Genomic DNA, 71,905 nt, shown 5'->3' with positions numbered 1-71,905 from the left:
ATTTCAAAAAATAATTTATTCAAAACTCAAATAAGAAATTAACAATAAACCTATAATGTCATGTGTACATAGACCACTACATCAGCTACAATATAACACATTCTAGGAATTTACATGGCCTGATCAAAAGGACAGGCAAGTATCGACATTTGTCTCTCTCTAAATTTTGAATTTATTATTATTATATATGTAAAATAATATTTATTTAATAATAATAGATTATTAACATCTACCTAAAAACTATTTGTAATAGTTAACATATCCTATTATTCTTTCTTACACTTATAATTTTAATATTTTATTTTCATCTCCTATCATAAAAAAAATCCATCATTCAACATAGCCCCTAACAAAAAAAAATCCCTCATGAGTATTAATTTATCCATGAATGGTTTTTATATTCTAACACAACATAATCATATTACACGATAGAATTCATTCTCTCACCAGCTTATTAAAATTCACTGATACCGTATTAAAATTCACTTATACACTTATAAAATTCCACCCATGCTCCCCTCTGTTTAATTTATTACCAAATAGTGTCTTTCCAAATGTTGCATAAAAATTTACATCGAATTGATACATATTGTTTGTTTCTTTTTGTTTCATTAAGTATTTAAGGAGCAAGATGTATTGGAGTACTAAAATGAACAGCAGGAGTTGCAACCGAAGATTTATGGCTTCCAATCAATAACTCATGAAGATCTTTAACATTTTATGATATAAAAAAAGCAATTTTAACAGTATAGATATTGTGGAGTTTATCTTAAGCCACACAGAAGATCATGATCTAAGCATTCATATAGCATTATCATATGCCGTATCTGTGCATCACATAATTTTCGTAAGAGTAATATCATAAACAAACATACCAAACTTGTCGCACATGATGTAGTCCTAAATCTCACGTTACCATGAGGATATATGAGTACAAAAAATAACGTGAAAGTAACTATATACTTTGAACAGTGCACAAATATATAGTTATATGTGTGTGCGTTGATAACATTATTCATTTTGCTATCGACATAATAGGGTCACATAATTATTCTTGTGACATAATAATTTTATACATGTTATATATTCGGGGAGATAAATTTACACCAATAACAAGTTCTACATTTAATCTTAATTATTTATTCCATTGACATTTAACGGTTCACGTGATTAACAAATTAGACCAATTAGACCAATTAAATGTGACATGGGTAACTAAGAATGAATGTAAGACTTATATCATAATTAACACTAAGTTTAAATAATTTATTTTTACATATTAAATTATAATTTTTTTTAAAAATAACTTAATTTTATAGTTTATTTTAATGGCTCTCATATTACAGAGAAAATAAGTAGTGGGGTTCTATTGCATAATAGTCTATTTCCCCTTATTTTAATGGGTGAAACATGTTATTCTAATTTTTGAAAATTTTAAATTTAAACTCTTTTAAATTAATTATATTTGATCATTATAATTTTAAATATTTTTTAAATTATATTATATTTAATTATATTTTCTTTAATAATTTCAATTATTTTTAATTTTTTATATTTTTACCAAATTTAAAAATATCTTTACAATACATAAAATATATAATTACATTAAATTACAATACGATCCTAATTCCTAAATAAAGAAAGACAACCATTAAAAACGTATCATAACGCTTAAATAAACATTATCTCCAATATTTTTGGAGTTTTATAAGAGTTATGTTGTAGGAAAAGTGACTGTGTAATGTTATAGAGATTCGTTTTGCGTGCCTAAATTTTTTATTTATTTTTTTGTTTTAAAAAGTGTGGATCTCACAAAATGTTGTGAGGGTAGGAAAGTTTGTTGTGTTATGTTAAAGGATAAAACTAAAACCCATATTTTTTTTAGTGGCCTCGGATCTAGTGTTTGGTTTAAATTTTTTTGTTGAAATCCCATGCATCCGAGTTTGACAATTGATGATATCTTTGTTTGATAGAGGAGATATAAAAACTTATCCACCAAAGTCATTTGTCCAGCAATTTAGAGTCAAATGCAAAAATAGAAGCAGCACACTATTGAAGTGTGGTATTTGCATATAACCAGCAAGTGAGAAAAAGTTGACAAAAATTGTGATAATACTACTCTTTTCTGACTAAATTTAACCCAATTTTTTTAGTAAAATTTTCACTAACCAAACAAATTTTTTTTTTTTAATTTTTTTATCAAACTCATTTTTCTATAATATTTTTAATAATTACATCTACCAAAAAATATCTCCCAACAAAAATAGTTTCCTCATATAACAGTTTATGAATCACAAAGTGCAATTCTGCTAAAAAGTCAAACACACCTGTCACCTAATGAGCGAGATGCACATAATTTTTTCCCTTAAAAAAAAAATATAAAGCATGCAATACAGGTGCGAATTTTATTTTTTTAATAGTTTGGCGGTAGAATACTAGGATGATATTTTACGGCGTAAATTGAATTTTATTTTTTGAAAATATTTTAATCGGTTCATCGTTTTGCGACTAGTTCGATTCGAAATGAGTTCAAAATTAAGGTTTTAAATCCCTCCCAAAAGTAATACTGAAGAGTGGAGAGAATCAAACACATACTCTCACCCTCACCTGCTTAGCTCCCATACACCAGCTAAACTACCACCATTTAGTAATTAAATTTTATTTTTTACCAGACCTTACTATCGCCTAATTAAATCCCAGCATTTAAGTAGTGACCAAAAATTTACCATATTTACTTTATTATATGTTCAATGCAACCTCGTCGTGTAAGGCAAATAATTACACTTTAATTAATATGTATTATTACTGTAAAAAAAACATTTACATCAATGTTTACTAATACTTTAACACGTTATTTTTATCATTTTAGCAATTAAAATAAAAACAATATATTGTAATGTGTTAAAGTATTGTTATAAAATTCAGTAACAAGAATATTAATTAAATACACAATTATAATTATCTGGTCTTTCGTGACCACACATTTTAAAGGTAATGCGCATGCCTTTATTTAGACGAATATTCCATCATCGTAAGCATTTTAGATGGTAGGTTTTGTATTAGCACTAATCAAAAGAACAAGTGGCACCAATAGCTCACCAATTAAAAAGACACTATGAGCTGCCCGTGCCATAGGGTGGGGCAACCAAGCTCGGCCACATAGCGAATGACAGCAAATTTTCATGTTGATTTTTATTGACATTTACACTACAAGGTCCAATTGACCATCTTGTGGGTGGAGCAAGTGACACAGTGATCCAAGATGTTCAATTAGCCCCGGATGTCCTCGGCCATGCACTTTTGTAGTTCATTCTTCAACAAGCAGACTCCAGTATGACATGAAGTTAAAACAGAATTGGCAATTCGTCTTTGTAGACTACGAAAATCCATAGCCAACTTTTTATCCCAATTGCAGCTTTCTCTGATACGGAAAAAATTAAATGTTTTCAGAAGAAACTTCAAAATTTCTTTCGACGGAATAAGTAAGGCCTTTACCTGTTATCAAGATCGATCTCACCCATAATGACCATCATGTCATCAAAGATATATATAAGATTCTCAAGAATTTCCACCTCATTTTCCAAGTTTCCTTGCAACTGAAAAAGAAAAATGATACTGTAAATTAAAAGGTTAATCAGTAAAATTTGATGACTGTGAAATATTTAAACTATATAGTACGAATTTCAAAATAGCGTACTTGAATTTTGCCTAAAAATATCAAATGCATTCGAGTAGAGAGTAAGGGGTAATGAAACGTTTTTTTTTCGTCAAACTTTGCATTGCATAAGAAACTTGGGTAAAATTCACGACAGCAGAAGGCGACACCCAAAAAAGGAAAGTACGAAAACAAGATAAAGTTGAGATTGGAAGGAGAAGAACAGTACGAAAGTCTTAGTTTGCAGCATGGGATTTCGAGATCTCCGAAGATGATCCAATAATGAAGAAGGAAGGCCATAATAGAATATGCTGTGATTGTTGGAGAGCCAAGTACCTCGCACCATGTGAGCCGTCACGTTGGACACGGGTGTATCCTCAATAGAATCGAGACCAGAACCACCAATCTCTGCAAATGACAATTAGGATATCTATCTGACAGACAGCACTAGCTCAGCAGACTGACAACAAAAGGTGCAGCAATAATGTTACCTAATGGAATGAAATCATATGGGTTGTCTCCTTGGGGTGAGAAACCATAAAAGGTAATTAGATGACAACTCGGGAAGTTTCCGTAGCTTAAGTAGCATTCTTCTCCAGATCTGCATGGTCTTGATAGACAAAATTTCAATGAATCTGTTGCAGTATCTACTTTGCCATAGTGCATAACATGTGGGCATAGCTGTTGTCAGGAACCAAAACAGAAATAAGAGAAACATTTATAGGTCTCGAAGTGTTGCTTCGCAAAATCTGGGTATTTCCTGAACAAGGAAAGCAAATTGTGTATATAATAATAAACAATATTACAACCCAGAGGAAAGTATATATAATTGTCAGACATCATGGTTTATATCAAAGAAATGCTAATCCAGATACAGATTGAAGAGCACACCAAGGATGGGTATCATCAACTCGAAGTAATGATCTCAATTCTAAATTAGCAAAAAAGCCAGCTAGGATTAAAGAACTGCCAGCCCTGTTCCAGAAGAATATGCTATTCTTAACAAGATAATAGACAGCCCTTGTATTTTGAAATTCCATTACCTCTAGTTTCCTCATTGAATTCAGTGATCAATGCACAATATTTGAAGACTTTTTTTATCAAAATATTCAAAAAGAAAGAGGGAGAAGGGAGAGAAAACATGAGAAAGAGGGAATTTACATACTGAATGATTAAGAAAGCCAGCAATCGGGATCAAGCATGTTCTCAGCTTTCCATCGGAATACATTATCTGCATGCTATTGGAGTACCAAAGTTCACAAGCCCAAAAAAATTTATCCCATGTGTACAGCTCTGGTGGAAATATATCAGGAAAATCATTGCTCAGAGTGGGGAACAACTCAGCATATTGAGCATGCAGGTGCTGCCACAAAAAGAAAGAACAAAGAAAATGTCATTTTTTACTTGTGGGCAATGTTTAGCAGTAAATAGTGAATACATAGAACAGAAGTATGTTTAACCAGTAATATACGTGTGTATCAAAAATAGAAAACTATCATTTCCTAATGATCAAAACTTCATGAAAGAATAGAGATGTGAGTGCTGTTCAATCTCATCCTGTATACTACATATTTCTTTCAAGAACAATAAGCTTCCTGGCAGTTTCAAATTTGCTTTTCAAGAACCAAAAGCAGTTGCATTTCTACAACATGAATAATTATCAGGTCTCAGACAGACTGCCAGAGAAGATTTTGACTTATAGATTGGAAGCTGTTCTGCAAATTGAAACCCATGCATATATATTTGGATCATTGGATTTTCTAAACCCGTATCACCTGCCCCTTCAATACCACATGCAAATAGCAGTTTAATGTCCAGTCCACGTAACAAAGGAATTGAAATGAACTACCCATTTGGCAAACACCTGTTTTGACACAAATCTCAATGCACTATAGTTTAGATCACAGAAATGACTTTGAGACGTGCCACCATCACCTGGATTAATACATTAGTTAATGTTGTTTTAAGCTTTAATACCCCTTCCTCCCAGAAAAGCAAAAAAGAAGAGAAAATTATGAAAAACTCAAAAAAGACGTTGAAGGAGATTATTTTGCAAATGAATGGATACAGTACCGGCAATAATAGTCAAGCAGCAAGGGAATCCTTAAATGAACCGTAATTTGAACAAGCTATGTTTTTCAGGGGTCATTTCCATTATGGCTCATTTTGTCTTGAAATTTAAAATCATCCTTAGCAAGGACAGGTACACATTGACACTCATTAACAACATCAATAAGTTAAATCTTGAATAAACTAATAAGTGTAGTTTAATAGTTTTAGTACAACTCAAAGGAAGGAAGAACCGAAGTCTAAAAACAAGCTGATCAATAAACAGGTCAGAACCTTAGAAGAACTGATTACCTGTCTTGCATGTATTATCTCTTCCAACAGCAAGGTTCCATCTAACATTGTAATTGCTTCAAAGCCAAAACTCAATCCTGTGAAGTAAAATATTAAAGCTATTTGGAAAAGCGGAGGAAAGAAAATACTAAAGGTCACGGTGGACAGTGATTTCCATCAAGCTTTTTTAATCACAATACGTATCTTGAATCATTGGCTGCAATTTTGTATTGTGAATCGAATCGAATCGTAAGATTCAGAAACATAATAAAAAGTGACTTTAAAATATATAATATCATATAAATCCATATTCCAAAAAAATAAAAATCGAAAAATAAATAAGTAACCAAATTTAAAACCGGCTTTTGGGTATCGAGCGTCTTTGTTTTTAGTTCTTATGTGTTTCTGGCTTGAACGAAAGAAGAGAAAAAGAGAATTAAGAAGGATCAAAGAACAAATGTTCCAGAGTCAAGATGAGAAAGAAAAAGAAATCAAATTGGGATCTTTTTAATTTGGATTTGGTTGGGAATTGGGATTTTGGAAAAACCCTAATCTTCCGTTAAACGAATTTCCAGATTCTCTATGATTTGAATCCTCAATTCTTGGTCTTTCTTTTTCCAAAATCATATTGGATTTTGAATCTAAAATCCTGATACGATTCACGATAGCAACGGAATCGTGCGATTCGGCAATTCTATGAGCGATTCATGGTCTGCTCCAATACACATTTTTATGTTGTATTTTTATATTGTTTATGTTACCATGGAAGCCATTTTCTTGATGCGACAACTAATGGAAAGATACCGAGAAAAGAAGAAGGACTTGCATATGGTGTTCATAGACCTTGAGAAAGCATACGATAGGGTTTCAAGGAAAGTTTTATGGTGGGTTCCGGAGAAGAAAAAGGTCTCATCAAAGTATGTAATGGCAATCAAGGATATGTATGATGGGGCTACTACATGTGTAAAAGCTTGTAATGGAACATCAAGCTATTTTCCTATCACGGTAGGCGTACACCAAGGGTCGGCTCTAAGTCCTTATCTCTTTGCCTTAGTTATGGATGAACTAACAAAAGATATTCAAGAGGAAGTGCCATGGTGTATGCTTTTTGCAGACGATATTGTGCTTATTGATGAGAGCAAGGAGGGTGTTAATAGAAAACTTGAATTGTGGAGAAGCACGTTGGAATCCAAAGGGTTCACATTAAATCGAAGTAAGAAGGAGTACCTGAAGTGTGAGTTTTCTCTGGTACGAGATGGGGACCAAGATCCCGTGCATCTAAGTGGTCAAGAGGTCCCCAAAAAAGATGCTTTTAAATACCTGGGCTCCATTTTGCAAAAAGGTGGAGAGATTGATGAGGATGTAAATCATAGAATTAGAGCAGGGTGGATGAAATGGCGCAGTGCATCTGGGTTTTTGTGTGACCGCAAAATCCCCCTTAAATTAAAAGGAAAATTTTATAAAACAACAGTAAGACTGGCAATGCTATATGGAGCGGAATGCTGGCCAGCACATAGGCAACATGAGCATAAGGTGGGAGTAGCAGAGATGAGGATGTTAAGGTGGATGTGTGGTTATACAAGGATGGATAAGATAAGAAATGAAGATTTCGACGAAAGGTAGGAGTAGTACCGGTAGCCGAGAAGATGAGAGAACATAGATTGAGGTGGTTTGGGCACGTGATGAGAAGGCCCCTGGATGCTCCTGTAAGAACAAAAGTTTGTTACCAAGAGCTCAACACAAAAAGATGCAGAGGTAGGCCGAAACTGACTTGGGGAAAGATAGTAAAACAAGATTTAATGGAATGGAATATAGATTGGCAGACAGTATGTCTTAGAACGGAATGGAGAAAAGCTATAAGTCTGGTGGAGGGTTAGACCCATTGTTATTCCTATGTTCCAGATGGTCCCTTTTTAGCCTTTTTCCCCTTCATTCCCCCACTTCTTCTTTTTCCTTTCTTTTTTACTTTTATTTATTTATATATACATATATATATATATATATATATATTATTACTTTTTTTTTTTTTACAACCGTTTTGTATTTTTCATGTGGGTTCATTTACCACCGACCTCAATTAATTTGGGATAAAGGTGTTGTTGATGTTGATTGTTTATGTTATGAATCAAATCGTATCGTGCAACATGTATCACGTATCAAGCATATATATGCTATATGCATATATACATTAATGTTACATCTTTATTCACCTAAGCTCATATAATTAGTCTAGGTATCTGGTTGCAACCTTGCTCTTGATCTATCATTTAGTGAACTCAATGGTGTTACAGACAGAAATACAAGGGAAAAGTAATAACAGAAGGCAGAAGTTGAGGTATTCAGTTGGATTAATTGAAGGCTTTAATTAGGAGCCGAGACTAGTTAGTTAGTAAGCTAATCCGAGCGGTTAGTTAATAGAAGACCTATCATAATAGTCCAATTGCATGTACATCACGGGATATATCCCTCTTGAGTCTTGAGAAGTGGCTTTTGACAAGTACTGGATTAGGCTGAGAGTGTTTACTTGAAGGGAAGTGCCCCTTGGCAAGAGAGGTGTCTCTTGTGTGTTCATTTGTTTTTCTCATCAATAAACAGATCTTTTTCTTCCATGCCCAATTTTTCATTCATTCTTCCTTACTATTTTGCAAGTATCAAGTTCTAAAGAATCTAGAGCCGCAACATGCGGTTGCAAGAAAATCCGACATAGTTTTCACAAAACAACATGATAAAGCCAAAAAAGGTAATTAACAAATTATTCATCAAGGCCACTTAAAAAAATGAAGCCTATCAATAACTATATTTACAATGTGACATCATTAAGGAGAAGGGCATGCCAGACAATCAGATCACTACTAATAGACAAACTAGTTAATAGAGACAATATCATCAAATACAAATCTCGATCTGATGTTACTGTAACAACAAGTGAACAGAATATAATTTATGGACTAAAATCAGAACAGAGGAGACTATCTCCTTGCAACTACAGTATTTCAGAATTAACAGAACCAAAGGAAATCAACACAAGACTCAATTAAGAAGAACAAGCCTTAGCCTAATGGCTACCTGTCTTCTCAGCAATACAAAAGATACCCCCAATTAACCTAGTTACCAAGCACCACACTCAGTTGCCAAACCAACCCATACTCGGTGTAATTTTCTGCATACCTTCTCTCATGACCCCAACTACCTTATATTTCCCCTTTTCTTCCTGAACATTCTTTCCCACCACTTTGCATATTTTCCTCTCCATTCATGGCTTGCCACGTGGCATCTTTTATAACTAACTCCCCCCCTAACTCTCTTGCCATCAGCTCCTTATTTACTACTTGGACTTTCCTCTTTCTATGATAGACCTCCTTGAAGGGCTATATGGTTGAGGCCCATCACAATCTCATCATAACCTTATACTTCAATTATCCCATAGTTCTTCCATTTGCAGACGGTGAATATAATTTTATATCTTTGCCAGTCAAAACTTCCTTAAACCTGTAATGAAGTTAGCATCTCATCGAATAAGCATGACCCTTTTTTTCACTATATTAACCATAATCCTTTTGATCTTAACAGAGTGTCAATAATGACATTAATCATACGATTGTTTTGTTATAATATCCTCTTAGTGCATCAAGCTAAAAATTTCGATGCAACATGCCACTATGCCAGCATGTAGCAAGCAGATAAATTTTGACTAGGATGTTTATAGCATTACCAAACCAGAACTACTACATTAGAAAGAAGGTAGAAGAAAGTTAGATACTTAATATCCCTAAAATATTGAGTTCATGAGAGAATTGTCCTTGCACAATTGTAATTTAATTGATTATAGTCTTGCCAAGTTTTTTCTTCAATCACATAAAAGAAGCAAAAGTGAAACCACCAAATTGGCTATTCACACATAAACCAGCTAAAAGGATATGAAAAATAAGTGTTGGAAGTGTTTCCTACCTGATACCGAGAAAAAAATAGAGAACCTATAGAGCTGGACTCCCACTGGTTTCTAAAGAGGATGAATAGGCAAGCAAGCAGCTATTAAACAAAGAGATCAATAAACAGGGACAAAAGCTACAACCTAGAACTAAAGGGGTATATGCCTCTTAAAATGGAAAATAAAAGGGACACCTAAGGTATCTTACCCTTGCAAAACTATTACTCAAAACACTTTAATATGGTTACTAATGAAACTGACAACAGGGAAATTCAAGATACAGATAGAGTAATCACCCTATATAACCTTTATAATGAGATGTCTTTTGAATTATTAGAGTTACTATTTGCAGGTATTGTTCAGAGCCTAAGAAAAGCACCTTAAGTATAAAGGTTGAGCACAGTACAGTGACTTGCAATTTTGGGGATCTGTACAAAATTTATATCTATGTGCGAGTATAAAGCATGTCATAGTCAAGTAACATTACCTGTATTAAATTTTTCGGGGAGTGTGTCAAAGTAAATTTTGAATTTTGAATCACAGTTGTACTTCTCTTTCATACTCCATAATAGCAATATTGTCTCGGATGATATGCCATCAACTTCTTTTAAGACACGATACTGAATTGGATAAGAAGGACAATTATCAGTTATTAAGAACATAAGGGAGTGGTGAACACATAACGTTTCTCCTTTTCTATTTATTTTAAGAAATAATGTCACCTAGAATGGATCAATATCCAACTATGTTGTAAGTTTTCCCAACAAAGAGAGAGAGAGAGAGAGGTTGCTCCCAATTGGTAAGGAAGGACATGTTAACTAGCATCCTAGATGACATTATTTTTGCAAAACAAAAGATAGATGAAGCGCAGGTATAAAATGGGTATTTCTTATCACCATGTTGAATGTAAAGGATGTAAAGATAATATTTACATGTACTATATTATTGTTCAATAGTTTTTGGAATGAATGATAGTCTATTCTAGGCTTCGTAAAGAAGTTATAAGTAAACTAATTTTACTTTTTATTTGAACAAGTAAATGTACCATATCGGTTTCATGCACAAGCTCCTCAGAAATTATAATGGACAATGGAATTTCTAAAGCAATGTCCCCAACTTTTAGATCTTTCCTTGCTATCGCACCTCTACCCTCTCCTTCAACATCTGCGTGGATTAAGGGGGGGGAAACTCGTATTAAGTGTCTTAAAATAAACAATATATGTGCAAAGGAAATAAAATCATCCTCTAGAAACCAATGAATGAAAAAGCAAATGTAAAAAAATACAAAAACATAATAAAATTTACAAGCTATCTTTATCTCTGTTTTTACACCATTGCTTTCACCCCATTCTATCAGGCGCTCTTCTTGGTAACAACTGCGATCTCTGTCAATTACTCCCTTCACACTGTTCTTGTCCCCAAAATCAGAAATAAAATCGATAATCGTTTCCCGTAACCTTTGCAGGATATTTGTATCGAGATGTGTACAGCTAGAAAGTGACATGTCGGTAAGCAAAACAATTGAATTGAGAGCCTCCAACTCATTCCTGGGGCTGTAAATCTCCACTGATGTGCATGCATCGTCTTCAGCAAAATAAAGTTCCAGCTGCAGCTTGGTAAATAAGTTAATTCATGAGTTGATGATGTCGCAAAAGTGAAAGAGTATAAAAAAAAGATGAAAAACAATCATGGCAAAATACATTTCAGTTTTCTTTGTTAAATAGAACAGGAAGATACCCTGATTATATATTCGTGGAAGTGTAAAGAGAATATTTTAACACAAAGGTGTGTAAGAAACCCAAAGACTACCTAAATCCCCTAACTCTAGTTTGTTTTTAGAGCGATAAACTGAGTGACTGAGAACTTCACAGAGCAGAAAAGGAAGTAACCTCATTTAACTGTATGATTCGTGCAATCTGAAGCAACACCTTTACAGTATCACTCATCCAACCAGGTTTTGAGGAGCTCCTGAGATATATCCGTTCCTTGGGACTAAAACCCTGACTTTGTAGTAATTTCTATAAAATAGCAGTTAGTCAAAATAGGAGAAATGGCTAAGGACTCAAACTCAATAAAATCATAAGCAATTAAGGAAATCCCCAAGAAATGATAAACCAGAGGCATATATTACCATAGCTTAATTGCTGTGAAATTATATTGCCTATAAAATTTACATATATTATAACTTAATATGGTGTATTTTGCTTCCATTTGTCATTTAGTTTTAACAAATCTGAAATTTCTCAATGAGAAACAATTATAGAATTTCCTGTTAGGAATATATATTTCCTTTAATCATATCAAATCAAAGGCTTTAATCCTTCTTGATTAAGGAAATTTTATAACAGAGAAAATTTAGCTACAGAGATTTAAAAAACAAAAAAAAAAAACTTGAGCAACATTAAATGAACTCAATTATCTGATTTTTACCTTCTTTTCATCAAAGAAAGGATCATTTTCAGATAGCTCAAGAACAATTGAACACTCCTCATCAGTATCCATGACTGCAGCTGCAGTCAATAGATGGAAGTCAGACAGCAATCACAAGTCAAAATATATAATAAGATAATTTTGATAACTCTCTAAACAAATCCATAATATAATGGCAATAATTCTTGGTACCACAATGCAAGAAGTTCGGCGTCGACATTTATACATCACGGTCACTGACTTATCATTGACATGCTAGAATACGAAATCTCAAGAATAAAGAAAACCAGACCTTAATTACTTATATTTGCTACTCATTTTCCATTCCAACATATTATGGTATAGTTACTTACATTATCCTCCAGTTTATATGGTTTAGATTCATTAACATTTCACGTATGAACCTGAAACAATACTTGAAAAAAAAAATGCAATAGAAAATGAAATGCAAGAAAAAATAATGATGCATTTCTGGCAAATCGTATACTTATATCATGTATAAACCCTAAGCACTGGCATTTCAGTATTTTACCCATCGAATAGAGAGAGAAAGAAAGTAAGATTCGAATATCATATTCATATCTGCGAGAAACGAAGTAAAATATAAATTTCGTCAATCTTTGCGAGCAATGCATTCGTGAGAAACATACAATACAATGATTACGAACTTTCTTTGATCGTTCGCAATTTCTCAGTAAACAAGCAAAACTTCAGATTACAATACAGGGAAGAAATTGCAATTACTTCAGAGGTGCTCCGATTAGAGAAGAGTGCAAGGTTCACTTGGTCGTTCTCTCTCAGTTGAAGCTACAAACGAAGCAAGAGAAAATTTGAGCGGCAAAAAAAGTGAGAGGGAGCGATGCACAAAATGTAGTTATATGGGTTGTTCCGAGCGCTGCCCTCGTGATCTTTTAAATTATACAGATCAAACGGTTATGCATACTCATTCAACTCTAATCGTTCGATCAATGAATCCATTGCACTAGTTAATGACCAAGAGCCCATGTTTGTTGCTTGATGGACCTGTCCAGGAGCCCATGTTTTCTTGAATCATTTTGTATCAATCATAACGGCAAATATTTGATCAGTTTATGACAGGCCTTTCGAGTAGCCCATCATGCTGTCCAGAACACTCATTCAATTCTAATCGTTCGATCAATTAATGCAGTACAGGTATAAGATGGATACGCTGCACTAGATAACGATCCCTCAGATATAAAAACAAACAAATACTTGATCGGTTTTTCTTTGTTGCCTGATGGGCCTGTCTAGAAGCCCATGTTTTTTTGTATCATTTTGTATGGATCACTTTATCTAACAAATATCGGTCCACCCATTGTTCTCCTTCTTTGTTTGAATAATAATTGTAAGAGAAAATAAGTTGTAAGAGGAATGATCTTGCAAATATAACCCCTTCTTTCTCTCTCTATATATATATAAATAGGAAAAATATTTCTCAAGCAGCTTGAGATAAATTTATCTCTGGCTACCCAAAACTACGTCGATTTATTTATTTATTTCCTTATATCAATTGATTCACTTTTGAATGGTTATGATTCTCTTTTCTCTCTCTTTCTTTATCACCATTGATATATCTTTGTACGGTTATGATTTAGTAGACGGAGATAAGATTATCTCAAGCAGCTTGAGAAACGATAAGCCATATATATATGATCTTTTTTCCTTGAATTAAATATTGTATATATATATATATATATATATATATATATATATATATATATATATAGGAAAATAAAAGTATAATGTTGTATGAAAGTTGTTAGGTTATGTTGTAGAGATAGAGATTGTGAGACCCACACTTGTTTTTGTTAATGTTTTTTTGAAAACAAGTGTGGGTCCCCAATCCCTATCTCTACAACATAAATTAACAATTTTCTTATAACATTATTTTTCTTTTTCTCATATATATATATATATATATATATATATATATATATATATATATATATATATATATCCTTCGATGATACTTGAATCTTTAATTCATTTGAAATTCATCTCTTCACCTGCATTTACTATTTAACCTAAGTTAAATGACTTAGTCGGCTAATGACAACTTCACGCCAACATCAAATAGTTTCGAGGTTTGCGCAACAACTTGTAGAAAAAGAAATCATACAATGATTTCGGTCGGAGTTTTGATATATATAGGATGCATCTGGGGAGCTACATCGGGATTCAACATTGAATATTATATACCATGCATACGGAATATGCTTTGTTAACAACAAAGCTCGTTAAGTTGTTGCATTTTATTCTTGGCTGTTATTTTCTTTTGGGTCAAGGTCTAAATAGAATAAAGGAAATTGTGCTTCCATTGATCATTCAAAGGTTCTATTGTTGAATTGAACCCATGTATATCTTTCCCTTTCCCACATCTTGGGACCCTTTTTGAAATTGGGGGGAGGGGGAGGGAACCTTTGGATCAAGATTGATATATTATTTAAATTAAGAGTAAACACATTTTTTGTCCCTGGCAATATCTACGAAATCATTTTTAGTCCCTGACAATAAAAAAGGACCAAATTGGTCCCTACCAGTATGTAAAAAGGGCCACATTAGTGACGGAGGAGTTGACATAAGGACTAACGTGGCCCTTTTTTCATAATTTTAGAGACTAATTTGATCTTTTTTTATTGTCAGGAACTAAAAATAATTTCGTAAATATTATATTCTCAGATACCAAAAAAGATGTTTACTCTTAAATTAATTTCAGAAGTCATCCGATAAAAAAACATTACACGCAAAATCATCCGATCCTTTTTGCTGAAGAATCCTTTCTTTGACTGCTTGACATAACTTGTAAATGCCACCCATCGCTCATTTTTCCGTATCTTTGTTTCCATTCAAAATTTCATTTATACCTTTTATCATTTGACAAAATGTTCACCGTTCAATTCGTGCATGGTTCCCAAGAGTAGTATATGGGTATCTGATTCTTTGTACTCGGAACGAAAGCGATAATCCATCCAACGGTTGTAATAAAAAACAAAAGCCACCCTTACAGTGTGGGATAGTAAAACAAGAGAGTACGGACCCTCACTAGTACTGTTTCTGTGCACTCTGATGGAACCAAGTCTTTTGATTCTTATCACTTTGTTTGGTTTTGGGCATAGAGTTAGTGGCTGCCATTTCTTTTAATATAAATTAAAAAGGGTACGGTTGATGTCCTCTTTTAAAGAACTAGTGTATTACCCGTGGTGATGTACGCGAAAAAAAATCAGTTTGTTTCGCGTGGTGGGTTGGCTCTTTGGGCCGAGCCCATTTTGTCACTTCTAACTATTAGCATTTTATATCAGTATGTAATGGATTTCTATATTTATCTTATGGTCATTCCAAAATATATCGCTATACTTTAGCTAGTCTTGAGGTCACTCAAAAATTACAAAGTTTGACTCGGCTTCTTTCAGTATTTCTCAGAGATTGACTTTCATTTATTACACTCAGATTTATAAAATAATAATAAATAATTATTTTTTGCAAGAATTTGTGCCGTTAGTATCTTAAATTTTACAAATTTATATTTATAAAAATTAAAATCAGATTTAGGAATTTAATTAAAAAGGAAGAAGGATGAAATTTTAATTTAATTATAAGAATGTGTTGGCAGGCGGGTCGTGCAGGCCCTCCGGGACTGGCCCAGTTTTTAACCTTTAACTATCAGAATTTTATGTATATAATTATGTTTTTGCAAGGATTGGTGTCCTTAGTATTTTGAATTTTACAAATTTGCATTTACAAAATTTGAAATCAGATTTATGAATTTAATTATAAAAGAAGAAGTATGAAATTTTAATTTAATTATAAAAATAAGTTGGTGGGCCGGCCCTCCGGGCCGAGCCTAGTTTGCCACCTCTAACTATCAGCATGTAATAAGTTTTTGTACTTATCCACAAAAAAAGGTCCTTATAGTTGCATTGAGATTTTTTATATTTTATCTGAGAGATGGACTTTCATTTATTACACTCACATTTACAAAATAATAATAAATAATTATTTTTTGCAAGTATTTGTATCATTAGTATTTGAAATTTTAAAAATTTATATTTAAAAAAATTAAAATTAGATTTAGGAATTTAATTATAAAAGAAGAATAGTTGAATTTTAATTTAATTATACAAATATGTTAGTGGGCTGGCCCTCAGGGTCGAACCCAGTTTGTCACCTCTAACTATCAGCATGTAATATGTTTTTATATTTATCCAAAAAAAAGGGCTCTTATAGTTGCGTCTAGGTTTTTATATTTTATCTCAGAGATGAACTTTCATTTATTACAATCAGATTTAGCAATTTAATTATAAAAGAAGAAGGATAAAATTTTAGTTGAATTATAAAAATATATTAGCGGGCCTCCGGGCCGAGCCCAGTTTTCCACCTCTAACTGTCAGCATTTTATATAAATAAGTTTTTTTTGCAAGGATTAGCGCTTTTAGTCTTTGGAATTTCACAAATTTGTATTTACAAAAATTGAAATCAGATTTAGAAATTTAATTATAAAAGAAGAAAGATAAAATTTCCATTGAATTATAAAAATATATTGGTGGGCCGGCCCTCTGGGCCGAGCTCAGTTTTTCACCTGTAACTGTCAGTATTTTATATAAATAATTATTTTTTGCAAGTATTTGTGTTAATTACACTCTTTCAATAAAAAAAATGAAAGCTTAATTTCTTTCTTATGTACTAAATTAAAATTTTCATTTTATAGTTCTTAAATTTTAATAAATATTTTTTACATAATGACAGACGTCTTTTTTATTTAAATTTAAAATTTATAAATTTTTATATTAATTATACATATTTTTTTATATAATTTTTATCTTTTTTAATTTATGATTTTTAGATATTTTTTTAATTGGTTATACATGTATATTTAAAAATTTTATGTTAAATATTTTTTTAAAACATACATGTATATTATTTTAATTGGTTATACATGTATATTTAAAAATTTTATGTTAAAATTTTAATTTATTTTTTGTAAAGTATAAATTATGCCATTTGTTATTTTTCCTTTTAACTTTGAAATTTTAAATAATTTTTATCGACTATAAATGTATTTTTATAATTTTAAATATTTTATTGTTTAATCTATTATTTTATAATAAATTCAAATTTATTATATATATCTTTTTTCACTGCATAAATATTAAATGTTGAACTCTTTTCTCATATATCAAGTTCACATAATTTTTCATTTAATTTATTTCCAAATTTCAAATTTATTTCACAATATAGATAATTTTGTTATTTTACAATTTTTTAATGTTTTTGTCTTTTTATGCAGCATTAATAGGGCTAACAATTATCTATGCAAAAAATAGTGGGATATGTAACAAAAGAAAAGTAGAGGTCTTTTTACTCATAATATACAACAAAAGAAAAGTATTGGACATTAAATGAGTTGTCTACCACAAAAAATGTTCTAAAAGTTTTCCCATCATTACAAAGTTAAAAATTCAAATTTAAACATAAATTCAAAATTTAGAAGGGTTGAGTTATTATTAATTTGAAAATTCCAATGTAGTATGCAGTGGGACATTGAATGAGTTATCTGCCACCAAAAATTGTTAACATAATTTTTCATTTAATTTATTTCCAAATTTTAAATTTTTTTTACAATATAATTTTTTTTTATTTTACAATATTTTTTTTAAATGAGTTGTCTGCCACAATAAATGATTAACTTAATTTTCCATTGATTTTTTATTTCGATTTTTAAAAAAAATTATTATTTATTTAATTTTTTTGGTATCCTTATTTAAATTTTTATTTCCAAATCCTTTCCCATCATTCCAATTTAAAATTTATAATTGAAATCCAAATTTTGAAATCAATTCAGAATTCGAATTTCAAAAGAGTGAACAATTCCAATGTAGAAAACATTTAAAAGAGCTGAGTAATTCCAATATACAAATCAGTGGGACATTGAATGAGTTGTCTGCCACCATAAATGATTAACTTAATTTTCGATTGATTTTTTATTTCGATTTTAAAAAAATTATTATTTATTAAATTTTCATTTCCAAATCCATTCCCACCATTACAATTTGAAATTTAAAATTGAAATCCAAAATTTGAAATCAATTTAGAATTCGAATTTCAAAAGAGTGAGCAATTCCAATGTAGAAAGAATTTAAAAGAGCTGAGTAATTCCAATGTACAAATCAGTGGGACATTGAATGAGTTGTCTGCCACCATAAATGATTAACTTAATTTTCCATTGATTTTTTATTTCGATTTTTAAAAGAAATTATTATTTATTTAATTTTTTATTTCCAAATCCTTCCCACCATTACAATTTGAAATTTAAAATTGAAATTCAAAATTTGAAAGCAATTCAGAATTCGAATTTCAAAAGAGGGAGCAATTCCAATGTAGAAAGCATTTAAAAGAGCTGAGTAATTCCAATGTACAAATCAGTGGGACATTGAATGATTAACTTAATTTTTCATTGATTTTTTATTTCGATTTTTAAAAAAATTATTATTTATTTAATTTTTTATTTCCAAATCATTTCCCACCATTACAACAGAATAGAAAAGTAACTTGAGAAAAGTAAACAATCAGAAAGGATAAAGATTGATAGAAACGGAAAGACAAATCAAAGAATTAAGAATATAGGTAGATCACCAAATTTACATGACAAACGATTACATTCGAAGCACTATGCTGCAGGAAAATAGATTCAGAATTTAAACCATATGCCTTCCGATTAAAGCCATAAAATTAAAAAAAAATACATATCAACTCATTGAAGGAAAATTAAATAATCCTGAGCTGTTAGCAGTTCTGATTCCCTATATCAAGAAATAATCCTAAGTTGTTAGCTGTTTTGATTCGCTGTATCAAGAAAGGAAGAAATTTGATGAACATTTGGGTCGACCAGAGACTTAAGGAATGGTGTGATTATTTCACTTGCTTATACAAATTTTATAAAATACACCTCTCCGTCACATTTTTTTTTTTTTTTTGGAACTACAAAGATCATTGGACAGTAGCATGGATCCTTCCACCCTACAAAAAAAGTGAAAGCCAAAATTCAAACAACGAAAACAAAAATCATAACAACAGACACAGAAATTTAAAATCACAACAGAGACGAAATCACAACAAATTAGTAAAAAAAAAATCAGATGAGAGTTTATTGGCATGTCATTATCTGTTTACTGCTTAAGGGAGAGAGAGAATCCTTTAATCCATCTTAATTCCTTGCACAATGTGATAAAGTCTCCCCACTTCATGTGGCAACGTCTAATGAATCGAAGGATCTGTTCAGTCGTGCACATAGACATTCCTTCCAGGTATTCTCCATTAACACCATTTTCTTTAAAAATTTGCCGGTAATTAACAAAATTTATAGTCTCTAGCCAAAAGCCAACATACTGATAAAATACACAAAAGATGAGCGAGAGCACTGCTGTTAGTTTATATTCTCAGTTACATTTGAAGATGCATCATATGTCTATATAACAGCACCCAAAGAAAAAGATGCAGTTAGAAGGTTATATTCACCGAGATTAGATCCTCATCAAACAGCTCTTATGTAATATATACAGTTCACATTACAGTCAATAACATAAATGAATTAAAAAAAGATGTAGAAGCATTTTAGAGCTTAATACATTATATCAATCATTCATAACAGTGCATCCATTACATTGTAGAGTCTGGACCTATAAAATACACCTCTCCCTCACAGATTTTTTTTCAGGCCTGCAAAGATCATTTGACAGTAGCATGGATCCTTCCACCCTACAAAAAAAGTGAAAGCCAAAATTGAAACAACGAAAATGAAAATCATAACAACAGACACAGAGACAGAAACATGCTACGACAACAGAGACGAAGTGATAATAGATTATAAAGAACAACCAGCACTACCCGTTCATCCAACATAACCATCTCAACATTGTCGTCAAAATCTCATACGTTAAAAATTAGGAACCTTCCAAGATCGAACCACCTTAACCTTAATCCTCCAGTCCTCCTTGGTAGGATTAAGATCCTTTATAAAATCATAGGTTGAAAACATTTCGTAGGGGAGAACGAAAAAGGAAGAAAAGAAAGTACCTATTCCTCTAAAAGAAACAATCAGCAAAAATGGAATACCGGAGGGAAGAACAAAATTTCTATTCCCATGTTCCTTCTTATAGACCCAAGAAACAAAAGAAAAGAAAAGTAGTAAGAGATTAAATGAGAGTTGTCTGCCACCTAAACACCTTAATTTTTTTTCCCACCATTACAATTTGAATTTCAAAAATGAAATCGAAATCATATTTTGAATTTTAAAAGAGCTGATCATTCTAATGTAGAAATCGTGATCAGTTAATTACAAAAAAGAAAAAGAAAAAAAAGAAATCATGATAAGTTTGAATTTCAAATTTTAAAAGAGCCTCTCAATTCCAATGTAGAAATCATCATTAAATGAAACATCTGAGTGAGACATTGAATGAGGACTGAGACAATTGCAAATTGAATGAGGTGTCTGCCACCACAACTCAATTGAATCAAAATTCAATTCAACTTTTTTCTTTCGTATTTTAAAATGTTTAAAATATTTAATAATTCGAATTTGCCAAAGGAGGAAAGTTTTTAAGTGGGTATGGTGTGAACAAAAATTTGAGATGCAAGGAGGGATTGACACATCGCAAAACTTTCCAACAAATGGAATTCCTTCAGAATAATAGATATATCTATTTAGTGAATCGTTTAGTGACAGTTTTTGAAGAAAAAAAATTATAAATATGTATTTTTTTAGAATACATAGTTATAATTCATTAAAATGACATAATTTTTTTTATTTTTTTTTTATAACAAAATGACATAATTTTTACATGGACAGATAGTTTTCCATTAAAAAAATGTGACATAAATTGGTAAAATCAAGGTAGATGAAGAATAAGCACCCTCATTTCTTAATTTTATAGTACAATAAATAGTTCAAGAATTCAACATTATAGGAGCTTATTCAAAATTCGCCACCTGCATAAGTTGGTCCAAAGATCCGGCTAAAATCTTAATCTATCTAAAAGTAACATTGTTGCAAGTAAATAAGCCGCCTCCGTTGAAATTATTATCTCTTTTTGTATTGATGAGAGAAAAAAAAATGTACGGCAAAATGGTAGGACGACTTAATATGTTGGGCTGGCAAAAAAGCCAAAATCACATCCATTCTATTTGGTTTTGGTGGGGCATCTTATATGCCTCAATAGGGAACCATCAGAATAAAATCTTTGCATTGATCTCCAAGCAACAAACGGACACACAGAGAGACGCTGAGAGAGAGAGAGAGAGAGAATAAGAGCAAAAAGGACTTGTTAGCGCAGCGCAGCGTCCTTGTTTGTGATGTTCATTCATTAGCATGCTCCCATGGACAGCAAAAGTAATTTGTAGCCTATATATCTATGTGGATGTGTTTTCTTCTTCGTGCGTGTTATTGCTGTCTTTAACAGAACAGTGATCAAAGTGTTTTGACAAATTTTTTATTCAAATATAATGTGAACAGTACTTTTTATTAAGTTATCACGTGTCACGAAATTAGCTATTAGGGGTAGCGAATTTTAACACAATTTAGTTAAAAATACTGGTCAAATGCCATTTGGATAAAAAAATTACAAAAAAAAAAAAATTGACACTTTGTTCTATGTTCCGTCTTTAACTCACTTGATTAGTTGCACTCATTAATTCCTTTTAGTCATATTCATTTATTTTTTTTTCAAATTTAAAAAGTAAGAGCAATTGAAATTGATCAGGCGGAACAAGGGTAGCCTAGTATTTTTCATGTATATCTTTCTTCCAATTTTCATTCTTTTAAACTAGTACTATTAGTTAATAATTATTATTATAATAATACCTGTGCTCCATTGCTGTACCTACCCACTAGGGTAAAGGTGCAAGGCAGAAGCTCCAATGAAGCATTCCAACTAATGGAGACAATGGCAGCACGTGTTTATAATGGTTCAAAAAGTTAAGAAGAATGAAAGAAAGAGAGAAGCAAATAAAGAAGACAAAAGCGAGGTTGAAATTTATTGATGTGTAATAAAATGGTATTTAACTTGACTTGATTTCATTGATCACCAAATAGCCTTATATAGGCAATATTGATACATTGTATATGGCAGTAGCCTTTTGCGATGACAGTCCCAGCAACAACACGATGACAAACTTATCTAAATGAAAACTGGCGTAACAATTTCGTTATAGTAACAAACTAGCGTAAGTAATTGGATATAGCTGTAAGAAACTGATATGGAACAACAAACTGATATGGGTTATGGTTTGTTCCTTCAATAATGCGTTCCCATGCAGAGTCTATATAAAAACATAAATAAAATAAGGCATCAAAAGCTGGATTGTATTAATAAAAAAATATTTAGGTTACTAACTTTTAAAAAATACAAAGGATAACTGATGAGAAATATAGTCCCACATTGGTTATATGGGCAACTAATGTGAGGTTTATAAGACCTTGGGCACTCCCACTCTTAAAGCTAGATTTTGGGGTGGTGACCTCAAGGTTTTTAACATGGTATCAGAGCCATCAAAATCTCACCGCCTTCCACTTTTTTTGTAGTGAAATTTCCACATGTAGGTGATCTTGTATGTTGTCTATTCTTCAAGCGTGTGAGGGGGCGTGTAAGATTTATAAGGCCTTGGACACTTCCACCCTTAGAGTTAGCTTTTGGGGTGGTGACCTCAAGTTCTTAACAATAACTAATATATAAAAATATTTTACAAATTGATTAATGTAAAAAATTAAACTTCTAATAAGGAATTAACTTTTATTTACTTACATATAAAAAATTTAATGGTGGTTGCTTGTAATTTGATGCGCTTACACTTCAGCCAAGACAACCCGATAGCCTTTTTCAAAAAGTATATAGCTCCTCTCTTAGCTTGACAACCTGATAGCCTTTACAACTCAATATCAAAATCAACAACCAAAAATTGTCAACTTTTTTCTCAATTGTATGAGAAGACTTTCCAGAGTTACTTTTGTGCCTCGACACCCCTTTTCCGAACATAAAGTTTGGGTTTTGGGTAGTTGTTTCCACCAGTTAACCCAAAACACCCCTCTAATCCTATCCACTCGCACAGTAATATTAAGAATAGCACCACTTGTTAATGGTTAACGGTATTAATCCAATCAGACACTGATACGTAAGGCAAACAGCAAACTTGGATTAAAAATAATAAATTGAGTTTTTGTGATGATTTACATCAATCACAATTACATGTCCTAGTCATGTTACGTTTCGCCTAATTTATATATAATTAACAAAAGTCACTTTTGCACTTCACAACATGACAAATTTCTGATAGTCCATCTTTAAATTAACTTATTTAGAATATGTGATTTTCTTAAAAATGATTGTTACAGTATAAAAATATACTTAAAGGGAAAGGTTTTCTGACGTGATGGTGAAAACGCTACGAGTACTTGATCCAAATGAAGGATTTTTTAGCTGTGGCTAGGGAGCTATTCTAAGACTGTTTAAAGTCCAAAATTTCGGCTGAATTTTCGTTGGGCATGATAATCACACCCACATAGATCTCAGTAATCTAGAATGATGTTTTAATTGAAGCATCAAATAGCTTATCCTCAAGCTCATTTGCATAATTCAAATTATTAGGTAATAGTGCTACCCTATTTATTACTGATATTCCCTACAGGTCCCATCAAGCTACTAACCTTTACCATGCCATGTGCACCCCAGGTGTTCACCAACATCCCAGCTGGCTACCCAACTATGTCAGGGTGTAAAGGCCTTTACCAAAGAAAAAAAATTGTACAAAGCGAACAAATCTTTAAACTAAATGAACAAATCATGGTGCCAACCAAACTGCTCGCCCATAAACTTTCCCTACATATCTAATAATAAAGGAGTTAATTATTCAAAACTAAAAAGACAGAAGCATATGGGACATGTCTAAATTAAAGGCTATAGATTCTTCCCCAGTTTTCCCTTCTGTCTCACGAGTCATATTTCATAACATGATCGAGTACACTTCAGAGTAAAGTGATTCCGCTTGTTAATCAGTAACAGCTATAACTCGGCTCACTGTCACTGTTCAATGAGAAACAGCGTTGATGAGAACAAGAACAAGCCTTAAAGATAACATTATTACTATTATCACTTGATCTTCTCTTCCTCCTCTGCCTCTTTGCAATTATCCTCAATCTCAGACTCTAGTTTAGGACTCTCACTATCCAGAGCCCTTTTCTCCTGTTCTTCCTCTTCATCTTCGTGATCATTTTTTACCCTCAGAGCTCCATTTTTTTCATTCCTATCTGCCCTGAGCTTCAAGGTTTCCAACAATTCATCCACTGCCTTCTCCTTCTTACGTCTGTTCTTGATCAAAACCTCGCTTATATCAGCCGGAGTCATCCTTGCCATGTCAACAACCTCCTCCAACTCCTTCAAAACCGAGTCATCCAAATCACCCTCTTCACACCCCAAATAGTTGTTGAGCAGAATCTTCAAAGCAGGGAACGAACAATAACTCATGAAAATATGCATATCCATTCTCCCACTCCGCAACAGAGCGGGGTCAAGCTTCTCAATGTGATTCGTAGTAAACACGAAAATCTTCTCGCTCCCACAGCAAGACCACAACCCATCAGTGAAATTCAACAACCCAGAAAGTGTAATAGAATTCCCACCATCTTCGCCAGAGGCAGAGCCACACCCACCACCTCGCATTTCAGGAGCACCCGAATCATAGTAACTCCTAGAAGAAAGAGAACTAGAACCGTTGATGTTTTTGTTGTTGTTCTTCCTGTTAGGGAGGCTGATAGAGCAATCAATGTCCTCAATGACAATTATGGATTTGGATGTGGTCTTCATGAGAAGCTTCCTGAGGTCAGAATTGTGATGCACCTCAGTTAACTCCAAATCATATATATCATAGCCAAGGTAATTGGCCATAGCAGCAATCATGCTAGATTTACCAGTACCTGGAGGGCCATAGAGAAGGTACCCTCTCTTCCAAGCCCTTCCAGTTTTGTGATAAAAAGATTGGCCATTTGCAAAGTCCTGAAGATCCTCCATGATCTCCTTCTTCTTCTGAGGGTCCATAGCCAATGTGTCAAATGTGCTAGGATGCTTGAATGGCACTGAATCCCAAGGATGACCCCTTGAATCCAATGACCCACCTCTTGAATTCGTGTACAACAAACGATCCTGACTCTTCCTCCGAATCTCACTCGCTTTCTCCATAATGTAATCCAAGTAAGAGTTCAGTATGAAAGACTTGTCTTTTTTCTTGATCCGAAGTGTGAAACCTCGCTTCTCATCGGGTAATGGACGCCACGAGAATGATTGGCCTTGTCTCTGCGTCACCACGTGTTCCCACACCACATTAACGCCGTTGAAGGTGTCGACGATGCTGTCATTGTTGGCGAGGCCGAAGGTGAAGCCGCTAGAGTTGACGGCACGTGTCAGGTTGAGGCGGTTGCCTGTGAGGGACACGGAGGAGCTCAGGTAGAGCTGGACGGCGTTATAAAGCTCGTTGGTGTTGACGCCGTCGATCTCCGTTATGTCGAAGTAGCAATAAGAGGAGAAGCAGTGGAAGATTCGGTTGAAGAGCTTCGCGGAAGCGTAGCGAAGCTCTGGTGGGAAAACTGTTTGGAGGATAGTTTGGCAGAACGCAAACACACCCAGAAGTGATGCCACAGAGGTCCAATATTCTTTCATTTTCTTTTCTTCTAAAGGCGAGTCCTTTATGGATTTGGAAAAGAAAAAGATGGAAACGAAACGAGTGCAAAAAAATGGATTTTGGTTTGAGACAGAGAGAAGAGATAGAGACGAGGATAGGAAATCTTGTAATTTAATAAAACTGATCTTAGCTGTATTTATAGAGTGATGCGTGGGGTTTTGGTATTCAGAACCTGTGGGGGAAGTGGAGGGGGAATAAAGTGAAGGGAAAAACTCAAATAATGAGAGAAAGGTGGCAACTGGTTTGATATCTGAAGGAGTGGGTGGGCCAAGGTGGGAAGATTATAAGGACACAGAAAATTGCAGACTGAGAGAGACGAAAATTACAAAAAGGGTTTTTGGAAATTTGGATTATAAAGATATCAGAGATGGGGCCAAATCTATTGGGTTGAGAGCTGGAGTGCTGGACTTGTGCGAGTGACTTTACACTGCGGTGATTTTTACAGAGGATTCTATTTCAATTCCCCTCTACACTAACATGGAAATTTTTTTTTTTGAAGTTTGCTGGCACATATTGCTGACGAGGATTCTGAAATGCGATCAGAAAACCCGTTTCAAGATCTTAGGAATTGGACAAGCAACTAAGTTGTAAAGGGAAGGATTTACAGCTGGTTGCAGTCCTGTGAATAAACATCATCTATAACAAGAAAGGGTTAAAAAGAGATGCACATAATTAGAAATCAGAGAAGTTTTTTTTTTTTTTTTTTTTTTTACTTCAAAACTTACACTTGCATACCTGATGTTGATAGGGAAATATCATAACATGTGAGTTTTGCAGGAAATATTTATTATTTTAACCGAGAAAATCATGTACCATTGGATTTTGGATATAATGACGTTCTTTTGCAAATGTGCGGAGGCTTATACTTTATGTCACTGTCACTGGAAGTGCATTCAAATTGATGGCTGATGCATATTGAAAGTAAATAATTTTATTTCAATTCCTTCGACCAGTTAATCTATGTGTTCGTGAATTAGTTCGAATGCATTAGTCTGTGAATGTTTTAAGGGATTTATTATTCTTATGTTGCATAAAATATAATCTATCTCCTACACACACAAATTCAAGATGGGTCCCACTTTACTTTTTCTCTCTCTTCCCCTAAAAATGGACCCACCTATACCAATGAGTGTGTAGAAGATAACTTTTATCTTCTACTACATAAGAAAACTATTACCCATGTTTTAATTACCCCGCCGGCTCACATGCCTAACACACATTTTTCTTATTCTTCTCTTTATATTATCTATTTTTCTTACCACAAATAGACGCGGTTGCTTATCACTTGAGAAAAGATTGAATAAGTAGTTAATTGAGGGAATCTACAAGGAGGGGTTCGGGGGACACCTCACCTTCAATCTAATATCAGCCAGGATTCGAGGGCCATTTCGGGAGCATAAAACTGGTGTTTATTTTAATCTGATGTTATTACAAGTGTCTGATTGACAATGGATCTATTGGAAAAGCAAACTAACAGTTTGTTATGCATTTTGAATTTAGTTTGTTATGCATTTAAATTTTAAGTTTTATAAGAGTTATGTTATAGGAAAAGTGATTGTGTAATGTTATAAAGATTCTTTTTGCGTGTCGTAATTTCTTTTTCTTTTTTTCTTTAAAAAGTGTAGGCCCCACAAAATATTATGTACGTAGAAAAATTTGTTGTGTCGTATAAAATGACAAATACAAATCCTTTGAATTTTAGTTACAATTCTCTCTGTTGGTTAGTTTGCCAACTTTGTTGAAAACATGAAAAAGTACGGTCGTTTTTTTTTATATAATAATTAGAAAAGGGTCATTAGTAGTGTCACTGTCGATTCTATAAATTATTTTTTATTGATAAAATTTTATGTAAATACTTATAATATTATTACTCTGCTAACGTTTCATCGTATATATTAACGCTAAGAGTAAACTTATAAAAATAAAACATTATTAACTTTCTAAAATAAATGAAAATAAAAAACTGATAAAAAAAGGACGGAATACTTACTATAGGCAGGTTGCTCATATTTCAACATAGCATATTATGATTTTATACTTCTCCTCTTAGAATAAATCTTTGCTGCAACAATAACATCAAAGATTTATTCCTCCTCTTATAGGAGAAGTATGGTCTCTCGTTGGTACGACATCAAAATATGTGTGGATCTCATTATTTATTATGTCTACTGAAAAATTCAAATCTCTTCTAAAACAGGAGATATATAAAGCACTACATATTATTGCAATAATAGTGCCAATGTAAAAATTTCTCTCAAATCACTAGTTTACACCATAAATCTTTAGGGTCCGTTTGGTACGTGACTTTTGGCAGGATTTCCAGGAAATTAATTTTTTTTTTTAATTTTCAAATATTATCGCAAATTGAATGTAAAAATTGAGATTTTCGGACAAGAAAAAAAATTCCTCTACCAAATACCCACAAGTGTTTCCTGAGAGATCATTCACAAATAAGAGATCCTTCTTATTCTGCACTATTGAATATCTATTTTTTTTTCAGTAAACGAATATCTATTATATTAATTATGTGTTGTTGCTATTTTTTATTTTAATCATATTTTTAATATCCTAAATTTTAGATATATATATACATAAATCATTAATATGATAATTATCAACTTAATTTATTGAATTGACTACGTTATATAATACCAATATTTGTGATTAAGTATTCATGAATTCGAACCATCACTCTTATTTTATTTTTGAATAAATTTAAAGAGTTAAAATCAACACTACGAAAATAGAGCGCAAGGAGGACGTTTGTCCTGTGATAGATATAGTTGTGAAGTGTTGGAACTCAAGCTGACCCGATATAATTCTACAACACAAAGTAAAAGAAATCTCGTAGGGAGCGTTCGGTGCAGGAGAAATTTTTTTTTATCCGGGAAATAATTATTAGCGAAATATAATTGAAAATATATTTTACTGAAATGTAACTGAAAAGCTGTTTGGTAGCCGTAGACCCATATTTTTCGAAAAAAATATGATTAATTTTACTGAGTTTGCGTTTGGTTGGTTATGAAATATTAGTGGAAATATGAAGTTATTTTACCAAAATAACCCCACCTTTTGCTCTCTTTTTTCACTCAAATATTATAACGTTACTTGGAGAGAAGAAACGAATCTGTTACTTGTGTGAGTCACAGTCATCGGAAAAAAAAAATTGTACATATGAAGCGGTTCAGAGCTCTGTAATCAGAATTCGAACGAGGAGTATTTCAGAGGGCAAGGTTGTGAAGAGGACGCATCCAGAAATAGGACCTAGTAATCTCAAAGGGGACGCAAGAGGAAGCATCTTTCAACCGATGGAGAGGAGGAAACACCGCAAAGCCTATTCATTGATGTCTAAGAGATGAAGATGCTAAGTGATTAATTTCAAGCTCGGAACATCAATTTTCAGTTCGACCGCCAACAACAAAAAGACGTTGCAAGTGCCATTTACTGTTGTTCTTGATAAGCTTGCAGATGCTCTGGGGAGGATAGTTTCGTCAAATTCCGCGTGCCTCGTTTTACATTTTCCCCGGATCGAAAGTGTTCCAAGTTTTTAATGGACTTTCATAATTGTTTTTTGCAGTGTAGATAACACATGAGGAGCTTTGACAGGAAAAATTTGAACTCTGGATTTTTTTCATTTTATACGAACCAAACACGTGATTTATTTTCCTGATAGCAAGCTATCCTGGAAAAAGAAATAAAAAAACCGGATACCAAACGTCACCTTACTTACACGTAATTAAGAATTTTTTCACCATACAAAAATGGAATTAGAGAAATAAGCAAGTTAGTTGCCATTGTCCCTATGCAATGCACAAAAGCATAAGCACGTGGTTTTTGTCATTGGAAAAATGTAATTTAGTTTGGCATGATTGAAAGCGTGAATATTCTATTTCTCGCATATGATTAATCATTAGCTATCCTAATTTAAACAGTTATTTATTTATAGTTAACAATTAATGAATAACTAACGGGAAAATCTTGGTTAGTTATAACTATTAGTTAATTAAAGTAGTTAAACAAATAACTAATCATACTTACAGACGGAAAATGCGGTTTTTTTTTACCTTTATGTCTCCAATTTTATACTTTTTAAAAATTTTGACATTTTATTAAAACTTAACACCAATTGCGGACGGTTGATTGATTGATTTAATCGATTACATGACTCAAGTAATCGGTTATATGGCTCAAATTTATTTTAAAAGTTTGGAATGGTATAACTTTTAGCTCAAGAGTTCAAATCAAGTGTTTTTTTTTTCCGAATCAACGCAACTTTTTGAGATTTACATGATGGAATGATTATTGTTTAGTATTAAATAGGAAAAATAAGAATAGGAATTAAATAACATCATCCACATAAATAAAATATGTCAAACAGAGTACAAGGAAGCATTTTTTGAAAAAATGTTTTGACCAAGTCCTTGCTGTAAACTTGTCGTCTCGAAAAGTTATGTAGAATAAGAAAAATATTTGATTCGGCACCCGAGGTCAAAGATTTGGCCTTCAAAAGTTTTACGATAAAATGTCTCAAATATAGTGTCATATTAGGTCTTGTGATACCGCAAAGCTCTTCCTTAAGTTTAATATTATAAGTATATGACCATAGAAACTCGTTTGATTAAAAAAAAGTCGTGGAAAGAAATTTATATGGCTCTGTTTAATGGTATAACCGATTACCGTATACTAATGTAATCGATTACATAAATGTTGTAATAAATTACATGATATAATGAACGGTTAAACAAGGATAGGTTGACCATTGATGTATACTTTTAGGTTGGAACAAAATGGTAATTTTTAATTTAATCAAGTCCAAAAGGGTGAAAACTCCCCTGAAAAATGTTTAATCAAGCTAATATAAAGTGCCTTTTTTTTCTACCTCTATCAACCTAGCCTATACGAAGCACCGATTTTGACACGGCATTTTCGATACGTTCCCAAAACATTCTTGATACGGAACTTTGATACGTTGATACGATACAATACTTTTTCGATACGTGTATCCAATACATTAATTTTTTTTGAAGAGTATGGGTGTTTCATAGCCTAACCGCTTGTGGTTGTGGGGTAGTGAGACAGTCAGGGCTAGAGGTGATAAAATGAACCAGGAGCCTTTCAGGGGTCTTTGTCTCGGCTCGTGAAGACCTGAGCTTATATGCCTAAAATTGATTGTTATAACAAGGCTTGGACTTGTATAAAAATTCATTTAATAAAAAGGCTTCAGACTTTAATTCAAAAGTTCGATGGTAGAGCCTCTCAGGCTAATCTAGTATATTAATTTTTTTTTTTTTTACACTACTTGTAATAGCCTTATATCTACTTAATCCATTTCACCCCATTTTATTGGTTAAACAGACATTTTGAATAATTTTATTCTATATTATGCTCTTTGGATATACATTGAATTAATGAATATTTATAGAATTACTAGTGTTGTTGATTGTACATTCTGTTTGGATAAATTTTTGTTGTCTTATTTTTTAAAAAAGTAAATACTCTTTTTGGTCCTCAGCAAATTTTGCAATGCCCGCTTTAGTCCCTAGCAAATAAAAAAACTATTCGTGATCCATAAGAAATTCAAAATGGACCCATTTAGTTAAATTCGTAGTTCCTCACAAATTCAAAAAAGACCCACATTAATTTCTCAAAAGGACTAAAATGGGTCCTCTTTAAATATCTTAGGAATCACGAATAACTTTTTTATTTGATAGGGACTAAAGCGGGCATCGTAAAATTTGCTGAGGATCGAAAATGGTATTCACTCTTTTTTAAATAGGCTAAATCAGGCTTTCATTTTTTGTAAATAAGTTAGGTCACAAGTCGATAATTATATTCATAACAGGTAGCAGGCTTGATCAGACTAACACATTTAAACACAGACTTAACTTTTTAAGATAAAAGCTCGACTCGACCTGTTAATACTCTCGAGCATACTTTTTTTTTTGGACATTACAGAAAATCGAACCGCATACCTAATACACCCTAAACACACCCAACACCACTAGGTTATCCCTGGTTGTTCTCTCGAGCATACTTCCTGCATTTCGAAAAGTAATTTTTTTTTTTTTACCTCATGTGATTGAGAATAACTGAGTATGGACTTGTTTAATTGTATTATTATTTTTAAATTATTTTGTAGAATAAATAATGAAATAAATATTTTTTATATTTTTTATTAAAAATTAAAAATTAAAATATATAATATATATTCTTTAAATTTAGTTTTTAAAATTAATAAATAATTATAATTTTTAGCACTAATTTTATAAAACAAGCGTTGTCAAACAAAATTCAAACAAGTCTTATATTTTCTCCATACTCACACAAAGTCCCTAGTCCCCTTTTGCTTCTCTAATATGTATCTTTTTGGAAACATGCTTCTCTATTTTTTATTTTTGTACAATGCTTCTCTATTTTTTAACTTCTATCAAAAAATGAGCAAAAGTCCACAGTGCGCTTCATGAAAGACAAATCCTTTCCAAGGATAGCAAACGATGACAAAATACATAGGAATCTAGCTGGAGGCTAGGGGAGGAGGGAAACAATGCCTCCCTGGTACCGCGTTGCTTAGTTGTGTTTTCTTAACGGTATAAATTAACAGCATGATTATACTTATAATTTTTTTAATAAATTATATTATATATTGTGAATAATATATATTATTTGAATATGTACTGTCCATAATATATAATGTAATTTATAAAAAAAATTATAAATATAACCTACCCCTAAATTAACATGTCAAATTAATACTATTATGTTGGAATGATAGGGAGACAAATTGATTAAAAATTTCATACTTTATGAACTATATATATTTTTGAGATTTGCATTTATTATTTAACATGACACAATTTTTTTTTCTATATATACAACATTTTATGAGACCTACACTTTTAGAAGAAAAAAAAAAACTATGACACGCAAAACGAAACTCTATAACATCAGATAATCACTTTTTCTACAACCTAACTCTTATAAGACCCTATTTTTTTTGGTCAATTATGAACTATATTTATAAAGTGCATAAATGACCTTAACAATATATTTCATTTCATTTATTAAAAATATCTAAAACAATGATGAGGTTAAAAAAATTAATTAATTTTTACCATATTTTCTATAAATGAAAAAGAAATGAAAATTAAAAATACTTTATAAAGTTATAGATAAAAAATACCATATTTGGGCTTAAAAAAAATTACAAAATAGAAAATCTATTTAAATTCATTTGTTTGTATCTTTTTAAGAATAAAATTCCTTTTTTTAATTAAATTGTTTTAAATATTAAAAACATAAAATAGACAGTTCATTATTTTTCTCAAAATTTTAGAAGAGTAAAAACTTAAAAAAGATATCATAAAAATAAATTTTTTAAAAGGCAATTCAATCACTTGCTGGAACATTTTACAAAATTTCTCAATTTACAATTAAAATAATGTATATTTTTTTAAGTTAACAAAGTAACTATTATTATTTTTATTATTGTTATTTTGGGTTCATATATACTTTTCCTGTAAATTATATATTTAAATATTAATATTTGATTCAACTCTATATATCTGTCTAAATTTCTATCCGTTATAGAATGAAGTTAGAAATTTTAGAAGTTGAATAATTCTTTCAAGTTTCAACCATAAATATTAAAAAAAAAATGAATTTAGGGTCGAGCCGGAGAAATTATAAGGATGATAAAAATTTGAACTTGAATTTGATATTATTAATTAAACTGAAAGGATTCTGTATGAATTAATTTACATGTTTATAATAGGGGTTTCTCACTTCTACTATTCTGGAGATCAAATTTTTTACAACAAACACATTTATACTAGAATTTGTATACAGATATTCACATGTAAAAAAATAAAAATTAAACCAAGATCCACATGCATATCCAAATTTTGTGTGTGTTTAAATACTTTGTATACTCTGTCAAAATATTTATTTTATGAAGGATTTTCGTAAATTATTGATTCTTGTCAATCTCGGGGACGAATAACTAGGTTTCATGTTTTTTTTCTTTTACTGAACAAATGCTTTTGACACAAAAAAATATATATTTATTTTTCAAAAGATCAAATTAACTTGGTTGATGGGACAAATTTAAGAGCTGGTATTTGCGGTGGCCCATTCCTAATATGTTTTTGGGAAAAATATTTGTCATTTTAAATGACACAATTTACATTATTTCACTCTCATAAAGAGGTTGGATCCACACTTTTATTTTTTTGTCCACTCTCTCCTCCTTTATCTATCTCTTTCTCTCACTTAAAAACTTAAAATGACACAACTTTACATCCTTTAAAATGACACACATTTTATCCTATTTTTTTTAGAGTAAATATTATTTTTGATCCTAGCAAATTTTACTAAGTCTACTTTAGTTCATAGCAAATAAAAAAGCTATTTGGAGTTCCTAAGAAATTTAAAATGGACTCATTTTAGTCATTTTGAGGGACTAATATGGGTCTTTATTGAATTTGTGAAGGATCACGATTTCAACTAAATGGTTCATTTTGAATTTCTTAGAGACTACGAATAGCCTTTTTATTTGCTAGGTACTAAAGCGGACATCGTAAAATTTGCTGAGGATCAAAAATGTATTTACTCTTTTTTTTTCTATAAAATAAGATTTTGAGAAAAGTGTTTGTCATTTGAAGTGACATAAAGTTATGTCATTTAAAGAGAGATAGATAAAAACACTCACTTTTTCTCTCATGATTTTCATTTTTTGTGTCTATCACTCTCTTAAAATGACATAACTTATGTCATTTAAAATGACAAACACCAAAATCTATTATTTTTTATTAAAAATAGGCTATTAATATTAATAATTGGCCCATCCTTAAAAAATATTTATAATAATTAATATCTCATTAATATTAATAATACTTATAATTTAAATTTTTCCCCTATTATATACTTTCTTTGGATCTACCACAAATATAAGAGACTGGAAGGCCCTTATTTATTTTTATGTCAGGCTAATATTAAGTTTTGTATCGCTGATGTGCGAGATTTGTCTCATATGATTGGCGTACCAATATCAATTTAAAATATCTTTTGAAAAATAAATTAAATAAGTATGATTTGTTGAAAAAGCCGTGATTCGCCCCTGACATATTTACATTATTGGAAGCTATCTTATTAAATATATGTCTCATATTTTCTAAATTAAAGGGTAGGTCATTTACAAAAAACCATAAATAATAACAAACTATATATCTACTAATTAAATATATAAATTGATACTTAAAAATATTTAAAATATCATATTACTCTTTGCCGACTTTAAATATGAATTTAATTTTTCTCTTTTTAAAGTAAATATCAATTTCATCACTCAATCTATTTGATTAAATCAATACTTCATAAATACTTAAAAAATTAATGTAAATAGCTACTCTATATTCATTCGTATGAAGCTAGTTAAGTCTTAATCTTATTACTGGACGTGCCACATATAATTATTATTTATTATTCTAAATAGTGAAAAAAACTAGAACTGGTGATTACCAATTAAAGCTGTTTTTTTAAGAATTATTTTTTTAATTAAAAATATGTTAAAAAAAGAAAGTCTTTTTGGAAAAATTTAAAATAACTTTTTTTAAGATATTATCATAAATTATTTTTTAAATGTACAGTTAAGAATCAGTCATAAATATGTATATAAAAAAAAATGAGTTATGTTTACCAAAAAAAAGAAAGAGATATAAATCACTTATCAAATTTGTTTGGATTATACAGAGAAGAGAAGTGACAACTCTTTATGGCAGAGTCCCAAGTGCCTAGCTGTTATTAATCTTATTTGGTATTAGTTCAATCTTGAAAAGTATGAAGAATCAATTTCGGGTTTGTTTATCTGACACTGACTCATCCATCTATGCATTGAAAATATTTCGGTGTTACCGGAAAATCGAGTTCTCGATACATTTTATAAGGAAAGAAGTGTTTGTCATTTTAAATGACATAATACTCTACTCATTTTCTCTTTCTCATAATTTCTAATTTTTTTTATGTTTATCTCTCTCTTAAAATAACTTAACTTATGTCATTTAGAAAGACAAACACCAAACTCTTTTTTAATAAATAAAATAAAATACAAAGTAATTCATTTATAATACTTTTATATTTATTGTTTATGTTCATTTTTTAATAAAAAATACCTATGTTTGTTATATAAAAAATATTTTTTTATAAATTACTAAAGAAATTTGAATAAATTATATTAAATCATGTATTCAATTTTTGTATAAAAAAATAAAGGGTTTTATTAGTGTTATGTAACATGATGTAAGGTGTTGTTTCCAATTCTCACATCAAAATGGAGAGAGAAAGTAGAATGATGAAAGAGAAAGAAAAACATGTGGACCCCACCTCTTTAATGTGTGTGTAGGAAAGTGAAGTTATATTATGTTAAATGATAATCATAAAACCCAAAAATAAAAATAAAAATAAAATTCTCCTGTGCATATGCATCACTTTGGTTTAGTAGGTCACCCTCCACTCTCATTGCATGCCAAATATAAACATGGTGAGCTCCATACAACTCAGGACACTTGCAAGTAAAGTTAAAAGGTCACCCATTACGTAAAGCAAACTCTCTGTGTCTGGACTCTGCCACTGCTCTTCCCTCAGCATGCCGTACCAATTCCCCATCACGTAAACCAGAAGATAGTTACAGAACAGAGAGCACAGTGACGCAGTCATGAGTGCCTGTGTCTTATCACTTCTGTGCACCGTACAATTTATTCATTCCTACGCAAAATCAAACAGTTGTTATGATCAATATTAATGACACTTAATTATAGCAGCGTTGTTTGGTATAAATATTAAAAAATATATATATCATTTTAATGGACATAAAATTGTATTATTTTACGTAAAAAAAATAGATAAATAATGAAAGAGAGAGTGGAGAAAAAAGTTTTAAAGATGTGAATTTTACCTCTTTGTGAGAGTGAAATGATGTAAGCTTTCTTTTTCCCATAAATATTTTCATACCAAAATTATTATAAAAGTTAATAATTAGTCATGATGAAAAAAAAGTTAAAGAATAAATATTTAATAATTGAAGAAAATATTTTTTCTTTTCAAAGGATAATATTTTAGTTAATTATCTATTATTTTATTTAAAATTTGAATTAAAACATACTTATTTTTTTCTATAATTTTTATTATGTATTTTTTTACTTAAAATAACACAATTCTATACGGCAAATCTATTATAATCTATATTATTATCACTCTTCAATCTTTTATTCCTAATAAAGAAGCTTTATTTTATTTTTTTATTGTTCATTGACTCTTTTAATTCTGAGTAACAATTATCAAAAGAACGAGGCTTATCATTATTTTTTTCAATTATTGTTTTTAATTTTATTTTTTAGTTTAATTATTATTTTTGTTTATTTAGGCCTATCAAAACAGAGTATTCACATCAAACTTGTCTATTTCGTCACTCACTCATCCTTCTTTTTTTTCTTCCAAACATGTCTTTTTCCTTCGCATAAAGAAAACCAACGGGAAAAGTAATAAGATAACTCAAAAACTATTATCATGTCATATAACATAAGGTGCTTTTTGGTGGGGGATTTCTTAAAATTTTTTCCTCCAAATCAAGCTGGCAATTGTTGATTTTCTTGTTTTGCAGAGAGTTTCTTAAAATTTTTCTATCTATTCATATTGCATTAGCTATTCAGATTTGGCCTTTGAAATAGAGCAATTATTACTGTTTAAAAAGCTTTCTTCCATGTGGTTTTCCTTAGTTAGATGGGTAAATGACAAAAGTTGAAAGTTGACCCAGACCAAAATACCCTCAAGTTACCAAATTTTCCCGATAAATTTTTTTTCCAACCAAATAACTTTTTTTTTATATTTTTCTACTAAACAACTATTTTCCTAGTAATTACATTTCTCTAGTATTCAAAAAAATTTTCTTTAACCAAAAATCCCCTAAGTGTTTCTTCATACATTTTTTTCTATAATCATATAATTTTTTTTCTTTATCTTTTTAGGTGATAGGCCTCATGATTATATATTTATAACAAAATTTCTTTTTCTTACATAACATGAGATTAGATAGGTCTATAAGATAAATGAGGGCTTTTTCACCCTTTTGCCCCTTATTAATTAATTAATAATCATTTTGTCCCTGATTCGAAACTATCTACCAATCTGCCCCTCTTTAATCGACTACCTTGCATTTTTAATCGACTAAACGGTTGTTGGGAGATTTAATCGACTAAATCTCTCTACTTAATCGATTAAAATCATACTGACTTATTTTTTTTTTTGTAAAATATGAAGATTTAGTCGATTAAATAGGGAGATTTAGTCGACTAAATCTCCCAGCAGTCATTTTTTGTCTGTTTTGGTCATTTAGTCGATTAAAAATGCAAGGTAGTCGACTAAAGAGGGGCAGATTGATAAATAATTTCGAATCAAAGGTAAAATGGTTATTAATTAATTAATAAGGGGTAAAAATGTGAAAAAGCCGATAAATGGGAATACACCAAAACTTCTTCTCCAAAACTTGAAAATTTTCAGATCCGTACTATTCATTTTTCACTGCCTTTGATTGACGAATAATCGATTACAGGATAAGATTATGAGAATAAATTACTCTCAATTAGTGTTTTTTATTCTTTTCTTTTTTTCTGTATTGAAGAATAGTCACGAAGAAAATGTAGCTACCTTCTATTCTCTTACTTTACAGATGCTCTATTCTTTCCTCTAATATCATCTAACATTCCAAGAGTAAACAATAACAATAAATCACTTACTTATGTTGGCCAAATAGCTAATTTGGAAAATAATCAAAAAAGAATAAAACAATCTTATGTATGCACACTATTTTTATGTCTACATAATTTATATATAGGATATGATCTCTTTTTATTTTGCATCAAGAACAACAGTCAACAAGCCTTTTAAAACTTCACTTATTTTTATCGTTCAATTGTCTGTTGTACAAAGTAGACCTTTTTGAAAGTACATTATCGGCCGTAGAATTTGACCCATTATTATTTTTTTCTTCAAATTAGTCAAACATTTAATACAAATTTCAAATTTTGTTCTTTTTAAAGACGAAGGCAAAAAGTATAAATTGAATATTTGAATGTACGATTTTTTTTTTTTTTTGGTAGACATTTGAATGTACGACTTTACTGATATTGAATGTTCCAAAAAAAAAAAACAAATCCGTTTTGTTAATTTGGTTATTTTGCTTTTACATTTGCGTAAAAACATTGAACTTAGAAAAAAAAAAAAGCAATCATCTGGCAAAGATTTGTAAATTAAGATTCAGTTGATGAAAAGTTCGGAGGTTGAGGGATATCGACCATTATGCCACGGTTTTAAAAATTAATTTCCAGTATGTCGCCGGTGTTAATTTTTTTCTTTCTAAAATACCATGGTGACAAACTTGCTAGCAGCATGTTTTAAATGCCATGCGACACGAATTTTGAGCCACAAGACTTGTTGTAGTGGTAACGAATTTTTGTTTGACACGTATAATAAGTGGTGAGGAGGAGAGCAAACATATGCACTTTTCCATATAAAAAAAAAGGGCTAATGCATTAGCAAGCTATGAGTAAGAGCATTCATATGCATTCTGCAACAATTAAAACTCAAGTTAGATAATCTCTGCACATTTTATTCCCACGATTTTATCCATACATAAAACTATATGGTATTTTTTCTATAATTTAATCATAGCGGAAGTACCATAAAAAATATAAAAATAATCAAATTATAGGGTCATGTTATTTTCACACCACTTTATTTGAAAAAAAAAAAGTATACCATTTGTTTTCTATATATATAATAAGGGAAAAATGTTTGTCATTTTAAATGACAGAAAATTATGTCATTTTAAAAGAGATACAGACACAGAAAATTTGAATTTTAAATTAAAAAAACACTCACTTTCCCTCTCCCATGATTTCTATTTTTTTGTCTATCTCTCTCCTAAAATGACATAACTTATGTCATTTTAAATGACAAACACCAAACCCATATAATAAAACAAAAGAAACATGATTTTTAATATACGTTCTGTTACTTTCTTCTTCTTTTTTCTCAAATGAGTACATACAAACTAAAAGTATAAATAAAATAGAGTGTATATTTTTAAAAAATTTATGTATGAATTTATATAAATTTAAGTTTACCATATAAATGTAACTGCTTGAGTACTTTTATTAGATGAAAATCGTGTGAATGAAATATGCAGAGATTATCATTCTTTCATTTTTTTTTCTTTTTTGAAAAAATTTCTATTTACCTTTAGTTTCAATTGTTGCAAAGTGCATATGCATGCTTTCTCGCTGTTCACAATCTTAATTGGATCAATTTTGAAGTAAAAGTCATCCGATCCAATTTATTTGGTTTGACCATTTAATCATTTATTCAATTTTTTTTTAAATTTGATCCAATATAACTTATTTGTATTCAGCTTGTATTGGATCAATTTTAGATTTTTTGAAAAGTTTGAAATCTCAGCCATACGGAGCATTAGCTATATCAAAATAAAGTCATTCAAAGTTACAAACCAATGAAAATTCAAGTCTTTAAACTAAAACTGTTGAAAAGTTAAAATAGATTAATAGATAATAAAAAACTAAAATAGGATAGTTTGTTATAAATAATATCCAAGATTTCAAGTCTATAAAATAACAAAATTAATAAATACATAATACATTGGATCAGTTTTCACCAACTAAACTGAAAACCAATTCAATCTAATTAAAACGTGCAATTATTTTTCGGTTTTTGATTTTTCAATTTTCCGTTAATTTAGTTATGGATTTTTCTATGGTCACCGTGATTTGAATCGGTTGATGAACACTCCTTTACTTATTACGCGTTAATGTATTAAAAGCTTTTTTTTTGTGGTATGTATACTTTCCCTCACCACTCATTAATACATTAAAAGAAAGCATAGAATTGACAAAACGGACAAACCCAGCTCAACCAGGCTCAACCTATATTCAATCCAAAAAAAATGTGTCGGGTCAGGTTGGCTCGTGGGTTGGCTCAAAAATATGGCTCGTGGGTTGACTTGAAAAAATAACTTGCGGGTTGGCTCAAAATTTGCTCTTCAGTTGGCTCGTTTTCAGCTTATTTAAATGAACCTGTAGTATTAATGCACTAGCTATGTGGCTTCCAGCAATTTAAACAAAGGGTTACAAAATGAGAAATACAAGAAAAATATTATAGTTTCGAATTTCTTCACAACAAATTTGCACCAACATCAAGAAACAATCAGAATCACTTGCTACGAAATGGATAAGATATTTAAACCAAACGGAGCTAGCACAGTCTAACAATATAAAAATGGTAGGGATGTAAGAAGATTATGGACTCAGGATTAGAGAATGAAAAAAGATGATGACAACATGTGTGGGGTTTTGTCCATTTTTGTATATTATATTTTGTATTTTTTTTATAAAAAAACTCAACCCGCGAACTGATCCGTTAACTCATTTTTTTCGAACTGAATCGGGTTGGGTTGACAACTCATTTTTGTCAAACCAACCCGACTCATTTTTTGTGAGTAACGAGCCACGGGTTGACTTATTTTTACCAACTCTAATTGGTTGGGTTACACGTGTCAGTTAAAAATCCTGCTGACACTAATAACAAGTTTCTCACGGCAAAAAAATTAAAATAATGTATTTAAATTAAATAATTATGCATTTAATGCTGTTTTGTAAAAAATTACATATCTACTGCACAATGTGACGCCACTTTTGACGCCCAGAATTGGCGGCACATGTGTGCTTTATATATTTTCCCACCCCCTCCATTCAATTCACACCTCTTCTCTCACTCTCCATATCTCTCTTCTCCACCAACATTCCTTTATCTTTAATTTAGTATTTGAATTTTAGTTCTAATTCTATTTAAAAATGAGCTCAAATCCTGATTCTGTTCGTGTTGTGTTATATTACAATGGTAGGAAGGTAGAAGGTCGACGAGGTGTCATATTCGAAGGTGAAAAAAGGCCGACACGTATCCTGCGCAACACAACCATTGGCAAACTGCATCAGAGAATTCGGCAGAAGTTAAGTCTTCAAGACAACCAATGTATCATTGAGACCACGACAAGGGTGTGGCAAGGTGATAAATACATTAGTTTGAAAGTGCTTGACGATGAAGACTTGGAGATGACAATGGAAGAATTTTGCAACCAGTCAAGGACAGATTTTCTAGAGTTGTATGTCGACATCGTCGCAACCGAGAATGCTCCCATACCGGTGAGGTCAGTATATTTAAATTCTCCCCGTCTTCCAGCTTCTCCTGCCGCTCATGCGTCTCCAGTTGGTAACTTTTATGAGGGAGATGAAAATGACCCGACTTGGGAAATGCACGACGAAGATGACGATGACGACGATGAATATATGGCAATGGAAGAACATCTTCTGGCGGAGGATGCTAGTGCGTCAGAAGGAGATGAATCTCATGAGATGGGTGCGTCTGAAATCCCAATATTCCATCAACCAGTCGTCGCGCAAATGGCTCCTGCCCGCTCATGTAAGGGTGCTCAGATGCCGCCTGAATAGGACCTGCTGCATACTGCGATCCGTGATGATAAATCGGTTGTGACCCGTAAGTAGGACCAATGACTGGAGGTCTGAACCATCCCTGAGTCTGGACCACTGGTCTAGGTGCCATAACGGGACAGGCTCAGCAACAACTCTCTCACGTCTACGTCCTAATCCGCGTCCCTCCCGTCTATTACGAGGAACAACCACGATCAACTGAGGATCAGGCTGTGTCTGCACGGGGGATGCCTCAGGTCCAGGCTCATCAACTCTTGAACTCTCACGAAACATCCCAATAATCTGGCCTATCTCCTCGTGGATATACTGTAGTCCAAAGCGAGGAAACTCCTCCGTTGTTGTTACATGATAAAGCATTTCAATACCGTCAATCTGTATATTACGAAAAAATGTTAGAAATGTGAATCAAATGTAAAATAAGTACAAAACTCACCATGTGCCCTATCTTTGCTGCCCTCCGAGATATGTAGCGTTTCCCCCTCTCTCTATACCACTCTATGTACGCATGATTAGGTGACATCAAACCATATAATGGAGATGGCAGCACAATATGTTGAATCCTGGTATTCCATCGATCAATGTGAGCCCTCAGCTTACGTCTCCAGTTCTCTTCAACCTTCCCCCGTAGAGTATGATCATATATTCCTCTCAATTTTCTAGATTTTTCGGGGATGGGTTGATCAAGACCGAACTGTCGCATGCACCTATCCGGTTGACATGCCTCTACTGTGTGGAAGTAGATAATAGGTGTGGCAGCAAGCCACAGATACTGCTGCTCTGGAGTCACGTCGCGCCACTCATATTCTATATATGGCTGCCACACCACCTACAAACAAAATGTGAAACAATATATAGAGTTACAAAAAAAAAAACCCATAGACAAATAACAACATCGTAAGTATCCAACACCAAACCTCATCTCTACAGAGTGTGTCCAATGTTGCCCGATAATGGGTGACCTCATGAGGTTTAAACTTTTGTACAACATTAAACCTGTCAATCAGAAACATTATCAACCATACATTATCAATCATAATCAAGAAGTATACAGTTAGTATATACATTATTAACCATACATTATCGAAATCAAATGAAGTACATAAATCATACCGGCATCCATAATGTGTGCCCGGCTCTGGATGAGGAGGAAGGGGTGGAGCAATGGGTGGGAATCGTATCCATGCCCAAATTTGAAGGAGAATATGGCAACCACCCATGTCGCTTCGACGGGCATCTGTCACTTCACACAAATTCCTGAACAAGTGTGTCAAAACTGCAGATCTCCAGCTGAATTGGCTAATGTCCTCAAATCCTCCACCTAGCAACGGGACAAGCCGGCAACCAAAATTGCTACCTCCAGATTTGTCCGCCAGCAACCAAGTCCCCAACATCCGGGCAATGTGGGCTTTTGTGAAGTAGATCTCGGCAGCATGATTCCCCTCATGATCAGTCCACTGGGTATAATGCCGATCCAAGAATGAGATGCGGAGGTCGCCGGAATGATGGAACTCACCGGCCTCTGGAACATGTCCAAAAACAGCAGCACAAGCAGCGTGCCAATCCTCAGAGGTCGATCCGATGACGACAATACCGTCGGTCGGCAAGCCCAAGATGCCTGCCACATCTTGTAAGGTGATCGTCATCTCACCTTGGGTCATGTGAAAGGTATGTGTCTCTGGTCTCCACATCTCGACCAGAGCACTAAGTAAAAATGTGTCCATCTGTGATAAATTACGCAGTTATCACGTGTTAACGAATTTTATTAAATAATTACATAAATACAAAACGACATAAATAACATACCTGGATATGTTGCATCTTGGCAACATGTATGAAACCCGCCTGTTTGAGGTACTCTTCCACAACCTGTGGAATAGCACCGGTAGGTGGCCCCCTTGTGGCTTCCCACGCCTAGTCTTAATATTTCTTACATGCTCAGTATTCCACACTCGCTGTGAAATATGACCTTTCTGCGTCCTCTTACGAAGGACCTCCCACCTGTACGGCCCATGTATGATCCACATGCTGGGATCGGTGGGCTCTACATCCGAATCAGATCCCGAAGAAGATGATGACTCAGGCATTATCCTCAACTAACTACAAAGTTATGCACTCCCGCATTAATAACATCATACATACCAAATTTACAAAGTCTCTAACACTATTTATAAATCACTGATTAATATGCTAAACCCTAATACATAATTAAAAATCGGTAATAATAATAACTACGTAATAATAATATTACTATATCATTACAACATTCATAGCATGACACAAAATTTCTAAGTGACTATCCTAATGTTCCAAGTGTCTAATATACAATCAATCCTAACATGTATTACTAACTAGCACTGTAATTTAAAAGTATACATATGAGGTATTATGACCTTACCTACGTTGGCAGAGCTTCGCTACGAACCGCGGTTAGAGAGAGGTTGGAGAGAGGTTAGAGAGGTAAATGAGTAAGGAGTGAAAAAAGGAAAGTGGGGTGTATATAGGTTGCACATGAGACGCCCGGCGTCACATGTGACACCCAAAGAGGGCGTCTCATTGTGCAACAGATGTGTAATTTTTAACAAAAAAGCATTAAATGCGTAATTATTTTAATTAATTACATTATTTTAATTTTTTTTTTCCAATTTCTCACATTCTGCCACATATTCGACATGCATATGCATCAAAATATTGACTGATCTGATCACTCAAAACCCGTTACCACTAACAGTGAGTTTGCCACGGTGACATTTTGAGAAAATATTTAACCCTCTTGGTATATTGGAAATTAGTTTTTAAAATTGTGACACAATGGTCGATGTCCCGAAGGTTGAACTACGCAATCCATTATGATAACTATACGTCTCTCTCAGTCTTTTTATGATTCAAAGCGACCTAACTTGTTTTCCTTCCCATTAATATCCGTTGAAATTCGGTCTTATCGAAATGTGTATTGCTACTTAGCTAGTTTAAGCAATTGAAATGATGATACCGTAAGAAGAATCTATAAAACAAGCCAACTACGATATCTCTTTGATTGATTATTTGGCCCTACATACCAACTACGATGGGAGGCTATTATGGATTATCGTGGAAATTGATTTATGCCGTGTTCAATTTCTGTCCAAGACCCTATGCACGTATATGAGACTTGAAATTGTAAGTTGTAACAACTATCAACGGAGAAGAATAAACACAGTATAAACAACCATTTCAAACCAAAATTTCAAGGTGAATGATTCTTCAATAATTTTATATTTATATGATTATATCACTTTAGCATATTCTTTCATATAACTTATAAGAGCCTTTGGACTTGAAAATATAAATATTATACATGCCCATTTTTTTGATTCCATATTTTTTTTTTTATAGACATTTTGATTCCATAATTTAATTTTACTGAAAAGTGGAGATTATGATATTATAATAAATAATTATCTCATCTAAGAACAAAATTACAAGTAACGGGCCTTCCAATAATTTTTATATTATATATGTATAACAGACGAATTGATGGGCGGAACAGTGACCAAAGTGTCACTGTTGGCCAAAAAAATTATCAGAATGTCACGCAAACAGTAAATTTTGTCAAAATGTCACGTGACATATTTTGCTACACTGTGTAGCGAAATATGTGTGCAAATAATTCACTACACAGTGTAGCGAAATATGTCACGTCAGACTGCTCAGAACAAAAAATACCATGTGTCAAAATTGAAGAAATTAGCTACATAGTATAGCGAATTTTTACAATTTTGACATGTGGCATTTTTGGTTCTGACATGACATATTTCGCTATACTGTGTAGCGAATTATTTGCACACATATTTCACTACACAGTGTAACAAAATATGTCACGTGACATTTTGACAAAATTTACTGTTAACGTGACAGTCCGATAATTTTTTTGGCCAACAGTGACAAAATGATCACTCTTCCTTGATGGGGGACCCTAAACAAGGGATTATATTGATGTGATTTGATCCCTAGCATCGCATACAGGCTAGTTGGTGAGGAGAGAAATCACGCGGGGTCCGTACCTCATTGACGTCCATCGAAAACTAAAGTGTGCAAGCATTTACCCACCAGCATCTCTTAAATTTGTTCATAATTATATACGACAAAGATGAAAGCTTCACGGTAAGGAAATTTGCTGGATATATATAGCTATACAATGATTTGGTCTCCCTCGCTCTTCTCAAAGTTATAATCAAAAGCGAAATGAGTAAAAAGTAGCAACTATTGACGAAGGGGCAACTAGTCTACACAAACGCCGCCACCAATCTATATATAGGGAAACAATGAATGCCCTAATGTCTCCATCGTAAACCTACTAATCCTAATTATTGAAGCTTTTCTGAGCTTTTTCGGTTACGAGATTCCAACATGTATATGATTATTGTCGGATTGGATGTGACTAATGAAATGCATTACAAAGGGGTTTTCATTTTAAACAACAAATGCTAGGTCAAGAAAGAAGCAACGCGAACCCTGTAACAAATTATTGGCTCAGACTGCGTCGGCAAAACAAGAAGCCTAATAATGATTGACCTAATCAAGAAACTCATCTATTTAGATTGGAAATGCGAGTCGCCAAGTCATTGTTAACAGAGTAATATTAATTACACGATTATTTTAATAACAGAAAAGAGCTGCATCCGAGGAGCAGTGTGGATAAAGATCAAAATTTATCAAATGTAGTATTGGTGGAGGATGCTGTCATTCATTCTAATAAACAAACATAGAAGAACACTAATCATTTTTTTTAATCCCACCAATGACTCTTTAGTTTTGCAAGGTGTCACTGTTCACAAAACTTGGGCACTTCCTATAAAAGTAGTGGACAATAGAAAGCATCACCCACAGTTTTGGACTGTACTCAAACTCTCAGCCTAATCCTTACTCCTCCCATTTACTAGAATACAATATAATCGCATTTGCCACTTGCCGAGTTTATTAAGGGACCAAGAGAGTTCTTTAACTGTTGAGCAACATTTAAATTCAATATAAACTTCAGCGCAGAGCTTGGTCGCTTGCAGAGTTTGGAAACGTTATTAGAGAATTTGCAGCAATGCTACAAAAATATTTCGCTGGGGAAACAGAAATTAAATTGAAACCCCACCGAAGTAATCAGTTCACTCAAAGTTGGAAACTGCTTCATATATTCATTAATGGCTCACATCTATCCCATCTCTAAATGCGAGAGAATCCAAGTATAAAGGCACCGAAAATGAGGCGAGTCCAGTTCAATTACAAAGATGAAAACTACGTGCGTGTGAATTGATGTGTTTATAAGCGTTTGAGTAAACATTATTCTGCAAAGTTGTGAGCATGTCGCCAAAAAAATAAACTAATCTATTTTTTTTAATTCCCTCCTCTCCTCCTCTGGGTCCATCAATCCTATCAGTATTCACATTCGCATATTAAATAATAGTAAGGGAAAAGAAAACTTAAACGAGATGGCTGTAGCAAGTTTGATCCCATCATATACCTTCCACGTAATATTATACAACTGTTCACGTCCAAATATATCTAGCCAAAATATAAAACAGAAAAAAAAGGGGCAGGAACAAAATAAGGGCAAAAAAGAATAATAAAGCTCGATCATTAAACAAAAATTCCTATGTAGAAGCAGATTCCAAGTGGTTATGGGATAAAGTAATCGGAAGCGCCAACGCATTTAGTCAATGGCAATGATGAGAAAACCAACAGATACATACATGAGAAAAACTGGGTAGAGTGCAAGAGCTTTTCTCCTAGGGTTGACAGCAGAACTCATGAAAGGGTAGGCGGCCCAAGAGCTCCAAGCCAATGTCACACATACCACAACCACTTTCAGTATGACATTGTCCTTCAACATACAAATTAATGCACCAACGTCCAGAGGGAACAAGCAATAACCCAGCAGACTCAGACTCTGAAAGAAAATAATGTGTCCACCCTGAAATTTTGAAGAGATGAAGACAAAGTCAAATATTTGCCCTCAATCGTCAACGTTTACTTTCAAGAATGGTCAACGTTTACTTTCAAGAATGGTTAGGTCCCCAGCTCTTTTTCTCTCTCAATTAGGCAACATCCAGGTAAAATTAAATCTTCCGTTTTTTACAAATGAAAATAGATATTTGACTATACTTCAACATTACACAGAAATATGATACTGAAAAAATTAAAGTGGACACTCAAAATATGACTAGATAAAAGAGAGAAAGAGGCTATTACCAGAAGCAGTACATTCAATGTCAAAATTACAGCGCCAGCAGCAAGTAAAGCAAATGCAACAGCAAAAACCTCTGACTGAGACACAATCAGGAAAAAAGATTAGAAGGGATATGACTAAAACTGGCCAAATTCACTTTGTAATTATAAAACATAAGCAAATTACAATTCAGCAAAAAAAAGAGTAGAGAGCTACAAAAATTAGAACATAGTACGAAAGGAGTGAACTAAGAAATTTGAACACCTGATACAAGGTTAACTGAAATTCAACATAAGTGAAGTTTTACAGCGGTCTCTAAATGATTAGTAGAACGGAAATATAGGAGTAAAACTAGGTGAAATTATTTAAAGCTATTGGCTACATGGACCAATCATTATGTCACCCTCAATAAACTCAGATTCCCAACTGAAATTTAACTTCAGAAAGCCCCAAAAAGGATAAAAGGAAAAGAAATCTATATATAATATCTTCGTATAACAGAAGAAAAAGATTCTGTTGATAGATGCAGCTTTGTAATTCAAACCACCAGTATCTTGCAGTGCTCCGCCATAATAACGAACTCATACTACCCTAAGAGTTGGACGCCCTTCGGTAATGGCAAGTCTATTCATAATTCAGACTTTTATATAAATCACCAGCTCTTTCTTGCATCTCTCCCAGCCACTGATTTATAAACTTCAAAGAACTGAAGGGGAAGTTCCAACAAATAAAAATAAAAATAGCAGCACCAAGTCAACAAAAGTGGTATCTACCAAAGCTTTTGTATACTACTTGCTCATGGGAAATCCCATCAACCAAAGCTTCAAAACTATGAATACTTCAGCTCTTCAGGAAATTTCAAAAGACAACCTTCGCTCTGGGTAGTTGCGGTTCATTTTTTATGCCAATGTAGAAAAGAAATGACATGCACTTCCATATAATGACATGAGATCACAATTATTTCTTTGCAAGAGATGGCAAAATGCATAGGTCAAATAAGTTTTCAAACCTGAAGCAATTCAAAGGGAGACAAAGCTTTGCAAATAATACAATATATCTTCCAGAATTACAGATAAAAGTCTCGAAAATCATTAGGAAAAAAAATCTAAAATATGTAAAAGAAAGGGAGGTTTTTTTTTGAAAAAGTCTTACTTCTCATCTCAGTCGTTGATCTCCATATATCTGACGATTGTAATTTATTAAATTATACCCATTATTTAATAACTAATACCTAATAAATTAGGGCCGTCAGATACAAGGAGATCAACGGCTGAAATAGGGAGTAAGACTTCTTATTCTTACACTGAAGTGAAAATATCCTTCCCCATAAAAGAATATGGTCAATGTTATATTTCTGTCAAACAAATGCAATCTAAACTAAAATGGATACATATGCAGACAATAAAAAAAAATAAAACAAAGGTAATGAAGTTTTTACTTCTTTATTTTAAAATTTGATATGTTCCAATCCCTATGGCTATCATGCGCACCCACACAGAGAGATAATCAATATATAATAAGTGTTGACAACATGTGTAAGAACCAAATGCCAAACCACAAAATGAAGAGAATTTGTTAGGACCCATTTGCAAGGTATGAGACTTGGAGTCCCACATTTGTTATATGGGCAACTAATATGGGGTTTATAAGGCATTGGACACTCCCACCCTTTGAGCTAACTTTTGGGGTGGTGCATCTCAAGGTTCTTATCAGAATACAAGCAAGAAATTCAATTTAATATGAAATAAGATAAAAATGAGGATAATTAACAGAGTCGAAACTCTTGAATAGACATGGACACATGGTGCTCCACATCAGTTGTTTAGCGAGTGATCCCTCCAATCCCCCCTATGGTATAGAAAACACATAGAGCCCCTTACCTTATAAGTAAATTTTTATAAGATTTAACAATGAAGATTACCCAAACCCAAAAACACTGTACCGGAAACACCTACTTAATTTCGAAAGGGATGAATCACAATCTAATTCTGGAAGGTATAGTGAAGAAGTAACCATGATGAATCAAAACCAGCAATAAAGTACATACATTCTCATCATTATCTGTTTACACCAGAGATATATATATATATATATTTACAATGAAATCCAACGAAATTCTGACATGTGATGATGGGAAAGACAAGATCCATTCAACAATGAAAGAATTAACAAAGTGAGATCGAAAAAGGTAAGTACCTTCTTGACGGATGCAGACCAAGAGAGGGTAAGACCGAGAAAGACGATGAAGAAGAAGGGTCCCCAAAGATCCCAATCTCTGAGAGCCTTACCGGGATCTTCACGGTAAGGGTTGGGAAACACAACAAGCTTGAGATTGCTGACAATTCTGGAGAGATCTCTCTTGACGGTGTCCCATACGGGCTCAGTGAGGGTGTTGGGGGCGGGTCCGAACCCGGAGGAAGAGATATCGGGTCGGGGCGGGGGAGGAGGAGGGATATTGGAAGTGGGTTTCTGAATGGAGGAGGATTTGGGAGGAGGAGGGAGATTGGAAGGGACGAAGGGAGAAGAGGAGACGGAGACTGGGATGGAGGCGCGTGGGGGACTGGGGGGTCTGGCGGGTGGAACGGTGGCCGGAACAGATTGAACACTTATGTTGATGAGGTTCTCGATCTCGTCGATGTCCGATTGGGAAGATGCGTGAAGGGGTATGGTATCGCTGTGTGACATTTTCACAACCAGAACTCACTCACCTCTCACACGCTCAACAACAACAGCAGCAGCAACCAGCAACCCCAATTGCTTTATGCCTTCCCTCTCCGTTAGTTCAGCTCCTCCCCTTTTTCTTTCCTTTCTTTTTCAGTTTTCGAGAATGTAATTGCACATTTGCTTGCACCTGCGCGTCAAGATGAATAGATAATAATAATAAAAAATCGATGATAAAAATTTATTATCATAAACGCAAAAAATAATTACCCTTTTGTATCTCTCACGTAGGAGTAGCAATAGAGGTAAATCTGACAGAACACGTTTTCGACTTGTACACTATTTGACACGACTCTGACACGATCCGTTTTGTAAACGGGTCGCAAAACACGAACCCTGACACGACCCGCTGCGGGTCACGGTCGACACGACACGATCCGCAAAATTTAAAATTTAAAAAAAAAGTGAGATTTTTTGAAAAATAAATAAATTAAAAACAATAAAATAAAAATAAAAATAGATTAGCTTATGTTTTTTGAGATTTTTAGTTCCTTCTATTCTTTTCTTTACTAAACAATATATAAATGAATAAAAATAATAATATAATAAATATTTAATTGAAAATTAAAAAAATGACACTGTGTGGGTTGACACGCGAACCTGCAGGTTGACACATGACCCGACACGAAAAAAACGAGTCACATTTACACAATCCATGAGTTGAAACGACACGCGTTTTGTCGGGTCATGTCACGGGTCAACTCGCAGGTCAAAACCTGTATTGCCACCCCTAATCTCATGTATGTTTTGAGAAAAAAATTGTTGCAAATATTATTTTTCTTTTGAAGGCATAATGTTTGTGAGCTTGTTTTTTGATTTAGGGATGTATTGAATTAATATTTTAAAAGATTTTTTTGTTGAGATAAAAAAATCTTTTAGATTTAAAAAGACTATTTAGAATTGAAGAGATTTTAAAAAAAAATTAAAAGAACTTTTTTAAAATCAATATTTCATAAGATTAAATTTTAATAGAATTTATAAGATTTGAAAGGACAATTTGAATTTATAAGATTCTAAAAAATCATATGAATTTTTAACAAACGTTCAAAACTACAAGAGCCATATTTACAAAAAAAAAAAAAAAAAAAACTACAAGAGCCATTAAAAAAACAAAAAAATGCAATGATATTAATAAAAAAAAAATAAAACCTAATATAATTTTCTCAATCAGTCAAATTCATGATAAAATATCGTTTGGAATTTTTTGCAATTGATCTTGTAAACTTTGGGGTTTTTGTTCTACATGATGAGAGTTTTCTAATAATATATCATATTCATGTTTTAATTGAGTATTCTGAGAAAATATCGAATCTGAATTTTTGGGTTTTATAACATGAAAGTTTAGAAAATCTATCAAATTATTTTTCTAACGATAAATTGAAACCTTAAATTATTTTGTGGCTTTTGAAAAATAAGATTTTGGAGATCTATTGACACAAAAATAGTTTGAAATCGTTTCCTATAGCGAAGGAATTTCGTTCATAAATGTATTGTTATGAAACATAAGGGTCATATTATGAAAGTTTTAATCTTTCTTTAAGTCGATCTTGTTTAATTGATGTAAAACAAAAATTGGTTTGAGATTTTTGTTCCTCTGTTATTTTTTCACTGTCTTATGTTATTTTTAATACAAAAATCAGACATTTTGAAACCAAGAAAAATCGTAACCAATAGCTTGAAAAATAATTTTTTAAACTATTAAAACTATCAAAAATCGCTCAAAAATCTTCTGTTTTTGAAATGGATTAGATTAAAATCTTGTTGGGTTGTGGTTTCTAGGTTGTTTTATGATGAAAATATGTTGTTTTTCAGCTTTGACAGAGCTCCCATGGCGAAATCCGATTTTGAGCGGGTCAACCCTCCAAATGAAGAAGACACTTAATAGAGAAATCTCATGAAATCCTAGAGATTAGGGATGAGATTGTGAGAGAGTCATCTTATTTATATTTTTCATTAAAAAGTCTCACGAAATCCACACCAATAGAAAATTCATTAAAATCATCATATTTTTGAATACCACAATATTGTGTTTCCTTTGTTTAGAATCCTAATTAAATACCAACGGATTTGGACAGACTCTAAAATAATCTTTTAAAATCCTGATCGAATACTATGTGACTTTTTTCCAGTCCTTTGAAATCCTAATTGAATACCAATGAATTTTTTTGTTTAAAAATAATCCGTTAAAACCTTTTAAAATCTCAATCCAATACAACCCTAGATTAATTATCGAAATTGCCAGGTTTTTTTTTCCTAAGATCTTCGGCCTTTTTTAAATTCGAATTTACTAATAGTTATTATTATTTGACGCCTGATAAAAACTAAGGGTTCATTTAATCTTATGTTACATGAGAGATCTTCTCTCATGTTGTAGAGATACATATGGTGGGGTCCGTCATTTAAAGAAAAAAGAAAAAGAAAAAAAAGAAGTGTCACGATTTTCGATGAGTGTGTAGGAGATAAAACTACTCTTATGTTGCATAAGAGTAGTTTTTCCCAAAAACTAATGTTTTAAAAATCATACCGAAAACATATTAACAATACTTCAAAGTCATTATTTAATCATTTTTATTAGTTAAATATATAATGTAATCATAATTAAATAATAATCTAACGAAATACTGAGCAAACATTGAAAAAATAACAATTTACGACTCTAAAGAATCACAAATTGCATTATCACAGTTTCCCATTTAAAATTAAAGCGAAGCAAGATTTTCACTTGTATGAACCCCGGCGTTATTGGATACAGGATACAATCTAATATAAACAAACCTTCAATCCTAATATAGAAAAATATTAATTAAATACTTTATATTTAATTATGTCTTCGTGTCATTTTCTCTTATTTATTTTTCTTAAATTTTCACTATCAAATCCATTTCCCCCATAAATATTGTGCATTTATTCGGTCAACGTCAAAAATAAATATAATTACTAAAATCCATATCCTTAGCTGCCCAGGATATATTAAAAAAAAGTTCTCTGAACAGTCTTGTCATGTTTTATTCCCTCCCGAGTGTAGACGACCAGCTGGAGAAATAGAACGATAAAATTAGACCCACGGTTGAGCCATATGACAATATATTAAGTGAAAATGATGAAATTAGACCTCAGGCTTCCACAATCCACCTGACCATGAGTCACTATATCCAATAATCGAATTTGGCCCCAAAATCACATGCTAGATATTGAATGGAAGTATTATAAATCAGCTACAAAAACTCTAGCCATTATGTAAGTATTTCAAAACTGGGTCCTCTTTCCCCTCGCCGCTTTAGAAGATTTCACAAATATAACTAATTCCTTTGGTTTACCTTATGATATGACAGGGCTTAAAATAACCCACCATGGACTTTGGAAACAATGTAAAATGATGGAAGGGTAAAGTCACCGACCAAATAAGATTAATTTGGCAGACCGCCGTTAAGGCTTGAGAGCAAGAGCAAGACCGAGCTTGGTGGATGAACTAAAGATCTTCGAAGAGTCATATTCAGCGGACAAGGTTATAAGAGAATTTGGCCTCCACGCTCGTTGACATTGGAAGGCAGCTTTGCCATCATCACTGAATCGAGTCTTTAAAACTGTGTTTGGATCTATTGACTGTGAGCTCCCAATGGTAAATCTGTTCTCAAAAGAGGAAAACCTATGAGTGATTTCAGCAGCAACTGTAAATCCATCCGGACGATCCACATAATGAATGTAAGAGGCCTTCAGGGACTGTCCTCTATCAGCCCTGCATAAACATTGAGTCCATTGTATTGTTATATGGAAGGATATACCCCATCAAAGCAGATAAACACATTTTTTGAATTCTGCAACTTTCGTAGACAAAGACAAATCTTCACAAATTGTAAGAAAAAGGAAACCATAACACAGAAATAGTCATTTCGCAAATACTCATGCTTTAAACAAATCATTAAATCCACTTCTCTCTCTCACACACACACACACATAAGGTGTTAGCTGCCAGCTATCCTCTCCCCATAAATCATAACCATTAAATTTTCCACCTCGTTATAATATTGCTTGTCTACAAATATAAAGAGGCAGAAGTTATATTTGTGAGTTTTAATACACATAATTTTCACGGGATTTATTTTCTTCAATCAATGCTGGTTGTAACAAATTTAAATAAAATTCAAAATTTTAGAAATAGAACCCATTACATACCATCGAATCCAGTCCACTCCAATTAGTTCAGTTCAAATCTTATACATAAAGAGCTGTAGTTGACCACAACGACTTTTAAGGCTTCAGAATTCAGGGATAACTTGCCTTTGCATTTTTTTAAAAATAAATAAAATATTCCAATTAACAAATCATGCTTTCAAAAAATATAACGTATGAGAATCAAACTAATAGTTCTAGCCATGTATATAAAATTCACAATTTTGTCTAGCCTATCTGATAGGACCTCTCAGATACTATTTGAAAACATTCAAAAACACAGGTTATTGAAGCATAAAATAATAAGATACTAGGATATAATACTGAATCAGGAAATTATGGTGCCAACAACACTTACAGCATAAGTGCTGCAGAGAACTCTGGATTATTGAAGGCGATTCCAGCATTATATTTTGTGAATGAAGCAGAAGTTGTATTAAATCCAACTTCAGCACCCAGACAAATATCTTTGCTGCCAATCGCAGCTGAAAGCTCCAATTGAGGGGATGGATTCAAACCAATACTAGAATCAATGGCTGCATGAGGATGAAGGTATTGCACATCCAGCTGAGGTAATATCGCATAGTCAGATACATTGTAAGAATGCTCAAGTAAATTCAGTGCTTACATGTTACTAAGCATAAAAAAAGGATGGCCCAGTGCAGGTGACTCCCACCCCTGTGGGGTTCGGAAGCGCCAAACTGTCAAATATAAGCAGCCACAATCCTATGACTGGAGAGGCTGTTTACGGGATTTACTACGTTATTATCAAAATTTAAAACATTTTATCCTTGTTACCATTCTAAATCATTACTGATAAATGTTACCATAATAAAAGAGACAATCTCTCTGCCGCAACTCCCCACACGCACAAGGGAAAAAAAAAATTGCATTTCTTTTAAACTTAATGATTTGCCAATCATGGGTAACTTAATGATTTAGTGCATTAGCTTATCAATTTGTCAATTCTGATTATATGCTAGTTACCCATCTCAATCAAGTGAATCAACTATCATCAATGATATGCCAACCACATGATTTTCAGCATAAATTAAGAATGCAATCCCTTTTGGTGACTAAAGTTATTCAGCTGAAAACTTTTATTATCAATTCCTTTGCTAGTATGGGTTAGGCTATAATGCATCGTGATATTTATGAAATCCTCAAAGATAGAGAATTAAAGGTAACATTCATAGTATTTTCAGGAGCAAATAAAAACACTGCATTCCTTAAATTCAGTCTTATGAAGCACGCATTAACATCTTTACACATTGGGAAAGCTAGATCATACTCGCCTTTCCTGACTTGTGATCAGGTATATTGAAGCTCAAAGCTGCTTTTGTACTACGGAAGACATCATTCACAGTCACTTTTGTAGATACCTGAAGAGAATCCGAGAAAATATCACTGTACTTGAGAGATGATAAAATTTTCAATCAAGCATCATACTAATCACCGATTTCAGTTTACATAAACATACATAAATTAACCAGTTTTAGAAAGTTTGAACTTTCGTAAAAATCACTCGTCAACGGATCAAGAGTAGCAGTAGTAGCAACACAATCTATATTCAAAAGAAATTTGATTAAAAGAAGACATTGATTTCTTACATTAGAGTATGTATCAACTTTCACATCCACTGTAGTATTTCCACTCTTGTAAAGCGTATTTATGTCACCAATAAAAATTTGATCCCTCTTCAACCCTGTAGCTACGAGGCCCTGCCAAATGGAAAGTCAAATTTGAAATCACGCACATTAAACAGAAGGACAGGCTAAAGGTTGTGCTCATTTTACACTACATTAGACAAAAAACAACATTGATGCAACTTTCCAATTGCCATGACTATCCGTCCTCTTCCGAGCTCATACCCATGAGCATGTGTAAACAACCCATGAATTGAAAAATATGAGTAGCCAAATTTGTAAAACCAACTTACTCAAGGAAGAAAAAAACAACATTCATCCTCTCAAGTAGCATTATATTTGGCAGTACAATTCCGCAAGGAGGGAGGGGAAGGTTTATATGAGAGCCAAATGATGTCAGAACACACAATTAGTTATTTAGAGATTTACATTACTGTCTTCCAGATTTTGTAAAGAATCATTGTTAGCATTTCTTGATGGTAAAGGAGAATATAAAAAAATGCATGATCAGTCAATATCTTGCATATCAGGTTAAATTATATGATGTCCAGTATATGTGTGTTCCTGTTCTCTGTGTGTGGGTGCTTAGAACCATAGCATATTCAAGCAAAAATGATTTAATATCTACTAAGTATCAACTGCAATGAGATACTGAACACTAAACTATTAATACTAATTAAAAAAAGATAACCGCACAAAGTGGGATAAGCATTACCAATCCAGTTGAGCTTGGAATTGACAGGCTAAACTTTTGATCAAAATTGTAATCCTTGTACAAGAGGTCTGCATAAGAACCAGAATATTCACAATTTAATGACCCGAGTATAGTTACAAAATTTAGATGTGGCTTGATATGAGATATAAAGAAATCAATAATCTAAATATTCAGCCATAGATGACTTCTAACTATCAGAAAGGGTGTTCGAAAGAAGGAAAATTTTAGAGACAATTTGTTAGCTAACATAGTTTTCATACAAAAGACCATGCTCTCAGAGACCTGTTGTCCTATGCAAGTGATGCATCGATAAAGTCGACAAATATGTAATTTGAGAATGCCTATTGAACTTGTTCAAGATATCTGGATTAGGTGAGAAATCTCAATCGATAAGTACAGTAAAAGCAGGCAGTGGTAAAGAGAATTAGTCATGCAGTAGAACAGAAAGTTTTGAAAAATTATATTATTGAACTAGAGCAGTGGTAAAGCTGTTCTTTCATGACTGAAAGGTCATAGGTTTGAATTCAGGAAACAGCCTCTTTACAATTATGCAGGGGTAAGGTCGCGTACAAGGATTGCCTCCACCCCACTCTCGCTAGTCGGGTTTAAACGGGGAGTGGTTTATTTTTTATTTTTTTGAACTAGAGCACACCGATACCAGAATTTTTTTTTTATGGATGTTCACCATATAATACTACATATATGATGCATATGTAAGTGAGGGGTGAATGGGTGATGAACTGTAATACATAGACCAATGTGTTGATGAGGGAACCAATTTGCATTCAGAAACCGGCAATGGGATGTTGTTTATGTATGTATAACAATTGGTAACCATGGACGTGTTCAACTACATATGGAAAGCAACTTTGGGCAATGATATAAAAAAGAATATATTATGATTTCAAATGCAGGTTTACCTCTAGCCCTTTTGCCAATCTCAGAAAATGGCGCTGGACCATTGGCCATATTGATTCAGAATGAAATGTAGCAAACCCTGTGAAATCACAATTATTATTTTTTGTTTTAATTTTCAATTTGGAGAAAAAAAACTGATAAGTATAAAACAGGACAAAAACAAAGGAAAATAACAAAGATCAAAATATTTTGGGAGCATTCATGCAAATGTGATATTTTCTATAAGATTAGTAATAAAATCATCCAGCAAGCAAGACCATACTCAATGGCACTGAAGAGTGGTGGGACTATGAGCTTTTATGCATGTACTGCATTTATGCCCATACAGGTATAACCCATAATCAGTAAATTGATCCAGCAAAAGATGAAGTACGCTCTTGAGCAACACCTGGTGACTCATGAGCACAACAAACAAAGTTGAAGCCTGCGAAATTTATAGGTCACATTAACGCATAAGAATTCTACTTAATATTCAACCCATCAGGAAAATGATTTATGTTCCTTTATGATTCAATCTCACTAACTTAATGCACACAAAGCTGGATCAATTGATATGGTGAATTTGAAAAGTAATCTTGGCCATTTACATCACCGTAAATGGTTAACTGAGGTTCAGAGGAACTTGACACACGGCTACTGTTGCACTTCGGTTGGAGTTGTGAATTTGAATCGAACAAGATACACGATTCCCCTCAACCCTCTTCTAACAAAGTGCAACAGCTTCTCAACTACTATCATACTAATGCACATCACATCTATATATTTCGTATGAGCCAGATGCTCGACGAAATACCCAAATGGGAAAAAATGCCTCTTTTGAAGACTAATAACCTTAATCAGAAGCCCAATAACAATATATCAATGCTAGCAAAGAAAAGACGGAAAAAATAAAGGGTATAATCTTAAAAGTGGTAAAAGGAGTGATCGCTTCTAGTTCCACCATCAAATTGCGTGAATAGAAAAGAGAGAGATAGAGAGAGAGATAGAGACAGAGATCTTACAGAGAATATGAAGATGAAATGATTGAGGCGGGGAGAAAACGCAGCCGCCGCCGCCGCAAACGAAGGAGTTGGAACGCCTTACTCTCTCGCGTAGCTGACAGCACAGTGTGTGGAGGCAGCGTGAGAAAAAGCAAAGGCCCGCGTCTTAACTCTTTAACTCCAATGATGACGTGGCCAATTCACACCTAGACCTACTCACGGGCGAATAACCATTTTTGTTTAAAATAATATATCAAAACTATGAATCTCATTGGTCGGTGAGGGCTAGGTTAGGTCACAGCCAAGACAGAATTACTTGATTGACACTACTTTAAAGTAAAATGCCTTTCATGTCCTTTTGGCCATGTTTGGCGCACAGTCTAAAATAAAGTCAGTCTGATAGGCTGATAGTATAAGATCTGAGGGAACGTTTGGTGTGACGTATAGGATAAGGCTTGATAGTATAAAGTCAGATAGTATAAGATCTCATTGTATAAGACCTGATTAAATTCTAATACTATCCAGCTTTGACATAATTTTATATAAGATAACGTATTGTATAAATTAATACTGTCAAGTGTTTGGTAATTCACTATATAATACTATATAGGATAAAAATAAATATTTTTGACAAAAATACCCCTTAATAAAGAATTTATATAGTTCTTCCAAATATATCATATAATATTAATTTTTATAAAAATTTATTATCTCCAAAAAAATAAAATAATTTCTATAGAAATAAAAACCTTCAATATTTTTTAAAAGAAGTTCATGACTACTAAATAAAATTTCTAAATGGTCTTATTCGAGAAACAATGTTGATGCACCATTTCTCTTGTTGGAAAGTTGAATCATCGACTAAGATTAAGTTTTTTTGTTATTTCATATAAATCTTGTGTATTGGTATTCAACTTGCCAGAAAATACTCACGAAACATAATGGTATCATAACATTGTTGTACGCAAAATTGTAAACTTATAAGCAACTTCATGAAAGGAATCATTCAGGGAACCTAAACATATATAAAAAATGGTGCATTCCCATTTTGCTGAGTCCGAAGTAAACAAACATAAAACAAATATATATATATATATATATATATATATATATACATCAAAATGGCACATTCCCAGTTTTCTTCTTGCAGCTTCACAAACAATAGCGAACCCCTCTGAAACATTCATATCAAGTTCATCAAAACACATTTCCAAGACTAATTGAAAAATGACAAAAGAGTTGCAAAAAATAAAAAAAATAAAAATGAACCAGCTTGAATATTCGCAAGGGTCTCTCTTCACTGAAACTCTTCAGAACATGACCAAGGTTTTCCTGAAATTAAAAAACAAAAAAAGTCACACGCAATTGGGGATTTCTGTCGAACAGGTAACAAGGGTAGAGTGCGAACTCACCAAACCTTCACGGATGCGAAACCAACAAGTACTGGTGCGCAACGACGTCGTCACGTGCGAGGCTAGGAAGAAAGAGAAGAATGTGGGGGAATGAAAAAGACATTGGAAGTGGTGCGATCTATAAGGCTTAATAGTATAAGCTTATACTATACGTTATGACTTTTTCTGTTGTTTGAAGTGACCATCGTATAGTATAAGCTTATACAGTATAATCTCTTAATACATCAAAATGATGTATAACTTAATCAGGCCTAAGGGGATAGATTAGGCCTGATAAGGGATTGATGTATTAATATTGCTTACAGCATAGATATGATTTTAAGTCTGAAGCCACCGCGCTACTAGCGCGGCACTGGCGCTATCAGCGCCAACCTCACTTTCCAACACAGTGCCACCACGCTACTAGCGTGGCACTGGCGCTAGCAGCGCCAACATTTTTTGTCATTCACGCTATCAGCACGAGATTCACCCTAGTTGCGCGAAGCTACTGCCTCAAGACAATACTCCCACGCTATCAGCGCCAACCTGGCGCTAGTAGCGCGGGAAGCACGTGACAATTTTTAATCTTACATCATAAGATATCTGCGGAGATCATAAAAAGCATATATAATCAAGATTTCAAAACAAGGGAACGAAGTCTATAAAAAGAGACCAGGCACCCTTGGGAAAACAATCTTTGGCTGGAGAGAATTGTGAAAATAGAGAATTGAGAGAATTCTTGGAGACTCACGCTGGAGATTAGGATTCCGACGAAGTTGAAGACTGAAGAACATTGATTTTTCATCTTCTTTTTCTTCTTTATTGCTTTTATGAATTCTTTTTATTATTTTAATTTGTTAAAGCCGGATATGTCTGGCTAATTTATTTTTGTAGTTGGGATCACATACACAATTTATAATTAATTAGTTTAGTTAGTTTTATTCTGACTGTGTTAATTATTCCATATCTTTGATAAAATTGATCGCTCTATTATAGGATTTTGAGGGTTAGAGCTCACAATTGACATATTAGGATTTTAATTCAGACAATGATAGAATAACAATCCGTGTATGACCTAAACATAGACTTACATAGATTGCTAACTTTTAATTTATTTGCTTAATGTTTAATTCAAGAGGAATTAATAGGACACTAGAATTCTAATTGGATTAAATGGTTGAAATCACTAAGACATTAGGGTTCAACTATTTAATAAGAAAATAATGAATTGTCTGAACTTATAAACTAGTTAGTTATAAAATTCAATTTAGGAACATAAAGGAGGATCAGAGATGAAGTGCATCATGACTGCAACTTTTTTATAATTTCTAATCACTCTCATATTTTCTAGACGTTCTTAATTCTTGCATGCTTTTAATTATTATTGTTTTTAAATTTCTATTTTTAAGTTACGATCACAAATATTTTTCACAATCAAATTGAATTTTTCTTTCAACTTAAAGGGAATAGTTAAATTAGTAAGTGGTGCATTAATCCTCGAGGGAACGATATCTTATTTATCACTTCATTACTTGAAACGAACGGTATACTTGCCGATTTCGCAACACTTACAAGTACAATTCTCAAGAACTAATATATTATTTCAATATTAATATATTAAAATAATTTTTTTAATATATTAATTTTTAAAATATTGGAAGATATTATCTTATACAATACCATGTTAAACGTTGGATAATATTAAAATTTAATTAATTTTTATACTATCAGACTTTAACCTATACTATACACCAAACATGCTCTTAATGCCACTTGCTTCGTTGAGGTTGAGGTGTCTCTCGTCTCATTGCTGCCCAGTTTGGTCACTCATCTTCTTTGTGTTGGTTTTTAAGAAATACAGAGATTTTTAAAAGATAATTAATGGGTCTATAATTAATTATACTGATTCTTCTAATATGATACAAATTGAATATTTTCATCCTGATATTAAAAATAAGAGAGGATCTACATTATTTTTATATTATTTTATTTAATATTATATCGAACTCGCTAGCCATGACTTTGAGCAATATTCAAGTTTGTGCGTGATGTGTAAAGACTTTCACTAGTTAGTATAAAGATTAATCTTGTATTCAAATGCGTAAAAAAGCTTTATAATGCAAATAAATAATACATACATTAAATCAATGAAAATGAAGAAAAGACTCCATGGCCTATATATACAGAGGTAAATATGTATACAGTCATTTTAAATAAGGTTATTTACATTTTAAATAAGGTTATTTACAGTTACCAAAAAACTACGTCATTTTGATTAATAAATGGCGTTTCTTTAATTTTAGGTGAATTAATGAAGGGTATTTCTGTATTTTTTTTTTATCATATACATTTTATTGAAACATCCTTCATTAATTCACTTAAAATTACAGAAATATCCTTCGTTAATCAAAACGACGTAGTTTTTGGGATAGCTGTAGATAATCTTATCTAAAATGACTGTAAAAATATTTTTTCCACACACATATATATATTTTTTAAAAATGATATTGTTTAAATTTTTGCAGTCTAACCCTCCTGTAGAGCGAGATTATATTTTCAATTTCAAGTACAATTTTTTACTGAAAAAGAAGGCTAATCTGACCAGTTGTACTGAGTTGGTTCATAATATTAATTAGGGTTTCTCTTTTCTCATGTCACATGAGGTTGCATCTCTCATGCCATAGACACAACAAGTGGTGGGGCCACCACTTGTTAAAAAAAACAAAAAAACAAAAAGAATTACACAGGTTTCGATGTCTCACAACATAAGAAAACTATCTCCTATCGCATGAGAAAATGATTTCCCTATTAATTAACACCTAACCACATGGGGGACCAAACACTGTTATTATTGCACTGCTTGATCCCAATTGGGTTTTGTTCGTGTTTGGACTGCACCGTACATCCGATCCACTCAAACTGGGCCTCAGAAAGAGTTCACCCAATTTCATATTAAGTTCTGCTGAAAATAGCAGAGCAGAACCCAATAACAAGAAGAGTAGGAGATTCAGGAGAATTCTGAATGCCGAACAAGCGAACACAACAAAATGAACAAATCCTTAACATGTCATTTTGTCTATTTAGGAAGAAAGTGCCCGCAAATCTCTATTCTTATGGGATGCTATATGATGGGATTTCCCTAGTGAATGTTGCCCTGACTTGACTTCTTGTTTTCTTTCCTCTGCCTTCATCACTTACTCTTGTTTCCCAATTTGACTTGATTTCCTTTTACTTCTCTAAGGTTTGTTCAAATTCCCATTAATATATCCCTGTTTTTCTACAACAACTATAAACCAAGTACGTTTCAATTGCATATCAAAAATTACAAATTGGGTACTAAATCGCACCATGCAAGTTAACTGCTCCCTTTTTCTACTCTCCCTCAACAGAAGACAACAACAGCTTATATATTAAGACCCCAAAATGAAATCTGATGTCGTATTATTATTATCATCATCATATATTAAAAAAATAAAATGAAATAAACAAAATGGTGAAAAGCAAAGATTAGGATCACCTAACAGCTAAGGTATATGATACAACTTGGATGGCTTCAAAGGATCAGTGTGGTTGAAATACTTGAGAGTCCGAATCCACTTCTCTTGATTCTTCAACAAATGAACCGCAATAGTGTCAGGCCAAAGCTCGTGGCTACATACCGAGACTGGATCAGGATAATTGTACATAGACCACTTAGCATTGTACCTATTTTTTCCTTTGCGACCCCATCGCATCCAATCTCCAAACACCTTATCCTCTGGACCCTCCACGTGTTTCTTAGGAATATCAGAACCATGGATCCACTCTACTATGTCCCAAGATACCAAAACCCCCATCCCAGACATGTAATGCTTAAAGGGGTCCATGCTCCCACATGGTATCACGAATCCATAATACAAATCTTCCCTTGGCAACGGCTTCAGCGACTTTACCAAACTGTTCAGCCTCACGTACGTGTCATCATCTGCTTTCATCACGTAATGGTAAGGAGGGTAAGGTCCGTTGGTTTCGTTGAAAATCTCAGGCAAGCTCCTGAAGAACGTTGAGGTCTTCCCCTTGTTCATGTTCTCTGTGCAATTGAGGATGATGATGTCGTTGTAACGCATGATCTCCAACGCCACCATTACCTTCTGGTCCTCTTTTGTAAGGTTGCAGAACACGAACTTAACATCAACTTTTGCATCCTCAGGGGTTTGTGTGCCGTAGACGAGGCGGAGGAAGTGCCGTCGTAGGTATTGGTCGGGGAGTGTGAGAACGGCGATGAGAATTCTAGTGTCTTCTTCTTTGGAGAAGGAAGAGTTTGCGGCTAGAGAGTTGTTTGAGAGAGCACATCGACCGAACCTTAGTAACCCCTCGAATCGAACTTCGTTTATGGAAGCCAATACGCAGAGGAAGAAGATGAAGATGAAACAAGAGAGCACGAAATGTCCCCTGTTTGGCTTTGGGGACTTCATCACCATTGTGTTGAAGCTTCGCAAAAGCTGGAGTTTTTTCTGGGAAAAGGAATGTGTAAACACTGCAGGGAGGTTTGGCAATCTGAGTGATGACACTAATAAATTTCCAAGTTTCTTAGGGGCAACGCATTAGTGTTCATTTTTTTTTTTTGGGTACATAAATTAGTGTTCATTTTCGTGCTACTAGGATTTCCCACACCCTTTTGACTTTTCCTCTTTTTAGAGGAGTGTGATTGGCAATAAACTCTTTCCATTATAAAGCATCATCCTGTAAAGTAATTGTTTAGCAATACAAATTCATACACTTTTTTTTTTCTATTTAATAAAATGATAATTTGATTAGCTCTTTAAGTAACTTAAATGAGATATAGGAAAAAGATGCAGAGGACGGCTACAAGACTAGGGACTTTTTGGTCTTTCAATAAATATGTCCTTAATATGTGCCTAGTATCGAGCAACTTCATTCATTAATTATTAATATGTTAATTGGACACTGGCGTGAGAAAGGAACTACTGAGATGGTGTAGTTGAGCCTAAATGTTGGCTGCATCCATATGTTTAGTCTCGCTTGCTTGGTTTTAGTGTAAAGTGGTTTGGTCAACTTCTCGTAATTAGGCATATTTGCATGAACAAGGGTGGCTTGAACATCATTCACGCCATACTTGACTATGAAGCAAGTAACGCCATTGACCGGGAAATAATTTTTTTTTTTTTGGATACTTTTTTTGGAAATATTCTAATCGGTTCATTGCTTCGCAACTAATCAGATTCGGGGCGGGTTAAGGCTTTAAACCCCTTCCAAAGGTGATACTGGAGAGATTCGAACACATGCTCTCACTCCCACCTGCTTAGCTCCCATGCGCCAACTGAGCTACTACCATTTGGTCTGGGAAATAATTCTTTAACGTGCTTAGTTCAAATATAACTAAAACTTCGATCCTAGAAGACATGATTTTTCTGTCGGCACCAGCTTTCACTTTCAGTCTGGTTCCCCTCGTGCTAACTTACCATGAAATTCATGAAAGTCCACTTTTTCTTCCTTAATAAACGATATTCTTTTTATAAGGTTGGGAATTAATCCGTTACCCCGGGTGATCAATCAAGACAGGAAGAACCGTGTGACTGATTAGCCGCTTGGCAGGTTCTTTTTAGAATCGAAGTGCATAACACGTTTGCTTTACAACCGCTTATTGATACACTAGACCAGGGGATTGTTCTATTTTGACGACTCCAAGTACTTTCATTGTTCTAACAAATTTAGAACAACCCAATGTAAAAGGAATAAGGTAAGCAGGTCAAGGTTTTCCAAAATAAGTAAGAACCGAAGGTTTTAGAAACACATTCAAATTGGCCAACACAAGCAGATAACAATACTGCTCTATAAAACAGCGTTCAAGATAGCACTCAATCAGATCCCACATCAGCTCCTCTTAGTTCCAAAGTTTTCTTAGCCTCTCACATGTCCTTTATAAAAATATTTATGCATTATTACCAAATATAAAATCATTCACGTAATTTACATCATAACATGATATTAAAATCTGTTTTGTCCTTTGTGACAGATGTCCAATGAGAGATTGATAGAATTTATATAAGATCTGGTACTCTCTACAAGGTATTTATGAATTAGAATACCCTAAGATGTTAGATCAATGCACACGGTATAAACGACGTTTGCCAAAGGGGTAGTGTGTATGCACAGTGACAACATAATCATATAAGAGAGAGATTTATCCATACTTGTAGGCTTTGCCTTCTTACTTGTAGACAATAAAGTCGTGGGCCTTTGATGATCCATCCAAGGGCTCAATATCTGACTGTGTAGTTGTCATGATAGGATTGTTATCAATAATAGGATTCTTTCCTAATTTACATGATTATCCCTCTCTATTGTCCTTTATTGGACCTTCACATATATGAGTCTTATATAAGTCCATAACAGTTGCCCCCAACCCGATAGTCGGAGTGTTCGAGTTACCGGAGTGTAATATCTATTGTTTTCATGTTGATAAGTTTACTTTCCTTTTTTTGAAAGTTTTACTTTGGACTGAATTCCTCCTTGGCCGACTTAATTGTGTCAACCATTGCAGTTATTATATCTTGATTGTGTTCAAGATCAATCGGGTTTCGTAAGCTGAGTATTGAGTAAGTTTTCCCCTTTCAACCTTTATGGCCGAGGTACCCGTGTTACCCCTTAGCCCGGTAGTTTGGGTACCTAAAATATCGGGGTGCTCCATGTTGGGTTTTTCTTTGAATTTGAGCATATATAGCCGGGATAATATATATATATATATATATATATATATATATATATATATATAAATGTGTGTCATTTTAAAGGATGAAAAGTTATGTCATTTTAAGAGATAGATAAAGTATGAGAGAAAGTTGACAAAAAAAAAAAGCTCTTTGTGAGAATGAAATGACATGAGTTATGTTATTTAAAAGGATAAACATTTTTTTCCATATATATAAATATATATAAGAATTGGACCTTGGCATATTCTTTTGATCTCACATCTCATTCTTGGCCGAGTTCAAATAATATTGGGCTAAATATACTTTTCACTAGGTACCATGATTGCACAATTCCTTGTATCCCGACTTAAAATATGCGGTTTTCTTTTTTGATTTTTTTTTAATTTAATCATCGCAGTTTGAATCGATTGATGAACATCCCTACTATATATGTACAGTTGCATTACTTTCCTATTTTTGAAATACTATAGATTACAATCTATACATATTTTTAACAAATGAATGAACACAAACTAAATTGTCTATTTGAAAAAGACGTTTTGTAATATTTACATTATTTTTATTAGTATATATGAAATAATTTTTATCTTATTAGGAATTCAATATTAACTTTTGCTTCTTCTTTTTTGAATGATTAAGTGAGGAGTTTAGGTCTTTTTTTCTTTGATAGGGTGAGGTATTTCAATATATCAGTGATTTTAGACGCGTGGTGGACCAAAATTATATGGAGGAGATACCATGAATATCTAATGCAAAGATTGAGAGAGTATTAAAAATAAAAAAATAGAACACATGAATTTATAGTGATTCAATCATTATAGTTATGTTCACACTGATAATTTTCTTCTTATCTTAATGATGATAAGAATTGATATAAATAGAAAATAATACAATAATTAAGCTAAATTATTTTGCCTTTAATCAAGAAATGTATACAGGATTATATTTCAAACAGTATATTAGAACACGAGGAGGACTTCTAATTATTTGTTGTGTTTTCCCTTTGACACAGGTGGACTTCAAACAGACGCACCAGGATCAATTGCTTACCAACGACGGGGACGCAAAATCAAGGTGGAAAGGATAGGCAAAGATCGAAGCGGACGGCGATGGAACCGTGCTTCTGGCTGGCGACAACGTGCTTGGTCGGCGACGGGAGCACAAGGAGCGCTAGCTCAGATCGTCGGTGTTGTTGCCATCGAATCGACGGTCGGCGGATGACTTAGGCGGTGGTCGACGTTGTTGATGGTGCAAGGTGGAAGACCGAAGACGGCTCAGGCGGCGGCTGCTGTTCCATATGGGAAGAATAGAAAACCAAGTGTAACAGGGAGGGAAGGGTATTTTGGGGAAAAAAGAACTTCAGGGTAATTTGGAAAGAAAAAAAAAAATGTATTTTCAACTGTATACAATATAAATAATTTGTACAGAAAGATTCGTTTATAAGTTTTTTTTATAAAATTTTACAAACTACATTATTTCTCTCGGGGAAGATACTATAACTAGTGTTCCTTCCGAGAGAAGATAGTATAGTTTGTAAACAAAAAAATTTATAAATATAACTAATCTATCTTTTAATATAGACATGAGATGATATAATAATTGAGTCAATTTTTTTTTATCCATAATCAGAGAAAAATCAGGCAATATGTTGCTCTTTTTTATAAACTACATTTGATACACGATTACAATCAAGTAATTTTCCTAGTTTGAGATGATAAAAAGACACCACGACACAATATTTCAACAGACTAAAATGGTGGATGCATGCAGGATGCCCCTTCAGTGATCGAAGATGAGGTATATATAAATGGGAAATATTACAATTATTCTGCCCAGTGGGCCCACTGCAATGCATGCATATGAGCCAAACATATCTCTTATATGTGTAGCTTAATGGAGCCTCTATTGTGAGGATGTAAAAATCTCACTTTGAGAAAACAAATGAGGGCCGACTTATTAGACAAAGCTAGGGAGGCTAGTCCGGAATAATTTGGAATTAGTATTTTATCCTTCGAACTACTAATTAACATACTAAATTAATAGTTTTTCCTAGATAGTTGAACTATGTTATTTGAATAGTCATAGCTAGCAACATGTGACCTGCGCTAGTTACACACTTAAGTTCAGGCTGCCATTCAATTACCTGGACAACGGATAAACATGGTATATCCCAGCTTGTGCATAGATACGGAACTTGAAAGAAGAGCAAAAACTATTAACATAATTTAATATTTTAAGGTATAATATTGTACAGGGACAATAAGAAAGAAGCAAATACTGAAATATACGAGAGCGAAGGAACAACTAACAAAAACATCAGATGTTCCCAGGCTCCTCTTATTGCGGCAAATTATTACAGAAGATTTAAAACAATCCCAAAACTTCAAAACTTCATACACTAACAAAAGAATTTTGCCTTCTTATATATCACCCCGAGTAAAGATAAAAAATTCAGAATTTGTTTTTACATGTTCTCTCGGCCATCGATGCAAATTGCAAAGCCTTCATAGAAAACCAGCCATCACTTCACGTTGACTTGATCATAATAGAGATCCTTTTTCGAAAAAACACAAAGTCCTCCATCATCAAGTAAACCTCAAACTCAAGAAACCAAAATCAAACTCAACATAATCGTGGAGAGACCAATTCAAAACTATTCTCCCTGCGATAACGTAGCTGCAAGGAGATTTGCCTCTCCATCTGAAGCTGCTTTCTGAAGTTAGCTATGAAAATCTCTGATCTTTTATCAATATCATCATCTGAAGGACAGCTTATGGTCCTCTGAAGGCCAGGAGGAGAAGAAACCGAACCCTCCGAACCAGTTTCCTCCGAACATTGAATCAATCCGGGTCGATCGTTGAAACTAAGGTTGCGTTTGGTCGGAGAAGCTCGGCGGAGTACGGTTGCAGCATGCCACGTGTGGCTGAGTAGGGTGGAGCTTAATAGGAGCCTCACCTTGCGCACCACCATCCTTAAGCGGCTTAACAGAGATGTGTTCTGCTTTTGCTTGTTCTTGTTCTTGTGCTCGTGCTCGTCCACGGTCATGTTATAAGAGAGTTGTGCAATTGGGCAAATAGTTATTATCGTAGTTGAAGGAAGCAAGTGCATGAAAATACTAATTTATAGGAAGTGGAAGACGGGGTTGGGTTAAACTAGGAACTTAATAGGGAAGGAAAGTGGTGCTGAACAATTCGTACAGATATGGATTACCGAGTTAACAACGACGCGGTTACAGTTTGAAAACTTGGTCATATATTGAATTAAGTATGGTCAAAAATTTGACTGTTTCTTACTTCTCTTTAAGCTTGCTTGTTCATTGACCCGCTAACAGCCTCAGCTGCCACAATCAATTTCCAATGGGAGTTATCTCTAGGATCTTAATTTGTTGTATTAAATAATGTACAATTTATTTATTTATTTTTGTACAATGCACAATTTAGTTATACACCTTAGTGCACGTCACACTTTTTACATATATATTATTAGTTTTACGTTTTTCAGATTCTGCACGTAATCCATGAAATATGATGTAAAATAATATAATATACACGAGAAGTAATATGCAGTAATCAATATTATTATTATTGTCAACACGAAATCGATAATTTATTAGCATAATGTAAAAAGCTTATCTGTCAACTTGACACGCACGGTTTTTGTTTATGGTAGCCGGCACTAGGTTGTCCCATTCGTTGTTATATGTTTTTTTTCTTTTCTTTTTTTGTAAACCGTTGTCATATGCTTTAGTTACGTATTAATGACAAGCGTGACCAAAGAAATTGAGTAAGATACCA

At 33.0% G+C, this 71,905-nt stretch overlaps 7 protein-coding genes across 7 annotated transcripts; all 7 read right to left on the bottom strand.

Moving 5' to 3' along the window:
• Positions 1 to 3,049: 3,049 nt before the first annotated feature.
• On the bottom strand, positions 3,050 to 13,180 carry LOC133305517 (uncharacterized). Its single transcript, XM_061505760.1, has 12 exons — positions 13,098 to 13,180; positions 12,354 to 12,433; positions 11,813 to 11,941; positions 11,229 to 11,529; positions 10,969 to 11,087; positions 10,411 to 10,543; positions 6,017 to 6,093; positions 4,821 to 5,018; positions 4,147 to 4,336; positions 3,885 to 4,063; positions 3,496 to 3,596; positions 3,050 to 3,421 (listed from the first exon to the last, which is right to left on the bottom strand). Exons 2-12 carry the CDS (start codon positions 12,423 to 12,425, stop codon positions 3,271 to 3,273), a joined length of 1,650 nt encoding a protein of 549 aa, XP_061361744.1. The 5' UTR covers positions 12,426 to 12,433; positions 13,098 to 13,180; the 3' UTR covers positions 3,050 to 3,270.
• Positions 13,181 to 24,508: 11,328 nt separating this feature from the next.
• Positions 24,509 to 26,071, bottom strand: LOC133305533 (AAA-ATPase At5g57480). Its single transcript, XM_061505782.1, has one exon. The coding sequence runs from the start codon at positions 26,069 to 26,071 to the stop codon at positions 24,509 to 24,511; it is 1,563 nt and encodes a 520-aa protein (XP_061361766.1).
• A 16,557-nt stretch (positions 26,072 to 42,628) lies between these two features.
• Positions 42,629 to 44,304, bottom strand: LOC133305429 (serine/threonine-protein phosphatase 7 long form homolog). Its single transcript, XM_061505652.1, has 4 exons — positions 43,772 to 44,304; positions 43,576 to 43,654; positions 43,095 to 43,487; positions 42,629 to 43,033 (listed from the first exon to the last, which is right to left on the bottom strand). The coding sequence occupies exons 1-4, from the start codon at positions 44,302 to 44,304 to the stop codon at positions 42,629 to 42,631; spliced, it is 1,410 nt and encodes a 469-aa protein (XP_061361636.1).
• Positions 44,305 to 48,121: 3,817 nt separating this feature from the next.
• Positions 48,122 to 51,686, bottom strand: LOC133305460 (protein YIP4b). Its single transcript, XM_061505688.1, has 3 exons — positions 51,054 to 51,686; positions 48,881 to 48,955; positions 48,122 to 48,602 (listed from the first exon to the last, which is right to left on the bottom strand). Exons 1-3 carry the CDS (start codon positions 51,540 to 51,542, stop codon positions 48,342 to 48,344), a joined length of 825 nt encoding a protein of 274 aa, XP_061361672.1. The 5' UTR covers positions 51,543 to 51,686; the 3' UTR covers positions 48,122 to 48,341.
• A 2,943-nt stretch (positions 51,687 to 54,629) lies between these two features.
• LOC133305402 (mitochondrial outer membrane protein porin 4) lies at positions 54,630 to 60,167 on the bottom strand. The gene is made up of 7 exons (XM_061505617.1): positions 60,029 to 60,167; positions 59,030 to 59,106; positions 58,110 to 58,177; positions 57,359 to 57,469; positions 57,044 to 57,130; positions 56,107 to 56,315; positions 54,630 to 55,314 (listed from the first exon to the last, which is right to left on the bottom strand). Exons 2-7 carry the CDS (start codon positions 59,076 to 59,078, stop codon positions 55,005 to 55,007), a joined length of 834 nt encoding a protein of 277 aa, XP_061361601.1. The 5' UTR covers positions 59,079 to 59,106; positions 60,029 to 60,167; the 3' UTR covers positions 54,630 to 55,004.
• Positions 60,168 to 64,922: 4,755 nt separating this feature from the next.
• On the bottom strand, positions 64,923 to 65,858 carry LOC133305428 (uncharacterized). The gene has a single exon (XM_061505651.1). The coding sequence runs from the start codon at positions 65,856 to 65,858 to the stop codon at positions 64,923 to 64,925; it is 936 nt and encodes a 311-aa protein (XP_061361635.1).
• A 4,507-nt stretch (positions 65,859 to 70,365) lies between these two features.
• Positions 70,366 to 71,194, bottom strand: LOC133305561 (uncharacterized). Its single transcript, XM_061505822.1, has one exon. It carries the CDS (start codon positions 71,154 to 71,156, stop codon positions 70,734 to 70,736), a length of 423 nt encoding a protein of 140 aa, XP_061361806.1. The 5' UTR covers positions 71,157 to 71,194; the 3' UTR covers positions 70,366 to 70,733.
• Between the last annotated feature and the right edge of the window lie 711 nt (positions 71,195 to 71,905).

Source organism: Gastrolobium bilobum, unplaced genomic scaffold (genome assembly GCF_033153095.1).
Source record: "Gastrolobium bilobum isolate Gb01-03AN ecotype WA unplaced genomic scaffold, APGP_CSIRO_Gbil_v1 utg1221, whole genome shotgun sequence".
Classification (NCBI taxonomy): Eukaryota; Viridiplantae; Streptophyta; class Magnoliopsida; order Fabales; family Fabaceae; genus Gastrolobium; species Gastrolobium bilobum.
The sequence above is the reverse complement of the archived record's forward strand: the minus strand, read 5'-3'. Positions and strand labels throughout refer to the sequence as shown.

What these genes read in the sequence shown, in the direction of transcription:
- LOC133305517 (XM_061505760.1), bottom strand. Translation starts at nt 12,425, where the DNA reads ATGGATACTGATGAGGAGTGTTCAATTGTTCTTGAGCTATCTGAAAAT. An exon ending in AACAGAGATAAAGATAGCTT is followed by an intron (nt 11,088 to 11,228) that starts GTAAATTTTATT and finishes TAATCCACGCAG; the next exon opens with ATGTTGAAGGAGAGGGTAGA. An exon ending in TTGTGCATGAAACCGATATG is followed by an intron (nt 10,544 to 10,968) that starts GTACATTTACTT and finishes TATCCAATTCAG; the next exon opens with TATCGTGTCTTAAAAGAAGT.
- LOC133305533 (XM_061505782.1), bottom strand. Translation starts at nt 26,071, where the DNA reads ATGAAAGAATATTGGACCTCTGTGGCATCACTTCTGGGTGTGTTTGCG.
- LOC133305429 (XM_061505652.1), bottom strand. Translation starts at nt 44,304, where the DNA reads ATGACGATCACCTTACAAGATGTGGCAGGCATCTTGGGCTTGCCGACC. An exon ending in ACACACTCTGTAGAGATGAG is followed by an intron (nt 43,488 to 43,575) that starts GTTTGGTGTTGG and finishes TTTTGTTTGTAG; the next exon opens with GTGGTGTGGCAGCCATATAT. An exon ending in CAGCAAAGATAGGGCACATG is followed by an intron (nt 43,034 to 43,094) that starts GTGAGTTTTGTA and finishes CGTAATATACAG; the next exon opens with ATTGACGGTATTGAAATGCT.
- LOC133305460 (XM_061505688.1), bottom strand. Translation starts at nt 51,542, where the DNA reads ATGTCACACAGCGATACCATACCCCTTCACGCATCTTCCCAATCGGAC. An exon ending in GGTCTGCATCCGTCAAGAAG is followed by an intron (nt 48,956 to 51,053) that starts GTACTTACCTTT and finishes ATTGTGTCTCAG; the next exon opens with TCAGAGGTTTTTGCTGTTGC. An exon ending in CATTGAATGTACTGCTTCTG is followed by an intron (nt 48,603 to 48,880) that starts GTAATAGCCTCT and finishes TCAAAATTTCAG; the next exon opens with GGTGGACACATTATTTTCTT.
- LOC133305402 (XM_061505617.1), bottom strand. Translation starts at nt 59,078, where the DNA reads ATGGCCAATGGTCCAGCGCCATTTTCTGAGATTGGCAAAAGGGCTAGA. An exon ending in GATTGGCAAAAGGGCTAGAG is followed by an intron (nt 58,178 to 59,029) that starts GTAAACCTGCAT and finishes GTTCTTATGCAG; the next exon opens with ACCTCTTGTACAAGGATTAC. An exon ending in AAGTTGATACATACTCTAAT is followed by an intron (nt 57,131 to 57,358) that starts GTAAGAAATCAA and finishes GATTCTCTTCAG; the next exon opens with GTATCTACAAAAGTGACTGT.
- LOC133305428 (XM_061505651.1), bottom strand. Translation starts at nt 65,858, where the DNA reads ATGGTGATGAAGTCCCCAAAGCCAAACAGGGGACATTTCGTGCTCTCT.
- LOC133305561 (XM_061505822.1), bottom strand. Translation starts at nt 71,156, where the DNA reads ATGACCGTGGACGAGCACGAGCACAAGAACAAGAACAAGCAAAAGCAG.